This window comes from Camellia sinensis, chromosome 7, assembly GCF_055761805.1.
Source record: "Camellia sinensis isolate YWXY chromosome 7, ASM5576180v1, whole genome shotgun sequence".
Taxonomy (NCBI): Eukaryota; Viridiplantae; Streptophyta; class Magnoliopsida; order Ericales; family Theaceae; genus Camellia; species Camellia sinensis.
Genome location: NC_138967.1, coordinates 194,409,835 through 194,481,923, shown reverse-complemented (window position 1 = coordinate 194,481,923; position 72,089 = coordinate 194,409,835). Strand labels below are relative to the sequence as shown.

The 72,089-nt window shown below is 35.5% G+C and overlaps 2 protein-coding genes and 2 pseudogenes across 4 annotated transcripts; all 4 read right to left on the bottom strand.

Moving 5' to 3' along the window:
• Nucleotides 1–16,378: 16,378 nt before the first annotated feature.
• On the bottom strand, nucleotides 16,379–23,042 carry LOC114300666 (putative amino acid permease 7). Its single transcript, XM_082881531.1, has 7 exons — nucleotides 22,916–23,042; nucleotides 21,700–21,793; nucleotides 21,330–21,544; nucleotides 20,551–20,684; nucleotides 17,582–17,962; nucleotides 16,919–17,134; nucleotides 16,379–16,753 (listed from the first exon to the last, which is right to left on the bottom strand). The coding sequence occupies exons 1-7, from the start codon at nucleotides 23,040–23,042 to the stop codon at nucleotides 16,379–16,381; spliced, it is 1,542 nt and encodes a 513-aa protein (XP_082737657.1).
• Nucleotides 23,043–47,772: 24,730 nt separating this feature from the next.
• On the bottom strand, nucleotides 47,773–50,377 carry LOC114308405 (putative amino acid permease 7; annotated as a pseudogene).
• Nucleotides 50,378–52,775: 2,398 nt separating this feature from the next.
• On the bottom strand, nucleotides 52,776–59,214 carry LOC114308407 (putative amino acid permease 7; annotated as a pseudogene). The gene is made up of 8 exons (XR_014336856.1): nucleotides 59,121–59,214; nucleotides 56,008–56,244; nucleotides 55,738–55,833; nucleotides 55,352–55,520; nucleotides 55,271–55,294; nucleotides 54,845–55,006; nucleotides 54,416–54,643; nucleotides 52,776–53,456 (listed from the first exon to the last, which is right to left on the bottom strand). The product of XR_014336856.1 is annotated as a putative amino acid permease 7 (transcript).
• Nucleotides 59,215–61,764: 2,550 nt separating this feature from the next.
• On the bottom strand, nucleotides 61,765–68,523 carry LOC114308421 (putative amino acid permease 7). Of its 2 annotated transcripts, XM_082881712.1 has the most exons (7): nucleotides 67,817–68,523; nucleotides 65,778–66,014; nucleotides 64,058–64,151; nucleotides 63,690–63,904; nucleotides 62,889–63,022; nucleotides 62,564–62,791; nucleotides 61,765–62,395 (listed from the first exon to the last, which is right to left on the bottom strand). In XM_082881712.1, exons 1-7 carry the CDS (start codon nucleotides 67,875–67,877, stop codon nucleotides 61,994–61,996), a joined length of 1,371 nt encoding a protein of 456 aa, XP_082737838.1. In that variant the 5' UTR covers nucleotides 67,878–68,523; the 3' UTR covers nucleotides 61,765–61,993. The 2 variants fall into 2 exon arrangements, with proteins under 2 accessions (XP_082737838.1, XP_082737839.1); XM_082881713.1 differs by lacking the exon at nucleotides 65,778–66,014 and having other exon boundaries at nucleotides 67,817–68,026.
• Between the last annotated feature and the right edge of the window lie 3,566 nt (nucleotides 68,524–72,089).

Sequence of the window (72,089 nt, the reverse complement as noted above, 5' to 3'; positions counted from 1 at the left end):
TTGTGGGCCACTGCTGTCCATACATTTCCTGTTTCACCATTTCCACTTATTATTTTCAATAATCAAATACGTTTCTACAATTCAAAAAATAAATAAATACATTACCCTCAAAAGTTCCATCTAAGTGTGTGCATCTAATTATTGATAATGATTACTGCTTCTTTGACTAATCAACAATATTAACTACATTACCAATGTACATTGGTATATAGATTAGGAAAATTTTGTTACTCCATCCGTTCCAATTTGTTAGTCCTTTTTAGATATTTTAACTTTTTAATGAACATGCAATTATTACACTTAAATTTAAATTTTAAAATATTTTTCACTAATGTCCCTATCTTTTCAAAATTTTAATATATTTATAATTACTCAAAAAGGGTAGTTTTGGAAAATTAAATATTTTTTACTTTGACTTTTCAAATGGGACTATCATTTTGGGACATCCTGAAATAAAATAGTAGACCAACAATGACACGAAAGGAGTACATCTTAATAAAATGGTGTATTATATTATTTGTAACTTTTTATTATGACTTATTATGATATTAGTTATGATATATTGTGGAGTTAACTATAATTAAGTTTGATTATGACCATAGAAGCCTTTGACTATGTATCAAGTAATGTTTAATTATTATTACTTATTGTGATCTATTTAATTACGAAACCCATATCGATTAATATTCCAAACATTACTGAAATTATATAACAAACCAACAATGAAAAAAGAGCAGTTATTCATTGCCACATGTGGGAATGACTCAAATATGATCTACACCATTTATTGGAGTAGATCCCACATCAATTGGTGTGGACTCGATGGTATGGATCATCTTTTGAGCACTATCACACGTGACGCTCAATTATTTTTCATAAAATGATATGTTACGAAGTTAAGAAATTATCTTATTTTTTAAAAGTCCTATGTTGGTGGTAACGGGAATAACAGAGTCCTAAAACTTACATAATTTTAAAAACAAAAGAATAGTATGAAAATGACAATATATATATGATCGTGGACTTACATTAAAATTTCTAGTGTTATGAGCAGTCTAATCTCATTCCATCATTGCTCTATTATTTTATCTAATAGATGCCTTTCTCCATATCTTTGAAAATATTTGCTGACGTGGAGATTAATTTTTCTCCTAACTGTAATGTTAGATGTACTAAATTTTTTACCAAATAAATGACCAAATAGTTCTGTAATTTTATAAACTCTACACTATATGAGACATTTGATTATTTATTTAGTAGAAAATTCGAAACCTATAGTATTTTTTCCATCTTTCTTTCCTTTCTTATTCGGTTATGAAAAGTTAACAACAATGTCATAAACATAAAAATCAAACACAAAATCAAACATAAAAATCACATGAATAAACAAGTTCTTGATTTTAGATGGATGATGAAGACTATGGGTTGGTGTCTTTTGGGTTAGTCTTTTTGGTCTATTTATTTTGAATCGACGCATAGAGAAGGAAAAAGAGAAAGCGAAATTAACAGAAAAAATAAAGAGTGTAGTAGTAGACAAACCAGTTCTGTGGATGGGTTGATCATGAGGAGACAAAGCAAGGCTTGATTGCAACAACAATGGAGTCTGATGATGATTTTCAGTTACCACTCCCATGGCCTTTGTAGAAGAATTTACTTAATTTCTTTCAACACAACCCTCCTCACTACTCAACTTTTATATATATTTTTTTGTATATTATATATACACACGTGTTTTTGCATCCACAGAGACAAAGATGGAGACAACACGTTGAAATCATGGAGATAGTACTGTTCAAGAGTACTTTTAGGGTTGTTTGGAATTAGCTCAAATGCTTCTTAAAATTAATATATATTGACATCGGTGGGCCCATAGAGACTTTTGGCCTACCACTTAGAGTCCAATTCACGGTTTAAGCACTAAAGTGCAACACTACTAAAACCCAACGTTGCACCAAGAACCAATGGTATCTAAACACTTGTCAAGAGGAGAACTAGCCACGTAAGTAGACAAAGATCCTGCAGAGTTATTGCACCACACATCAGCCATTAATGAGGCCCTTGCAGTATTAAATGCGATAACCCTTTCACGTCGGAACGGGCAGCCTCACCATGAACAAGGCAAGTTAGTGCATAGACTTTCAGCCAACATGACAGGTCGGAGTGGACAAGAAAATGATGAACAAAGGATATAAGGAGGCTTCCAAGACACACAAAAGGTTAAGTTCCCTATCATTATTCTCTCTTTACTTGCCATTAACCTCTCTCTCTTCTAACTGGATCGTCGGAGGGTCCGCTGGGGGACTCTTGTTCCCTGCTGGGCATTTGTGTAGGTACCCCAGTGGGCTTAGTTATCAGAGAAAGGTGTTGGAAGCATGGGTCAGCCCAACCTGACCCTCAGGGATTAGTAGTATCATCAGTTGGCGCCGTCTGTGGGAACGCCACTCCGCGTGACAATTGTGCTCATTGTTACCGGAGACCCATTCCCGATAATTCCTCCTTGCCGGCCATCAAGGTAGATGGTCACAACGAGATCCATGGCTTCTCAACACAACATCGTCAACCCCCAAGCCAACCCTCCCAATCCAAACAACCCACCTCAGTACTTCATAGAACGCACCAACAGCATCAACCGCTTGGCCGAGCAAAACTAGGCTTTGATCAACGCTTTGCTCCAGCGAAACCTCCCTATACCTCCTCCACCACCACAAGATATCCCTTCCAATCGAGAACAACCCCGAGCCATCCTTTCCAACAAGCCCACCTCTCCAACTTAGAGGGTCTGCAAGCCCCACCCCAAGACATGAACCCGCTACCTCGAGGTTTACATTCGTTCGTTCAAACACCTGCCCCTGAAAGAGAGGCTAGTAGTGTTCAGCCTCCACTACACTTGGGAGGTGACAATGTTCCTATTTGGGATGCGGAACTCCGAGCCATAAAACTCCAGCTTCAAGGAGTCATGCAGAACATACAGAATAAACCCTCCACAACAGCCAACTCTTCGTTTGTCAACTCCATTAGGGACAAACCCCTACCTCCCAAGTTCAAAATGCCCTCGATCAACTCTTTCGACGGTACAACAGACCCGGTTGACCATTTGGAGACTTACAGGACCCTTATGATCCTCCATGCTTTTCCTGATAAGATCATGTATCGGGCTTTCCCTGTGACACTTAAGGGGTCGGCTCGACTATGGTTTAGTCAGCTGCTACCGGACTCTGTCTCTACTTTCCAACACTTAAGTGATTTCTTTCTGAGCCATTTCATTGGCGCTCAGCCCGGCGGTGCCCGGCAACTCAGCTTCTTAATATTCGTCAAACGAAAGGGGAGTTGCTACGTAGCTTTGTCACCTGTTTCAACACCGAAGCCCTACATGTTGTAGAAAACGACAACAAGGTCATCCTCAAGGCTTTCATGGCCGATTTACGATCATCCGATTTCCTTTTCTCCCTCTCCAAAAACCCTTCAACCTCTATGGCCACCCTCCTTTCCAAAGCCCAAAAATATATGAACGTCGAAGACTCTCTGGCAGCCCACCAAGATACTACAACTAAAAATCCAACCCCTAGGGAGAAGAGAAAGGAATCTGAAATCAGACCCTCCCAACATACACAACAAACCCCTCAGTTTACTGACTAACTCGCTCGAGCAGACCGACCGGCACCTACCCAACCGCCCGGTCGGTTCGAGCGATACACCCCCCTCAATTCCCCTATAGAAAAAGTCTTGAACCAAATCCAACGGGATTACAACCTGAAATGGCCCTAACCATTGCGGTCTCCCTCTAACCGGCGAGATCAATCCAAGTACTATCGTTTTCATCAGGACCACGGCCACAACACTGAGGAATGTGTTAACCTTAAAGACCAGGTAGAGGTTTGATACGAGAGGGTCGCCTCAGTCAGTTCACGGCAGCCCCGTCCCCAACAGAGACCAAGGACCGACCCCCCCGGGGGGCACCGCCGATATATCCCTCCCTGACAACTCGCACAACCCAAGCGAGACAATGATCGACCCCCACCATAACCCGAGCACAAGGAAACCCTGCCTCCTAAAGTCGGAGAGATCAGAGTCATCACTGGCGGGCTCGTATGCGAAGGTCCATCTTGTTCGTCCCAACGAGCTGAACTCAGAAAAATAAGACAGGGCTCCGATAAGGAAGTCGCGACATTGGATCGCCCCTTCAAACACCCCAAGCAGTGGACTGAACCCATCACCTTTATGGAGGCCTATTGCATAGGCATCCGTTACCCCTACGACAACCCCCTCGTCATCTCTGCTCTTCTATCTAGTTACAAAGTTAGATGGGTGCTTGTCGACAACGAAAGTTCTTCAGACATCATCTTCCTGAACGCCTATCGCCAACTCAAGGTCGAAGAAGAAAAATTATCCCCTCTCCAGACCCCGCTAGTTAGCTTCACGGGGATCGGATGACGTCCATAGGCTCCATCAATCTTCCCATCACCATCAGAGAGTATCCACGGTAGACCACCAAGCTACTCACTTTCCTTGTCGTTGACTGTCCTTCCGCTTATAACATAATCCTCGGACGCACAGCTTTTAACGATTTCCAAGCTGTCACCTCCACATACCATCTAGCCATGAAATTCCCCCCCGACCTTGGGGTAGGCGCCATGAGGGGCGAGCAGACGATAGCCAAAGAATGCTACGTCGTCTCACTAAAAAAGGTCAAGATGAAGGAGGCTATAATCATCGAAGGACTCGATGTTAGAGAAGAAGAAGAGTTAGTCAGAAGGGAACCAGTGGAAGAACTTGTTGAAGTCCCCATCGATCTAACCAACTCAGCCAAAACAGCCAGGATTGGTAGCCAACTATCCTCCCAGGCCAAGGTCGACCTCACAGCTCTCCTAACCGAGCACAATGATGTGTTTGCCTGGACCCATTTCGACATGCCGGGCATCGATCCCTCTTTCATCACTCATCGTCTCAGTATCGAGCCCCACTTTCGACCTTTCCGCCAGAGGCAGCGTATCTTTCAGCCAAAACACAATGCCCTCGTCACCTTTGAGGTAGATAAACTATTGAAGGCGCAGTTCATCAAAAACAAGGACTACCCCAGGTGGCTGTCCAATGTAGTCCTGGTCCGCAAAAATAATGGTAAATGGCGACTCTGCGTCGACTATTCCGACCTTAATCGAGCTTGCCCCAAAGATAGTTATCCCCTCCCCCGAATAGATCCTGGTCAATGCCACTGCCGGACATCACCTGCTTAGTTTTATGGATGCCTTCTCTAGCTACAATCAAATTCTGATGCACCCGGCTGACCAGGAACACACCTCCTTCATCACAGACAGAGGAACTTATCATTATCGTGTTATGCTATTCGGTTTGAAAAATGCCAAAGCAACTTACCAACGTTTGGTCAATGTCGTCTTTCACCACCAGATAGGCCAGAACATGGAAGTCTACGTCGATAACATGCTAGTCAAGAGTAAACTCCCCTTTGATCATTTGGCAGACCTTCGAAACCTTACGCAAATATCAGATGAAGCTGAATCTGGAGAAGTGCGCCTTTGGCGTAGGATTTGGGAAGTTCTTGGGCTTCATGGTCAACCAATTGGGCATCAAGGCCAACCCCGAAAAGATCAAGGCCCTGATAGAAATGCAGCCTCCCAGAACGGTCAAGGAGGTTCAGTGGCTCATAGGCAGAGTTCCCGCCCTCAATCGTTTTATTTCTCGAGCAACAGACAAGTGTCTTCCGTTTTTTAAAGTCCTCGACAGGCTTTTGAGTGGAACACCGAATCTGAGGAGGCCTTTCAAGAACTGAAGCAGTGCATGGCCAACCCCCCCTCCTCTCTCAAGTGCTCTCAAGCGAAACCCTCTTCCTCTACTTAGTTATATCAAACACCGTAGTCAGTGCTGCCCTCATTAGGAAAGACAGCTCAGTACAACGTCCAGTCTACTACATTAGCCACACTTTCAGGGGGGCAGAACAGAACTTTCCTCTGCTGGAAAAAATGGCCCTCGCCTTGGTCATAACCTCAAGGTGACTCCAACCTTATTTCCAAGCTCACTCCATAGTGGTTCTCTCTGACCAGCCTTTAAAGAAGGTCATGCAACAGCCAGAGTTGTCGGGCAGACTTATGCAATAGTCCATCGAGCTCAGTCAATTTGAAATCTCTTACCAACCTCAAACAGCAATCAAATGACAGGTCGTCATCAATTTTATCTTGAAATTCACCAATCTCACTCCGAACGTGCCCCTTCCGCCAACGTAATTCAACACTGAGGCAAAAGACCCCCATTCCTGGACCCTTGTGTTGATGGATCATCTCGCAAAGAAGGCAGTGGGGCCAGTCTCATCCTCACCACCCTCGAGGGTGGGTATTTCAAGTGTGCCCTCCGTTTCCTATTCGACGCGAGCAATAATGAAGCCAAATATGAGGCCTTGATAGCAGGTCTTCGACTGGCTAGCGACATTGGTGTAAGCCATATCCACGTGTTCAGTGATTCCCAATTGATCGTCGAGCAGATTACTGGGAAATTCGACACAAAGGAAGACACGATACGAGCCTACAGGGACATTGCACTCCCCCTTGTTCACGTTTTCAATACTTTCCAGATCAAACACATCCCTAGATCAGAAAACTCCAAGGCGGACGAAATGACCCAATTAGCCTCGGCCAACCAGTCAGACCTCAGCCATGGCATCCGCATTGAATACCTGACCCATCTGGCTACTTCGCCAAACCAGCAGGAGGTTCACTTCCTCTAAAACGAACCTATCCCATGGGCTACAGACATCCTTCTATTTTTTACACGAAGGGAGTTGCCAGACGATAAACAGTAAGCCGCCAAAGTCAGAGTCCGGTCGTCCAATTACATCCTCATCAGTGGCCTACTGTACAAATGAGGATTCTCACGCCCATACCTCAAGTGTCTTAGTCCTGCTCAAGCGACCTATGTGATGAGAGAAGTCCACGAGGGCATCTGTGGTAATCATTCAGGTGCAAGGTCTCTGGCCCATAAAATCCTCCGCTCCGGCTACTTCTGGCCTACTCTCAACCAAGATGCCACCGAATTTGTGCTTAAGTATGATAAATGCCAGAGCTTTGCCAATATCCCCCATGCTCTACCAACAGAACTAATTACGCTTAGCACTTTCTACCCCTTCGCCAAGTGGGGCATCGACTTAGTTGGTCCCTTGCCCACTGGTAAAGGCCAGACCAAATCCGTTGTGGTTGTCATTGACTACTTCACCAAATAGGTTGAAGCAGAACCCCTTGCTACAATCATTGAGCGAAACACCACTAGGTTTATCTGGCAGTCGATCGTGTGCTGATTTGGAATCCCCCAACCCATCGTTTCGGACAACGGCAAACAATTCGACAATGCCAAGTTTAGGAAATTCTATGCAGAGCTCCACATTAGGCCATGTTTCTCCACCCCACGTCATCCCCAAGCTAATGGGCAAGTCGAAGTCACCAATCGCTCCTTCTTGAAGATCATCAAGACTAAGTTAAAAGCCGCTAAAGGACTCTGGGCTGAAGAATCACCGAACGTGCTCTGGGCTTGTCGGACGACCGCCCGAACCCCTAATTGGGGAGACCCCTTTTTGCCTAACATACGGTGCTGAGGTAGTTATCCCAGTGAAAATCGGCTTACTGACCCCTCAGGTTTTACACCTGAATCCAGAACTAAACGAAAAGTTGCATCGGGCTAACTTGGACCTGATTGAAGAGCTCCTAGAGACAACTGTTGTCAAACAGGCGTCATATCAGCAGAAAATGATAACACATTATAACCGCAAAGTTTGACCTCGAGAGTTCGCAATAGGGGACCTAGTCTTGCGTGAAGCAACCCTTGCCATTAAAAATCCGACCGAGGGCAAGCTAGCAGCTAAATGGGAAGGACCTTATGTTGTCAAGGCCAAACCCCGCCTGGGCACTTACCATCTCCAAGATATGGAAGGTAGAGACCTCCCCCATCCATGGAATGCCGAGCACTTGAAGCATTATTTCCAGTGAAATAGCGTCTCCTGTCTTTGTATTGTTCAATTGTTATATGTTCTCTTTTGCCGATCTGCACGCTTGTTCATTTTCGCCCTTTTCATACATGGTGTAAACTTGTGATCAACAGACTGTGCCTTAAATGACAACAATTTGACATCTCCATTGTCTGTGTTGCATTTCAATAACAACTTTTTGACCAAGCCTCAGCCAGACTGAGCACAAACAGCTCAGCCAGACTGAGTTAACTGAAGCCTCAGCCAGACTAAGCAAGAAAAGCTCAGCCAGACTGAGTTGACTAAAGCCTCGGCCAAACTGAGCACGAAGAGCTCAGCCAGACTGAGTTAACTAAACCCTCAGCCAAATTGAGCATGAAGAACTCAGCTAGACTGAGTTAACTAAAGCCTCAGCCCGACTGAGCCCTTCAAGTCTCAGCCAGACTGAGCAAGAAAAGCTCAGCCAGATTGAGTTTGCTAAAGCCTCAGCCCGACTGAGCCCTTCAAGCCTTAACTAGACTAAGCATGAAAAACTCAGCCAAACTGAGTTAACTAAAGCCTCAGCCCGACTGAGCCCTTCAAGTCTCAGCCAGACTGAACACGAAGAACTCAACCAGTCTGAGTCAAAACTAGTCTCATCCAGGCAAAGCATGCAGTTATAATCAGTCGCTACCAAACTTAGTTAAAATCCCAGTTCATGATCATCCATTTTTACTATTCATACAAGTCAGCCTGCTTGCCCATTTTTACAAAATAGGTTACTTATCAAATTTCAAATTCCCAAATTTTTCTTACCTATTTTTATCCAATTCTGCTCAGCCATTTTTACCATTTAAACTTTACAAATCAAAGCAACAACAACAACAACAATAACAGAACTTGTCGTTTTATTAACAAACTTGTACTTTTATACAATTCATTACAGAAATTACATGTACAAAAAAAAAAAACAATTTTATACGCTTAATCCTCTTTGCTTGACGCGAGATCTTCCTCTTCAACCCCCTCATCCAAGGGGGTCTAGGCAACGTCGTCTTCTTCTACCTTCACGGGACTGAAGTCCACGTCTGGGAATAGCTTTTGCGCCTTATACTTGAAGGACTCCAGCCGCTGTCCCAGTACTGGCTCATCTCGTGCTTATAGAAGTCGGACCGCTGAAAGCTTTGGATCACTTCTTCTTCGCTCCTGCCATCAGTGACCGCTCCTAACGGCCCAATACCCCCTTCCCCCTCTTTCGCCAAGCTCCGAGTGACTGCAGCGTCGATAGCCATCTGGAATTCGGCGGACCCCTTAAATTGCTCCATAGCCGCCATACATAAGTCAGGGTACGCCGCCCTCTCAGATGCCAATTTGGCCCTCTCTTCTGCCAATGCTTTCTCCAAGTCTACAATTCGCCCATCTGCTTCCTCCTTGTCTTTGATTGCCTGGTCACGCAAATCTTCGTTGTTGGCCGGAGCTTCCTCCAACCTTTCCTTGGCGGTGGTGCAAGCTTCCTGGACTTCGCCTACCTTCCTTTGCTCGCCCGCCAACTCAAACTCCAGCGATATCACCTTGTGGAGCACCACTTCCAGCTCTGACTTGGTCATGGCAAGCTCAGCGACAGCATGATCAAATCAAACCTATGTATTTAGAAATGAATTTAGGGAGCATGACTTGAGGGGGAGCTTTTTTTACTCCCAAATCAAATCGAAACATCATTGTATGCCATCATCAAAAAGGGAGAGATTGTTAGACTCATTTATTTTGATGATTTATTTAATTATGTTTTAATTTATTTGGAAAAGAAAAATAGAATCAAAATTTATTTTGATGATTTATTTGAAAGAGAAAAATATAATCAAAATTTATTTTGATGATTTTATGTTTTAATAAAATCAAAATTTATTTTGTCTCATTATTTATCACCTAAACCTTTATCCTAAATACTGTTAGAATGTATTTAATATTTGATTAAATCAAGAGTTCAAACAGCCCAAAACAGAGGTTCAAACAGCTCAACACAATAGCAGTTCAAAAGGTTCAAGTGGAAGATATTCAAATTTGTAATGATGGAGTGGAAGATATTCAAATTGGTAATAATGGAAGTACAACGACTATAAACGGTTATAAAATGAATAGAACGGCTATAAACGACTATAATTTTCATTATATATACTAAAGTCTCTAATGTAAACAAGTTACAAAAAACCTAAAAATATTCTTTGATCTATAATCACTCATATCTATTCTCAGAAATTATGTAACGCCCTCAAAATAATAACATTAAACCCATCAAATAAGACATGCATTGATATGTAAAAGTTCCACATTCTTCCATATATCAAAATTCCATTACATAAGTATTACATGTTAACAACAAAAGCAAATGCCCTATGGGCTTACAGCTTTCCAAGTTAACACTTGGTTACAACAAAAGAGTACTAACTCATTACACATTAAGCCCTTGGCTTGAATTTACATGTAATACATCAAAAAGTAAAACGACAAAAGTATGTCCGCCTCTAGCCTCCCAAGCTATGTCCTTGGAGGTGGCATGCTACCTGTACCTGAAAATGATATTCCCATATAGGGTGAACCACAGCCCAGTAGAAATACACTAAACCAACCATGAACAATGACTAAAAGATTAGCAAGTGATAGATGGCCAACACTGATACATTCACATAAATCACATATTTATGTCATACGACTTATGAGTCCAAGTTACTTTTCATTTTCCCCTTTTTCAACAGATAGACATATAAGCTCTATCCACATTCTCAACAGATATGTATAAAAACTATATCCCACATTCACAGATAAGCATATAAGCTATATCCACATTCTCAACAGATATGTATAACAACAATATCCCATATTCACAGATAAGCATATGAGCTATATCCACACTTCACAAAGATAAGCATATAAGCTCTATCTTCACTTCTCTAGACAAGCATATGAGCTGTATCTACGGAGTTCATCCCCTATCTTCTTCCAATACTATCCGGTTTAGAGGTACATCCCCCATCTTCCCCTAAACCGCGGAGTACATCCCCCATCTCCTCCTCTACACATAACGTATACAAACACATTGGTTCTATATACAATCACTCAATACATACAGTTAATGTATTCTATCAACCGTCAAATTCCATGACACATTCCATTGATTAGTTTCCGTTTGCCTAATCATCATGCATTGTCTACAACAATCACGACTATCCTCCACCGATAGCCCAAAGCAATTATCTCTAAACAGAAAATAAATGCACAATGGATATTCAATCAACATTTCATTTCCTCATTTCTCATAATTAATTATCCCAATTAATCAAACAATGTAATTAGGTCGTTATCCATAATTACTATTTCAACCCTTAGGTCCCATTTTCATCAATGATTCAACATTTATTCCATTTCTCTATGCCAAACATGCATCTAGGTTTATTACGAATAAAACCCCAACTTTTGTAAAATTGCACAAAAGCCCCAAACTTTCACCAAATTACCAAACCAACCCCAACATTTCAAAATACTAAAATTTAAACACAAAATCCATAGAGAGGAGTAGGATATCCCTACCTCGAAGTTTGAGCCAAAAAGGAGATGAAGACTCGAAGATCAACGTGTTCCAAATCCAAACTTTTTCAGATTAAATCAAAGCTCCCAACGCCCTCTATCTTTTTAACAAAGGCTCTAGGCCAGATTCACACTCTAGGGAGATCAAATCTTAGAGAGAGTGTACGTCTAGAGAGAGAATCTCGGATCTAGGGTTTGATCAAAAAAGAAAGTGAAAAACTGAAGTTCAAAATCGCTACTGTCCGCTGATATAAAACACGCTCGCTCGAGCGAAGACTTCGTCGCTCGAGCGACCAGACACAGAAAACTCTTGCTCGAGCCAAGAAGTTCTCACTCGAGCCAAAAACTCAGAAGTGCGCTCGAGCGAAAGAATGCTCGCTCGAGCCAACAACTCAAACCCTCAGGTCTGCCACCAGCACGCTCGAGCGACAGACTTCTCGCTCGAGCAAAGAACAACCAGACCGCTCGAGCGAAGAAAGCTCGCTCGAGCCAAGAAATACAACTCTCAGGTCCAGAACCAGACGCAATCGCTCGCTCGAGCGAAGCCACTCTGGCTCGATCCACCAGACACAAACTCAACTCTCGCTCGAGCGACCAACTCCTCGCTCGAGTGAAGGTCCAAAAATCTGGGCAGCAGCACTAGGCTCCCAAACACAACCAACCTGTAACAAACCTGCCCAACACATCCTATAACTCAATATACAAAGTAAAGAGGGTGAAAACAAGATAATAAACAACTACCAACATCCACGGACACATGTCCGGATCACTGTACAACAAGGGTAAACCCGGGATCGCTATAAATTACACACTGAGCCTTATAGCTTTAAGCCCATCTTTTCTGTGTAAGGTTTACAGAAAAACCAGAGCTTCATTTTTATATCTATCTTTGAGAGATAATTTTTGTAGCTTTTTGTGAAAGCAAAAACACCTTCTTTTCAACCTTGTAAGAGTGTAGTACACTCAGTGTTCTTGACTTTGAAAGTCAGTGTAAAATCTGTAGAGGATTGCTCCATCTGTGAAAAGGTTGTTAGCACCATGTGAAGCTAGAGTATAGTGGAAAATCTCAAGTGAAGCTTGAGGAGTGGACGTAGGCCGAATTGAAGCCGAACCACTATAAATTTGTTTGTCTCTCTCTCCCTTATCTCTATATTTTATTTTAAATTGCCATAGCTATATTTCACATTTTTACTATGCTAAAATCATTAACTAACATAGTCGTTAAGACACTTGTTTTAATTATTTTTATTTCATTAATTATATTTATCTATTGTACTAGTCATAATTTTATTAGGGTATTATTAATTTTAATTATAAAAACCTAATTCACCCCCCCTCTTAGGTTGTCTTTTGGGTAACAAGACAGTCGACTGTGACCCTGGCTTCCTCCATTCTTCTGCCAATCGACCGGCCACCGCGCGCACGTGGTACATGGTGGTCTTTAATGCGGCACCCATCTCTGGTTTGCTTGCCCCAACTTTCTCTTCTCCAGAACTTGGGGCCACTTTGACACAGGCTCCTTCTTGAGTGATTGTGGCTCCAATCTCTCACCCACTGCCATTTGCTCTGGCTCCACCGTGCCCGTCCCCACTTGGACACTTGGGCTCATCACTTCTTCCCCACCGCCCTTGTCTCCCCCACCTCCACTTCTGGGGTTTCCTCCGCCCTCCCATCCTTCATCTTCTTCAAAAGAGGACCCCCCTCACTCTCCTCCGCCACTGCCCTCTTTTTCTTCTTCTTCTTTAACAATGCCTCCACCTCCTGTTCGTTCCTCTCCTTCAGCGGATCCACTAAGGGCAGCAACGGCACAAAATCAGTCAGAACTTTGTCTCCCAACGGCTTAGGCTGTGGTCGAACCTGCTCTCTCATCACTAGCTTAGGCGCAGGCCCCAACTGCGATTCCTTATACTTGTCTGCCTTGGCAAACGTTTTCCGCTCCTCCGCCTCCTGTACCTTTCTCCTTGCCTCCAACTCCTCCCGTGCAGGATCCTCCTTAGTCGGTTGCAGCCCCAGACTCAAGGCGAACAGGGTTGACGTCGGATAAGGTCATCCCACTTCACTCCCTCCTTCTCCTTCCACTTCTTAACCCATTTCACCCTATTCTCGGCCTCCGCTTCTAGCCTTGACTTCGTGGGGACTTTCCACGTTGTGCGCACCCCCCTCCCACCATTTGCTAATACATAGAACCACATCGGTCTCCACCCCTTCACCGATGATGGTAAGCCCGCCACCGCTTGTAAGGTCACCCATGTTTCTTGCTGACCGGAGGCCTTGTAGCAAGAAAAGAATTCCCCCACTGTCATTGCTGCCCCCCCGGTCGCCTGTGGCCATGCAATCGCGTAGGCCATTAGTATTTTCCATGCGTTGGGCATTAGCTGCCCTGACGCCACCTCCAATCGGTTTAGTATGTCCACCACTATTTGGGGAGCGACAACCTCAACCCCCCCCGGCAACGCTTCCTCGTACAACGTAAATTTCATCGGTCGTGTATCCAACACCCTCTCTTTAGACGTGGGCAACTTCAGCTCTATCTCTACCGAAATCTGGTATTTCCTTCATACCTCCTTTAACTCCTCCGCCGTGAACGTTGACTTGTCGGCCTTGGTGTGCTAGTGGTCTGGTTCCACTTGGCTAATTGGTCTTACGGCTACAATCATCGTAAATGGGTGAGCTTGCGCCGCTTTCTCCGCGCCTCTACTCTATATTGCTTCGCCAACTCCACTGCATCGTCTTTTCCCAGTGCCTCTAGCCTCATGGCTGGCACTTCAACTCGAGCCATCTCTTTTACGTTTCTGCGTATTGCTTCGGACGCTGGCACAAAGAAGTTCGCAAAGTATTGGAGAGGTGTGTAACACGAAACAAATGAATTCAACTCTGGGATATGTTGGTTTTTCGCAAAAAGGTATGGAAGACAAATAACTCCAAATGCCCAGGATTTGCCTATATTCCAAGGATCGAGATTAAATTTTGCTAGTTTGAAAATTTTGAAAGTTTTCGCCCCCACCTTTTCCACGCCCTATATTAGTACTAACCCTTCGCTTCTTGCTAACGCATCACCTCTCTTATCACTGGATCATGCCACGTGTACAACCACGATTCACTACTCTTTTCCCCTTCCCTGTCTATTCTACTTCACATCACCACACGCCTCGTCGCTCCTCGAGCCCCGCGCGCTGTCACCACTTCTCACTCGGTCCCCCTTTCGCGATCAACCCTTTTCTCGGTCGGCCTTCTCGCCTGGTCCCCCCCCCCTTTTCTCCTATGTGGTCGGCACTCTCTCACTTGGCCACACACAATCCCCGTCTTCCTTCTTATTTCCTTCGTTAGACTGAAGCTGTACTTGGAAATGGGGGACTACTGACATCGGTGGGCCCATAGAGGCTTTTGGCCCACCACTTAGAGCCTAATTCACGGTTTAAGCACTAAAGCCCAACACCACTGAAACCCGACGTTGCATCAAGAACCAATGGCATCTAAACGCTTGTCAAGAGGAGAACCAGCCACGTAAGTAAACAAAGATCCTGTAGAGTTATTGCACCGCACATCAGCCATTAATAAGGCCCCTGCAGCATTAAATGCGATAACCCCTTCACGTTGGAACATGCAACCTCACCATGAACAAGGCAAGCTAGAGCATAGACTTTCGACCAACATAACAGGTCAGAGTGGACAAGGAAATGATGAACAAAGGATATAAGGAGGCTTCCAAGACACACAAAAGGTTAAGTTCCCTTTCATTATTCTCTCTTTACTCGCCATTAACCTCTCTCTCTTTTAACTGGATCGTCGGAGGATCCACTGGGGGACTCCCATTCCCCGCTGGGGGACTCCCGTTCCCCGCTGGGCATTTGTGCAGGTACCCCGGTGGGCTCAGTGATCAGAGAGCGATGTTGGAAGCGTGGGTCAGCCGACCCGACCCCCAAAGATTAGCAGTATCATTATATATATATATGAATAAAATAAAATAAGAAAAGAAAGAAAGAATTACCATTTTCAAACTAAAACTTATGGGGGATTGGGTTAATTATTAATGGAACTAATTTATTATAAATTTGGTTTGATTGTATAATTTTATAATTCAATAGTGTGACAAGATTCAACACTCAATTCCACCAATGGAGAATAATAGAAATTTATGAACAAAATTAGGGGATCCTCTCAATCTAGTCCCTTCCAAACATGAGACCAAGTACGTGTCTCAAGATTCTATAGTATCCCTTAAATAATTAAAAATTGTAATTATGGCTCATGAATTCTAAAAGTAATTAAATCATTTTAATTAATTACAAAATAACTTTTGTAATTATTGAGCAATGTATAGTAAACTTTTTCTGAAACTGAAATTAGGTGTCTTAAAAAATAAAAATAAAAAATAAAAAACAAAAGAAGAGAAGAACGAAAGATTGTCAGGCATCATATCAGATTTCCAACCCTTTGTGATTTGATTCATTTGATTCATGTACAGATATTTTTTTTGTTATTTAAAAATTGTTCAAAAAATTGCACTTGTAGCAAACCCTCTGCTTTATCTTATCTAGAACAAGCATTACCACAATGGTTAATAACTTTAATTTTAACTTTTATTACAAAATAACATAACTAACACTACGAAATAGCGTAACATTTCTTACAATGTGCTCTTTTTACAGATGCATGTTATAGATTTCAAAAAATACATATAGAATGTTATAACAAACTTCTATGCTTATTGCTTTAAAACAAAAATCTCAAACACTTTGTAATATCAAAATTATCACAAACACACTGTTCTGTGAATGATACTCTATGAAAATTCTGAAGTACAAAAAAAACAAAAAACCATTTTCCTTAGCTCAGTTTTGCCCTTATAAGTCCTTAAACTGACCCAATCAAGGCCAATATTGAGACAATCAAGCAAACAATGCTAAAAGTTTGAAGAACAATCCACTTTGTAGTCCAAGCCCTAATCTTCTTCTGCACAAAGTACATTTCCATAGGGAAATATATTGCCAAGGGCCAAAAGTTCAGTGCCCCTAACACTTCCAAAACTTGGTTAAAGTAAGGGAAGATCACTGCAATTACGGTGGTTGATATAACATAAAATGTCCGAAAACATAGCCTAAGCGGATTCAACTGAAAACCCGACAACAATGGGAGCTTGAAGTTGTAGAAATTGTTCACAAATCCGCTGTTTGGATACTTCTTACCAAACCATCTTTCTGCAATTGCAAACACTGGCTGACTGTATACCTAACAAATGAATCTGCATGGCCATAGTAAGCATTTGTGATGGTGATTATGTAAGCAGAGCAATGACAAAGATTTATCATTGCATTCCTATGCTAACATGATTATATCTTTGCAGCGAAGATAAAGTAACATCATCAAAATTGAATTGAAACAATATTTATATACCTGATATCCTCCAACTAAATGTAGAATAATGCAAGCATTAACGAAATCAATGAGCCAGAAGGGCTCATAGAATCCGAATCCTGACAAGAGGTTTCCCGGTGTTTTATCCCCGAAGGCTGCATATCCGAAGCATCCACAACAGAGGTAGAAGAAGGTGGTGATGAAGATTGTAGACCTGGAGGCCTTCTTCATGGTCCGGTTTTCTGGTGGAGGTGACTTCAAAGTATCTGTTAATGTAAATGTAAATTACTACTACACCTACCACCAAACCTACCTCCACCTACTACTCCTATCACCTACTACACTCCACCAAACCTACCTCCACCACTCACTCCTCACCTACTCCAGAATCATCTCCTATATAATAGGAATTCTTGTACAAAATATATACACAACAATCAATCAATACATCAATCAATAATACATACAATTTATTCTCTATCTATCAATTTATTTTACGTGGTATCAGAGCAAGGTTAAGAAGCTAGTAATTCTGCTTCACCGGCGGGCGGCAACCTCGCCTTGGCCGCCCGCCGGACCTCTACACATACCTTCACTTTCCTACAGCTGCTTCCACAAAATACAATCTGCACAAGACCTCTTTTTTTTTCTTGAGAAGAAATCACATGTAGAGTTTCTCACTAGCATCTTTGACATGCTTACTAGCCAGCTTCCTCTCATTGCAATGAGCAGCAACGTCTGCAAGGATTTCCATGCATGGAATTCTGTGTTTTGATGCTGCAGCAGATAATGCTTCCTGACCTTCACTCGATTCTGCTGCATCTTTATCAAAACAAATACCAGTGAAGCACCATCCTCCCCGACGAGGTCTACACCCTCGCCGTCTCCTTCGAGATCCCCGATTACACCGCCGACGTCGTCGCCACCGGCGCCCTCCGCCTCCTCAGAGCCGTTCGCTCCCACATCTCCGCCCTCGGCCGATCCCACATCAAATACTACCAAGCCGGATCCTCCGAAATGTTTGGCACTTCTCTCTCTCAATATTTCTGCTTTTTGGTGAGACCAAACCCACGGTCTCTCTCTCTAACAACAACAAAAGTCCCATTTACACACACCCAGCTCTCTTCTCTCTTTAGATTTCTAGGCTTCTCTCTCTCTAAGACACACACTCACATACACACCCACGGGATTGACAGACCCAACACAACCCACACTCCCACACACACCCACGTGATTTTCTTTTATCTATTTCTTTTCATTTTTAATTCATTCCCTTCTCCAATAAAATAATTCTCCCACCTCTTTTTCCTTACACTCCACCTATATTTTTTCTTTTTCATTACACTCCTGTTCCCCACTCCAATTTCTTTTTTTTATATATTTCTTTTACTCCCTCTTTTGAACAGAAACCGAACCACCACCTGATTTGCACACCTATCATCTTCCTTTTCTATTAGTGGTAGGACCCGCCCACACACCACACATGTTTGAATCTCACATTTCCTTTTTCTTTTTATTTTTTTTTTATTCCTTTCACATTCACCCATTTCTCTTCAATTTTATTCACATATTTTCTTATTATTTCTTTCTTTCTTTTTTCTTTCTCTTTCATTTATTTTTCATCTTTTTTTTTCATTATTTTTTTCTTTGCAAAAAAAAAAAAAACGAGGAAGAACGATGAATTGCACACCAACTTATTTTATTCATGTCGGGGCTCACCCCGATCACCATTTTACACCAAAAAAAAAAAAAAACAAAAAAAACAAAACAAACAAAAACACCAACACAAATCGGAACAGTGGGATTTTTCTTCTCTACTCTGCCGCCGGTCTCTTCTTCTTGCCTCCGTCCTGAGCGGCCCTTGACGGTGCTGCCTCCGTACTTCCCACTCCACTGGGCACGATCACTACTCCCTGCTCCTCCACTGCAGCATATGGCGGCCCTCCAAATCGGAACATCACGGTGGCCTTCCGCTTCAGCTCCTTGTTTTCTGCCTTTAGCACGCTTATCTCTGCTCGCGCATCCTTATACATGCGTTGGAGCAGAGCCAGTTGGGCGTTTAATTGCTGCACCTCATTTGTCCTACTCTGCAGCCGGTGCGACAAGTTTGTGACCGCCGTCATGGACTCCACACATGCCTTCAACGTATACTGATTAGCCTCCACATCCGTTTGCACTGCCATTTTTTGCTCCACCGACTGCATCGGAAAGTTCAACGGAGCAAACCCAGTGGTGTTTGGTTGAGGTTCACGGGACACTGCGCCAGTTATCTCTCTTGTGGACTCGTTGAGGTCGGGAAAGAGAGTAAGCAGACCACGGGACGAAGAGGCCATTTTCTGGGCAACAGAGTGTTACAGAATATCTCTCGCCACAGAGTGTTACAGACTCTCTCTCTCAGCACAACGAAGAGCTTTTCAGAGGATTTCGCAGGTTTTTTGCCTCTGCCTCGGCCTCAAGCTCCGTCTTGGTTAAATAGCCGAGGCAGCCACGCGCATCGCGCGCCTCTTGATGCCAGACAAACGGGCACGCCAGCCAAGGCACTCACGTGCCTCGTCATCATATCTGGCACGCCTTTTGATGCATCGGGCACGCCTTTTGATGGCATGCCTTTTGACAGATTGGGCACACCTTTTGAGGGCACGACTTTTGAGGGCTCGATATCTACATCCATGTATATTTTTTGGGCAGCCTATATACACACTCATACAGTGTCTTCTACACCGGTCAGCTTTATCAATCCCTTTGTTTCAACCTCAAATAGGTTTCTATCTTCACACCTATTTGAGTTTGAGGGGGGGTTATACACAGTATCATGTATAAGTCGCTCATGGCGCACTGTGCACCACCACAACCTCTGCTACATCGGTCCAACATGACCCCGTAAACTGTCCTGCTACATCGGTCCGACATGACCCCGTAAACTGTCCTGCTACATCGGTCCGACATGACCCCGTAAACTGTCTTCTACAACGGTCCGACATGACCCCATAAACTGTCCCGACATTGATTCCGGTCAGCTGCTACATCGGTCCGACATGACCCCATAAACTGTCCCGACATTGATTCCGGTCAGCTTCTACAACGGTCCGACATGACCCCATAAACTGTCCCGACATTGATTCCGGTCAGCTGCTACATCGGTCCGACATGACCCCGTAAACTGTCTTCTACAACGGTCCGACATGACCCCATAAACTGTCTGCTACAACGGTCCGACACGACCATACAGTGTCTCCTATCCCATTTTTAATTTTATTTGTCAGCTTATTTTTCTGTTTTGTTACTCTCTCCAAACTCAAGTTGGCTAGTACCTATCCTCCTTGAGTTTGAGGGGGGCTGTTAATGTAAATGTAAATTACTACTACACCTACCACCAAACCTACCTGCACCTACTACTCCTATCACCTACTACACTCCACCAAACCTACCTCCACCACTCACTCCTCACCTACTCCAGAATCATCTCCTATATAATAGGAATTCTTGTACAAAATATATACACAACAATCAATCAATACATCAATCAATAATACATACAATTTATTCTCTATCTATCAATTTATTTTACAGTATCCTTTTCATTGCATTCAATTTTAAATATTTTTCTTTCTTAAAAATTCTTGAAACATGTAAGAGTGTGAAATTTATCAAACGGAGAGAATAAACTATACTTGTATTTCTAGAAGAATAATTGTATATGGATAGGCAAAAGCAACATCTCCAAGTGCTTGAAAGACCAACCATAATTTCTCAGTTGTAGTGCCTGTTGGGACTCCTCCAATCCTCCCCATGATCTTCTTATTTTCTGCAATTGTAAAAGCAAGAAACCGTTTGGATGAGTTGATTTCAAATCAAGGGATTTGAGATTGAATTTCATAATTTATAAGAGATTACTTCATTTCTAGTTGAAATGTCAAAATTATGTCAACTTTTACTATTTTTAAGGGAGTTGCTTCCCAACGCAAGGTTCTCTGGACTTGCCCTATAGACTAAATCTCAGATTAAAATTACCAACAAATCACAAGTATCAATTAAGTTCAAAAGACATTAACGAATCGAACCCTAGATGTCCAAATTTATAGCTAGTCTCAGAGTTCACCCTCTTAAATACATGTTTGCAGCAGACCTTTTGGCCTTGTTTGTTTGGGGTATATCGACGAGGATATGGGTGTTTGACAAGATATAAAATCTGATGGGATTTACAAGTTTTTTCACCTCCCTATATCTCATGTTTAGTTTCTCTGTGTATAAGGAGTTCAGAGATTATATCCCTCAAAAGGGTGGGACATTGCATATCATCTATCACCGGATGTAAATTTATCCTTCATCTAATGGTAAAAAATAAATCAATCTCATCTGATTCCATATTATATCCTACTCTAATCAAATATAGTAAAAATGGCCCCACAATATATATAATTCTTATCATATCCCTAAAAAAAAGGCATACCAATGACAGTTGCAAAGCCAAGTACAAAGCCAATGGAAGAGTAAAAGAAGGACATGATTGCTGCAACAAAAGAGAGCGATGCCATGTTGTGGAAATCTGGAATCTGTGACGCTACAATCTGCACTACTCCAAACAGCACCATATACACTGTATCCCCATATTCACATGAAGCCTTATGCCCTTCTTTGTGATGACAGTTTGATTTCTGAATTGTTCTGTAATTTCATTTACCTATTTAAATAAAAACAAAGGGACTTCCAAAAAAAAAAAGATGAAAGTTGTAATTTTTTAAAGATTGGACACAATTCTCATACATGAGTTATGTATAATTCTGTAATCAGATTCTATACACGTGGACGAAATAGCGTACCTAACACTAGCTGCGGAGGTAATAACAAAGGCGACTCCACACCCATACATGCTTTCCTGCAAAAACAGTCCACTTATTCTTTTACTGTTCTCTCCTGAAAAACAATTACAAATTCATCATCTCTTATGCCTTTTCAAAAAAAATAATAATTTGTCCAAGAAAATTAACCTCAGTAGAATGTGGTGGTTTGGAATTACTCAATTCGTGTGTGTGTGGTGGGGGGATTGTTCTTGGGTAGTACTCTTTTATAAGAATGAATATGGGGCACAACACTATCATTTTTACACATGGTCTCTTAATAACCAAACAAGTGAGATGAGAAATTAGCATTATTTAAAACTATTTGATACCACAAAGCCATTATCGTTTTTTTTTTTTTTTTGATAACTCAGGGTGTCCAGGTCAGCTTACGCGCACCTCGACTAATCTCTGGGGGATCAATCCCACCGTCCACTAGCGGGGGCCATTTAAATACGGAGCTCCTGGGGATCAATCCCACTGTCCACTAGCGGGGGCCCATTTAAAGTCAGAGCAGAACTCCGTATGGACTGGCCTAAGACAAAAGTTGATAGTACCTAAGAGGTATTGAACATGAAACTTAGAGAGGAGCAAACTCCTAAGTCCCAAGCTTTTACCACTAGGCCAACCCTTGAAAGTTACAAAGCCATTATAGTTAATATCAACTTCAGTTATGCGATGAAAATTGGTGAACATAACGGGGCCAAGGCCAGGTGGGAAAATTTTCCAAATCTTGATTGGTTCAATGCAATTTTAAGCATTTATTATAATATAAAAAATATATATATTTTAGCCCTCTAAATCTATATAATTTTACTTTAACTTTCTCAAACTTCACAAAATAAAATTTGATTAGTCTATGCAATTTTGAATATTCGTACAAGAAATTAACATTTTAACCCCATCCCAAAATCTGAAAAAAAAAAAATTACTTTGGTCCTTCAAAAGTCTAATAATTTTACCTTGATCCATCCTTTGCATAATATTTGGATTACAAACACATAAATAAGCAAGATTTATTGATTTATATATATTTTAAGTCTAATTTCTGTACTTATAGACTCATTCAATTAATTTAGGATCAAGCCCACAAATTATGATACCTTGATTTCAAGTGGATTTCTTATATAATAACCATTGATTTGGTAATTTTATTTTAATAAATAAAATTGAAATATTAGTAGAAAAAAGCACTGACCTAAATACAATTTAACAACTTCCACGTAGGATTTGCTCTTGGTGGGGCCATATTCAGGATCAGGAGATTTGTAGCAATCACAGAGAAGGTCTGCTGAAACAATGGTGATGGCAGCAAAGACCAGCATAGTGACTAGACCACCGACCCACCCTAGCTGAGCCGTACACCATGTAAGGGACAGTACTCCTGCCCCTATTACCCCTGTTATTACATGTGCAATTGTTGTCCATACCGTTCCTATTAGAATAGTACACCAAAAAAAAAAAAAAAAAAAAAAATTAAACTTATTAGTGTTACAAAAAAATCTATATAATATGGGAGAAGGGTATTTGAAAATATCTAATTTATCTTAGAGATACATTTTGATTCAATGGTTTAAATTGTTTCATCTCAACTTCAATGGTTGAGATGTCTTTATTTCCCGCCCAAATGCTCTTTGAGCATCAATGGTTGAGATGAATTACCATCAAGATCTAATGGTCAGAAAATCTCTCTCTATCTGATTTCAATTTTGAACCCTCTCTCGCTCCTCTCCGTCACAGGTACTCATCTCCTCTCTTTCTGATTTCAATTTTGAACTCTCTCTCTCTCTCTCTCTCTACCTGCATCGGAGCCCATCCCACGCGACGACCACCGACCATCGTGACGTCGACGACCACCGACCACCTCTCCTCTGTGTGTCAAACTCCAATGCATCCAAACCCTAAAATTCTTTCCCGTGATAAGATAGGTATTTGGAAAATGTGATGGGCATTTGCTTCTTATTCAGATTTATCAGATTTCTGCTTTGAGATTTAGAATCCTTCAGATGGACAAGGATTACAGCAATTGGATTATGAAGTACCGGGTCAATTTTAGTCCCATTTTATCTTTATTCCCTGACGTAGTAAACACAACCATTACTAGATTCTGTAAATTTTACGTGCTCTGTTATTACTAGGGAGCAAATGAAAAAGACTTTACTCCGGTTTTAGTTGTTCCTGGCAAAGTTATTTCTTATGATCTCAACTCCAAGACATTGAAGGAGCTTCGAGATTGTTCGCCAAAGGATCTTGAAAATTGGGAAGCATCTTAGTAATATGTATCCCTTCATTGAAAGCCTATCACCTGTTTGATCAATGTCCTACATGTTTCAGCAGATAAGTCCCTCAATAAACTCTTCTAAATTTCTATCTTCTTAAAAGTTTTAGTTAGTTTCTTGGTATGTGATGCTACTACTATTATCTTTTAATTTATAGATTCTGTTTTAAGCTTGCATTAGAAATAAATTCTTCATTGATCAATTAAGGCCGAAATACAATTGATGTGTATAGTTCATTCCACAGTTTACTTCCCTTGCCTGCAGTTTTAGAGGCTAGAGAGCATCAGCTTGATTATCACTTTTGAAAGTGCTTTATGTTAGAGCCCTGTTTTGACCTCTATTATACATTAACTCAAGTATCACATAGATTGTTCTGATTGCCAAAGAGATTATGTTGGACTCATTCACTCCATGGTCAGTAGCGAAACTATAGAGGGATTGGTGGGAGCCACGACGCTGCCCATTTTCTATCTAAATCTCTCATATACAGGTTAGGAATTTTATGATACATATCCCTTCAAAAGTATGCACCATATCCCTCAATTATGAAAATTTGTAGTTTTAGTTATAAATCATGTTGGTACTTAGTTATGAGCTTTGTGCCGGTCAAATTTATAATAAAGTTGGTTATGAGATTTTTATTAGGACTTAAATTAGTTTTCGTTATGATACCTTTTTTTAATATTTGGTTATGAATCCAAGTTGCCTTATGTGAGGGTTTGTGGTGTTTTGCTATGAATTGAAAGTGATCTTGCTTATGGATTTTTTATTATCATTCAAATTGGTTGTAGTCATGAATCTTTGTGGTTAAAATTTTAGGTACAAACCATACGCACCTTTGAAAGGTGTCTATAGTATCACTTTCTTACAGTTTAATATATATTTCCGGTAGAAGCTAATACAATAGGCATCATTCCCATAATTTCTTAAATCTTTCTAGCGGGAAAGACTATGTACACACCTCTCAAAAGGTTTCTTCCATATGCACCTTCTAATTAAAGAAGAAAATGATATAACTTTATATTTAAAAAAAAAAAAATCATGACCGAACATCACATGAGGCTTAACCAAAGATCTTATGAGTCCTAACTAAAATAATATCACAACTAAAGAAGAAAATTTTTTATAACTAAAGAAGAAAATGGCATAACTAAGTTGTGTATGGTAGAATTCTCTAATGCAATTATTATCAGTATTATTGTCTTTGTTTATTCTTTGGCTTTCCTACTTTGGTCTTCTATGGACTCAAAGTTTCTCAATGTTTATTCTTTGGTGGGTATTTTTAGTTTCTTTAGTTTCTGCTAGCACTGGAAGTTTATTCAGTGATTCAAATCATTTGGCTTTTTTTTTATGACAAATTGTTTGTGCTTTTATGACAAATTGTTTGTGCACTTTGATTAGCTTTCTCTAATTATTAATCCAAATCAAAATTCAATTTATATCTTTACAACAGGGAAATTATGGTGCACATTTCTTCTATTGTTTTTGGTATTCATTAGCTTTCGCTCTCATGTAAAATTTTAAATTTTGTGTTGATTTCTTCTATTGTTTTTGGTATTCATTTTTTGTTACTCTAATTTTTTTTTTGATGTCTTTTGTTTTGCAGTCATGTAAAAGTAAATTTTGTGTTGATTTCTTTAATTGCTGCCATGTACATCCCAACTATCTTGGATTCTATTATTTGAACTCTTTGGCTTGCTAGAAATGAATGAATCTTCAGCCACAAACAACCAGTTTGGTGCGAAATCGTGGAATTTATCAAAATTAGAATTGCATTTTGGGTGAATGGGTGGGCCAATCTCTATCATTGCAACATTAATGATTTTCTACACTCTCTGAAATACACCAGAATTAATTTGTAGCTCTATTTTTGTTGCTTCAGTTCTATTTTTGTTGTTAAAAAAATTATAAAAAAAAAAAAGCATTGTGTTTGCTTAATAGGCTCACATTAGACAGCTTGATACTTCCTAAGAACAGTGATTGATCATTAGACAGCTTGAGGACTTCCAAACATTGAGGTAAGAATTTGATTTGTATTCTTATTGAAGCAGTGATTGATCATTGTTATTTAGTGATTATTTCTTTGGTTGGTTGTTTAACTTCACTATACAAATCTAGGAAATTATCATCCATCATGCTTGCTATAGGTATGATTTGTAGGTATATGATTGAACACAATAAAAATACATATTTTTTTGTGTGTCATGCGTCATGTGTTAATGATGAAATAAAAAAATAATACCTACAAATTCATTTGATGAATGAATGTGTTAATAGTTAGGATTTGTATAGTCAAGTTAGACAACCATGGCTTTAAATGCCTACCCAAAAAAAAAACCATGGCTTTAAATTTTTATTCTGTTAACTGTTAGGATTTGAATCTTTTTCAATTAATTGATTTTGAAATTCATGACTTAATTGGCCATTGTTCAAGCTTTAATTAATCTCATTAGCGAAGGTCTTTTTATTTTCTTAGAATTCTCCGTTAATATGATTTCAAATTTAAAATTTTTTCCCCCATTTTTTATTGTTTCAATTATGAAGTTATTTTCAAATTCCAAGTATTATTTATAGTAATTTTGTGTTTGGTTTTAGATTTTGATATCTGCATTTTCAACTCTACTGTACAATAATTTTTCTTATCAAAATTAGATCATTGATATACAGGTAACATACTATTAGCTTAATGAAGAATATTATATACAAAGTTCCAAATTGAAATTGTATTTGTGTTTGTGTTGGAAAAATTAAACATGTTTCATTTCTGAAATGTGAAATGGGTTTCATTTTCAAATGTGTTTTGATTTTTGAAATTGCTTTCACTTTAATATTTCTTTTTAGTTTTAAGTATGAAAGATCTTTTCTCCTAAAATCAATGCACAATTTTATGTTGAGTTAGAGTGTTGTAGAGAAATTATCAATTCATGTAAAGATGACAGAGGCATTGGAATTTGGTGAGGAGAATAGTTCTGAAGGTTCTATGAATAGAGGTAACTAAAATTCCATCCTTTTTTTTCCTTCTAATTTTTATTTTTTGTACATTCATGTTGTAAGTTGATGATTTGATCTTTTACTCGATTTCCATAGTTCAAAGACCAACTTCTTCATGTCACTTGGCATAAATTACAACCTATTTCCTATTATTTTAATTAAATTTATTGTTATTCATTCCATTGTAAGGATTTGGGTATAATTTTGCAATAATTGAAGTTCAAAATAATTGATTGAGCCACTACATAATTTGTGCTACTACAATGTTCACAAAATGCTTGATAAATTGTTTGATAAAAAACCATTTTCATATGTTCGCCAAATGCTTCATAAATTGTTTCTCTATTTGATTTGTTTAATGTGTTTGTTAATTCACAGGGACTGGAAGGTGAAAGGAGATTGATCGAATGATCAAACTTTTGGTTGGGGAAAAAGTTCCCCACTGCTAAACTTTTGACTGGGGTGAGAAAAAAGTTACTTGAATGGGTTGAATTTATGAATTTATCTATTTTTTGGACGATGTTCTCTTTACTAATTATTTTTATTATTATTTATTGTTTTTGGGAAAGACCAAAAAATTAGCATTTTTTTTTTGTTTTTTGTTTGCATTACTTCCAAAAAATTGCTTTCACTTTAATTTTTCTTTTTAGTTTTAAGTATGAAAGATCTTTTCTCCTAAAATCAATGCACAATTTTATGTTGAGTTGGAGTGCTGTAGAGAAATTATCAATTCATGTAAAGATGACGGAGGCATTGGAATTTGGTGAGGAGAATAGTTCTAAAGGCTCTATGAATAGAGGTAACTAAGATTCCATCCATTTTTTTGCTTCTAATTTTTATTTTTTGTACATTCATGTTGTAAGTTGATGATTTAATCTTTTAATCAATTTTCATAGTTCAAAGACCAACTTCTTCATGTCACTTGGCATAAATTACAACCTATTTCCTATTATTTTAATTAAATTTATTGTTATTCATTCCATTGTGAGGATTTGGGTATAATTTTGCAATAATTGAAGTTCAAAATAATTGATTGAGCCACTACATAATTTCTGCCACTACAATGTTCACCAAATGCTTGATAAATTGTTTGATAAAAAATCATTTTCATATGTTCGCCAAATGCTTCATAAATTGTTTCTCTATTTGATTTGTTTAATGTGTTTGTTAATTCACAGGGAATGGAAGGTGAAAGGAGATTGATCGTATGATCAAACTTTTGGTTGGGGAAAAAGTTCCCCACTGCTAAACTTTTGGTCAATAAATCTCTCCTTTCCATCTATATGGATGTGTCTTTGTTAAACATTTTTTTGATATATAGTAGTTTCCTAGGTAGACGCTGCATGTGTCTGGGTGCATAAAATATTTGCTACATAAATTAAAAAACAGATAGGGTGTGTGTGGGTGTGGAATGAGGGGGGAGTAGAGATGGAGGGAGGCAAAAAGTGAAATGGTGTGAAACAAATTGCTTCTTGAAAAATTATCTATGTAAGTGCTGAATTTCATGTCTCTAAAAGACTGCTCAGTGTTAGAAATTAAATATATTTGTTGAATCATTAGTGCTTGATGATGGAGGGAGTCATTTATAAACATTAGTGCTTGATGATGTGTTTAAGACTTAAAATCTAATAATGTGTTTAGAACTTTTGCAATTAGTGCTTGATGATTTTTGTTTTTGCAATTATTATAAATAGTGCTTGATGTTTTGAGATTTGTGTAATCCATAGACACATGTTTGATTGAAGGGTTAGTTGATTGCCCAAAGAGAGGTGATTTTCTTGATTAAGGTTTAGTTTCTATTTTTTTCCCCTTTCTATTTTTCTCTTTCTTTGTAATTGGTTTATAATTAGGCTTTAGCAAGAGAGAAGTGTAATATGCAAAGTTTGAGACTTAAGCTTAGGAAAGTGAAATGAGTGTTGTAACTATATTCATGAGACTTAAGTGTAATATATTCATGAGTTCACTAATCATACATTTTATTTAACTAATGGATACATTTTTCCTGCTGAACTTTGGGCTTTGATACACTTCAATTTTGCACAATGGGAGTGAGCGGCAGTGTACTATTTTTCTTTCCATGCCTTTTCTTTTAAAATATTAGAGTTGGTTTGTTAATATTGCAATCACTGAGATTTTATTCTTTTCTAATTTTAGCCAAAGTTCAAATGAGACCAACCTCTTCAATTTGAACAAGAAAGATTGATAACTTGGGTAAGAATAATAATGATGCAATAAGAAAGGAACAATTTTTTTCGAAATTATTTTGTGAATAAATTTTCCATGTTCTACATAAAAGATTAGACAAGAGAAGATAATCCCAATATTATTTCCTCCGTGACTTTAGGCACGGGCATACACTAGTAAATAAATAAATAACTTAAAATTATAATATTAGCCATTATTTGACATAAACTAAATATGTGTATTTATTTGGATCACATCACCTCTTTATATTTTTACATATATTTTTGTAAAAAATAAAAAATATATATACTTATTTAGATGATTTCAAATAACCCCTATATTATAAGGAATATACAAAATTAGAGATAGAAACTGATTGGGTATAAATATCTTATTTAAGATTTTTGACTTTGTCTTTTATATACTGTAATCCAACTAATCCATCGGATTACTCATACAATCAGCTATGAAATTAGAAATGGGTCCCAAATTCGTAAAATAATGGGTGATGAATGGGCCCTAAATTTGGAAAGACACCCTCCACTTATTTTTTTCTCGCTTATGTGTGAGCTTGATCTAATCTTGCAAGTTATATCTATGTCCACTCAGGTCTCGTTTGTGAACAGATTAATTTAATAATTTTTTAGTTATTTGATTAAAATATGAAATAAAAAAATAGTATGTTTGGAATGATTTTTTAATTTTTTACGAAAAGATGTGTAAAAAGTAGAGAGAAAAGAGAATCTTTAACTTTTTGGTATGAGTTGTTGACTTTTTAATTTTTTTAGTAACTTTTTGACTTTTTAACTAAATAGAAAAGTTTCCAAATGAGGCCTCAATACCGTTAGAAATATAGGGACTAAACACAAAATGAGATATAAAATATTATTTATGCCTGTGTTTGACCTCTATAAAAATAGACTTATTTAAAATTCAAAACGACATTTTACGACTTATTTTATCCAGTCATTGACTAATTTCACAATAAAGTTCCATGAACCTCCCGCACCAAATCTCACAAATGTAACAATGTGAAAAGTCTCTATTAAAAGATAATTAAACCAATTAATATTTAAAATCCACCAACAATCTTCATTATTTGTCCTTTAATAAATTAATGTTGTAATACGTGTTAGTATGATTATAAATGAACCGAACTGTTCATAAATAGCTCGAGTTTAACTCGTTTAAAACTTGTTTGAACTCGATTTATTTATTAAATGAACGAGCTCGAGCTTGATTTTTAGACTCGTTTATTAATCAAGCCGAGCTCGAGTAACCCTAAGCTTGGCACGATAAAGCTCATGAATATAAAAATAAATTAATTATTATTTATTTTTAATAATATATTAAATAAATTTTCAATTATCTATTTTAATTTTTATTTATGTTTAGTGTTTGTTTAAATTTACATATTTGATTGATGAAATTTATTATAAATTTTACTCATAATTTTGTTATTTTTTTTTATCTTAATAAGTAAATTAATTTAATTTTTTTTTCAAGCTCCAGCTCGAATTCGGCTCGTTTATGTAATTGAGTGAGCTCGAGCTGAGTTCGAGTTCAACAAATATTTGACAAGCCGAGCTCAAGCTTGATTTTTGAAACTTGACTAAAGCTCGGCTCGAGTTCGAGCTCGACTAATTCTTAATAAACAAGCTTGAACATTTAAAAATCGGGTAAATTATTGATAAATCCCATTTAGAAGTGTTTTAACCCAAGAAGTCAATGAAGGAATTTTTTAACCCATTTAGTCCCATATATGTATAGTTTTATTCCATAAAGTCCTTTTTCTTGATTTACACTATTTTCTTGGACACTTATGTCCTTATATTTAATTTTGATACCATTATAAATATTTTTTGAATGGATAGCAATTTTATGATGTGAACATTCATATTTTAAAATTCACATTGGTAGGAATGTAAAATTGGCTCATGGGCAGCCCGAAACCCGCCCGCGAGCCGGGGCGGGCCCAGCCCGTTGATAATGTGAATATTCACATTGACATGTTAACATTCACATTAATAGGAGTGTAAAATTGGTCCGCGTCCCGTGGCGGCGTGAAACCCGCCCGCGGTCCATGAGCTGCCCGGGGCGAGCCCGGTCCGACCCGTTGACAATGTGAATATTCACATTGACATGTTAATATTCACATTGATAAGAGTATAAAATTGGCCTGCGGTCCATGGCTGGCCAAAACCCGCCTGCCGCCCGAGACGGGTCCGGCCCGGCCCGTTGACAATGTGAATATTCACATTGACATGTTAACATTCACATTGATAGGAGTGTAAAATTAGCCCGCACCTCATGGCTACCAGAAACCCACCCATGGCCCATGGGCAGCCCCGGCCCGGCCTGGCCTGTTGACAATGTCAATATTCACATTGACATGTTAACATTCACATTGATAAGAATATAAAATTGGCCAGCGGCCCAAGGCGGACCCGACCCAGCCCGTTGACGATGTGAATATTCACATTGACATGTTAATAGGAGTATAAAATTGGCCAGCGGCCCAGGGCGGGCCCGACCCGGCCCGTTGACAATGTAAATATTCACATTGACATGTTAACATTCATATTGATAGGAGTGTAAAATTAGCCCGCGCCTCGTGGCTGCCCGAAACCCGCCCACGGCCCATGGGCAGCTCGGGAAAGGCCCGGCTCGGCCTGTTAACAATGTGAATATTCACATTGATATGTTAACATTCACATTGATAAGAATATAAAATTGGCCCACGGCCTATGGGCGGACAAAAGCCCGCCCGCCCGCCGCCTGGGGAGGGCCCGGCCCGGCCCATTGACAATGTGAATATTCACATTGACATGTTAACATTCACATTGATAGGAGTGTAAAATTAGCCCACGCCTCGTGGCTGTTCGAAACCCGCCCACAGCCCATGAGCGGTCCGGGGCGGGCCCGGCCCGACCTGTTGACAATGTGAATATTCGCATTGACATGTTAACATTCACATTGATAAGAGTATAAAATTGGGCAGCGGCCTACAATGTGAATATTCACATTGACATGTTAACAGGGCGGGCCCGACCCGGCCCGTTGACAATGTGAATATTCACATTGACATGTTAACATTCACATTGATAAGAGTGTAAAATTGGCCCGCAACCCGTGGGCGGCCCGAAACCGGACCGCAGCCCGAGGTGGGCTTGGCCCGACCCGTGACAATGTGAATATTCACATTGACATATTAACATTAACATTGATAGGAGTGTAAAATTTGCCCGCTGCCCGAATCTTGCTCGCGGCCCGGAGTAGGCCCGGCCCGGCCCGTTGACAATGTGAATATTCACATTGACATGTTAAAATGCACATTGATAGGAATGTAGAATTGGCCCGCGGCCCGTGGGCGAAGCTCGCCCACGGTCCGGTGCAGGCTCGTTTCGGTCCGGGCCCGAACATGTCCGAGACCCTAGGTTAGGGCCTAGGTCATCCCTTTGAAGCCCGGCCTGGCCCATCGGCCCGCTTAAGGCCCATTCAAGGCTCGGTCCGAGGCCCAGCCTGCCCGAGGCGCAATGTATTTTTTTGTGGAAAATAATAAAATTTTGGTAGAAAAAATTAAAAAGAATTAAAAAAAAATGACCAGGCCTGCCCAAGCCCGACCTAAGCTCGAGGCTAGGTCCAGGCCCACCGGCCTGACCCGAGGTTCGATCCATCGGCCCGTCCAAAGCCCGAATACTTGTGCTAAGGCTAGGGCTTGGACCTAATTTTTTGGCCCGTGGGCCGACCCAACCCGGCCCGAGAAAGGCTCATTTGGGCCCAGGCTTGAGCCTAGCCTGAGACCCTAGGCTAGGGCCTAGGCCATCCCTTTGAAGCCCGGCTCGGCCCATCGGCCCGGTTAAGGCCCATTCAAGGCTCGGTCCGAGGCCCGGCCCGCGCCAAGGCCTAATGTCTTTTTTTGCAGAAATTAATAAAATTTTGGTAAAAAAAATTAAAAAAAATGGCCAAGCCCACCCCGGGCCGCCCACAGGCCGTGGGCGGGTTTCGAGCAGCCACGAGGCACGGGCTAATTTTACACTCCTATCAATGTAAATGTTAATATGTCAATGTGAATATTATGTGAATATTCACATTTTCAACGGACCGGGCCGGACCCGCCCTGGGCCGTTGGCCAATTTTATACTCTTATCAATGTGAATATTCGCATTGTCAACAGGCCGGGCCGGGCCCGCCTCAGGCCGCCCACAGGCTGTGGACGGGTTTCGGGCAGCCACGAGGCACAGGCTAATTTTACACTCCTATCAATGTGAATGTTAACATGTCAATGTGAATATTCACATTGTCAACGGGCCGGGCTGGGCCCGCTCCGAGCTGTGGGCGGGCTTTTGGCTGCCCATAGGGGCCAATTTTATACTCTTATCAATGTGAATGTTAATTTGTCAATGTGATTATTCACATTGTCAACGGGCCGGACCGGGCCCGCCCATGGGCCGCGGGCGAGTTTCGCGCTGCCAGGGGACGTGGGCCAATTTTACACTCCTATTAATGTGAATGTTAACATGTCAATGTGAATATTTACATATCAATGGGCCGGGCCTATCCTGGCCCGACTCGAATTTTTCCGGGCACCCACGAGGATCGACATGGGCCGGGCCCCTACACATTGACGATATGAACATTCACATTGACGGTGTGAACATTCACATTAGGGGTATTTTGGTAATTATGTCACCCATAGGACTTATTGAAACATAAGAAAATAATGTGAACTAAATGGAACATAAATAGATGAAAAGGGTATTTTGGTCTTCTTATCTCAAATAGGACCTAATGGAATAGTCAAAAAGAATATGGGTTGGATGGAATAAAACTCTTAGAAAGTGGATTTATCAAAAAAGCTCCCTTAAAAATTCTGCTCAACTCGTTTACAGCCCTACTTGTTAGACAAATGTTTGGCAAAAATGCAGTTGATTTTATTCTAAACTCTTTGTTTCAATATTTCTTTCTAAATTTATTCTATTCAAAATTCACCCACTTAAGCATCAAAGAACAAAGAGTGTTTGATTGACACAACACCTGTGTCTAAGATCTTCTTCACCATTTCTTATCATCGAATCGAGTTAAAACTGTGAGAATATAAAATATATTATTGTGTGTTTTGTATAAATTAGAGTCCTATTAGAGGCATGATTGTGTTAGAGTCTTGTTAGAGACATAATTGTATTTGTATTTTCCTTTTTTTGGTTTAGGATTTAGGGCTATATAATCTAAGGTCTGATTGTAATCTTTAAACACAATTGAATATACAAAAAAGCTTTCAGGAATCTTACAGAAACTGTATGAGAAAACATCTTCATCAACTATCTTCTTTTTAGGAGAAAGAAGGGAAAGTTCCAATTAATGGAAAACCTTGTTTGAGCAAAACATGATATATATATATATATATATATAGAAACTACAACTAAAAAGTTAGGTAATTAATTAAGAGGAGAGAGAGAGAGGGGGGTTGTTTGGGGTGTCCTAAATAAGTACATTTTTTGTCTTTTTGGACTAAAAAATTGAGAAAGAAAATATAGATGTTTAGATTAACTTTTTGACTTTTTATGGAAAAATGTATAATAAAAAATTGTAAAATTTAGTTTGTAGGAGAAAATTAGGATTACGAGTTGTGCAGCCGTAATTGTTGACTTTTGGTGAATAGTATTAACTTTTTAACTTTTTAAGTAACTTTTTAATTTTTTAATTTTTTCCGAACATGGCAAACTTAGCCTAATTACCAGTTCTTTTGAGAGGCTCCTCCACCTCCTCATGACTAAGAGCAACATTGAAGTTATTCATTAATAGGATGGGACTCTGTTGTCGGTCTCCTTCTCTCTTCTCCTTCACCGCTCACCAATCAATCATATAGTCACTCCCCTTTTTATCCCCTAGTCTACGAAAACTTGTCAAAATTTTGGATTCTATCGAAACAACTTTTCCTACTCACTTTAGTTTACCTCGGCCTAATAGTTTGTTTAATTATTCAGTAATCTCATGAGATATTATTTTCGTAATATTTCAAATCAATTATGTAATAAAAAAAATTATGAGTATAATATGTTATCTCACTTTTATTATTAGATAATTAGTAGATAATGAATTATTAATTAAAAATATCACATAAACAATATAACGTAATATTTTAAAAATATCTAATAATTTTTTTTTTTCTTTCTTTTCTATATGACGTGAGCTGTGAGCATAGCCATCAACCTAAAAATAGATGGGAGAAAAGCACACCGCCCCACTCCTAATTGGATGTGTCCATCCAACTCTTCTTTGGGTTTACTTGTAACTATCTTTAAAATTTTGATAAATTTCAGTTTCTTCATCAATTAAAAATGAGTATCCTCTTATATTGTCTAATGCTACAAAAATATGATAAATTTTATTGTCTTAGGCCTCATTTGGAAACAGATTTTTTTAGTAATTTTTTAACTTTTTGACTAAAATATAATGTAAAAAAAAATTAGTATATTTAGAATGACTTTTTGATTTTTTACAAAAAAAAAATGTGCAAAAAGTAGAGAGAAAATAGAATCTTTAACTTTTTGGTGTGAGTTGTTGATTTTTTTATTTTTTTAGTAACTTTTTGACTTTTATACTAAAAAATTATATTGCCAAACGAGACCCACTACAACAAAAACATACTTTAGTGGCACTACACTAGTGGTATATTTTTAGAAAATGCCACAAAAAATGATATTTAGTGGCACGTTTTTGAAAAATGCCACAAAACGACAAACATAAAAGGCTCTAATGACATTTCAATGGACAAGTGTCACAAAACTACAACAAAAACATACTTTAGTGGCACTACACTAGTGGCATATTTTTAGAAAATGCCACAAAAATGATATTTAGTGGCACGTTTTTGAAAAATGCCACAAAACGACAAACATAAAAGGCTCTAGTGACATTTCAATGAACAAGTGCCACAACACTACAACAAAAACATATTTTAGTGACACCATACTAGTGGCATGTTCTTAAAAAATGTCACAAAAAGAATATTTGGTGGCATTTTTTGGAAAAATGTCATAGCGCCACAAACATGCAAGGCTCTAGTGGCATTTCAATTAAAAAAAAGTGTCACTTCACTATAACAAAAATGTCACTACAAAAACTTTTTATGAAATTTGTAATGGCATTTTTTAAAAAATGTCAGGACACTAGGTAGGTGTAAATTACTTTTTATGGCACTTAGGTGAAAAGTGTCATAAACAAATATTTTATAGTATTTTGAGAAATGCCACTAAGCCAAAAACTTTCTTATAATGACATTTTTGAAAAAACAAAAAATGCCAATATATTTTCTAAATTTTTAAAATGCAGTAAATGATTAAAAATAAATGAATTAAACTCAATATACACTACAGGAAAAAGCATATTCAGCGACCAAATTTCCTGACCAAAAAAATTTGGTCGCTGAAAGTATAGCTTTCAGCGACCAAAACAACATTAGTTGCCAAAAGGAAAGCTTTTTGGCGACTAAACAATTTTAGTAGCCAAAAGTCTACAATTGACGACTAAAACTAAGTTTGGTCGCTGATTATATATGGGTTTTAGTGACTAAAAAATTTTTAGTAGCCCAAAGTAAAGCTTTTTGGCGACTAAAAAAACTTAGTAGCCAAAAGTCTACAATTGGCGACTAAAAATAAGTTTGGTCGCTGATTATATGGGTTTTACTGACTAAAAAAATTTTAGTAGCCAAAAGTAAAGCTTTTTGGTGCCAAAAAAAATTTTAGTAACCAAAAGTCTACAATTGGCGGCTAAAAAATAAGTTTAGTCGCCAAAAGTGGTCATTTTTAGCGCGAGAGAACTAAAATCCTAAGGCGGGAATAAAATTTTTTGGTGATCAAAATTTTGGTAGCTGAAAGTGCATCTTCGGCGACTAAATTCGATTTTGGTCGACAAAAGTTAAGTTTTTTAGCAACTAAAAAACAATAAGTAGCCAAAAGTATAGAATTGGCGACTAAAAATATTTTTTAGTCACCAAAAGTGATCTTTTTTTATTTTGGTAGTAAATAGTTTATTTTACATAAATTATGTTTAATAAAATAATTATGTTTATACATATACTTTTATATTAATATGGATGTATGTACTATATAAATAATATATGTTGCATATATAATCATGTGGTGCTATAGAGGTGTAGTGGGAAGAGTGTGGTGTATAAGGTTTATGGTGCAGAAGGTTGGCAGTTCGAGTCTCCGCAAGAGCGGATCAAATTGTTCTACAACGAATTATTGTCATGAATGGCACTTGATAGCGTCACGAATAGTGTCTACCATGACATTAAAGTGTCACTGAAAGGTTTTAGTCTTGATGGTGTAATGACACTTACAAGTGTCACTAGCTCTTTTTTTAATGGCCCTTGATAGTGCCACAAATAATAGCTACCATGACATTAAAATGTCATTGAAAGTTTTCAGCCATGATGGTGCAGTGGCACTTGCAAGTATTTACCGTGGCACTCGTATCTACCGTGGCACCGATAGAAATGGCACTTGTTCAAAATGCCACAAGACCAAAAAATGTCATTAGAAGAATAGTTTTGTGGCACTTTCAAATGTCACTAAACTAAGAAAATGTTGTAGTGACCTTAATCACTCACGGTCGAGGTTATGCTAATACCATCTCAGGTATGTAATAATCTCCTTCAATATATATACATTTCTAACAATATAATATAGATAAAATATTTAAATGCAAAATAATAAAAATCTTTAAGCACGATCGTCTTACTAGAAAGTGTCACTAGTCTTTTTATGCATAAATTAGTCAGCAAATAATTTTAATGTAGATATATGTTAAAACTTGGATCTAAGAGTAACTTAATGGCTTGTTATTGGAGCTGTTACTGTCATAATTTGACAGTTCTACAAAAATAATATACTCCAACGGCACTTTATAGCAACTGCTATACTTGAGAAATCTCAAAATTTGTGTAAAATTTGACTCAAGCTTTAACAGCTGCTACCTGTGTCTAAGAAACACATAAATTGATCTACCAAACGTCTACCCGGACATTTGACATTTGACCCGTCATCCAGTACGTTTACTAAAATGGTCTGAGAAGATTTGTCAAAATGACAAATAACCTTTGAAGTATTATTATTATAATTTGATAATTTACTATTATTTATTACTAAATTATAACAAAGACGTATGAACCATTTAAGTTGCTCTAAGACTTGTTATTTGGACTTTGTTATTTGGAAATAAGCTAATGAATATAGAGATTCAACGACTGATGTGTGAGTTAACAAGATGACAAAATGGAATCAAACACTTTTTCAACTCACAAAACCAACTTGGTCTTTTGGGAAGAAAATTAACAACCATATGAATATGAGAGTTTGGTGAAGATGCTTATGAAAACGATTTGTTAATAATTAAAAATTGTTTGATGGTGCACCTCAATGGAGTGTTGTTGGGTATACGTTTTAAAACGAAATTTTTTCTTAGTTTAGTGACATTTGAAAGTGCCACAAAACTATTCTTCTAATGACATTTTTTGGTCTTGTGGCATTTTGAACAAGTGCCACTTCTATCGGTGCCACGGTAGATACGAGTGTCACGGTAGATACTTACAAGTGCCACTGCACCATCATGACTAAAAACTTTCAATGACATTTTAATGTCATGGTAGATATTATTTGTGGCACTATCAAGCGCCATTAAAAAAAGAGTTAGTGGCACTTATAAGTGTCATTACACCATCAAGACTAAAACCTTTCAGTGACACTTTAATGTCACGGTAGGCACTATTCGTGACGCTATCAAGTGCCATTCATGACGATAATTCGTTGTAGAACAATTTGATCCGCTCTTGCGGAGACTCGAACCGCCAACCTCCTGCACCATAAACCTTATACACCACACTCTTCCCACTACACCTCTATAACACCACATGATTATATATGCAACATATATTATTTATATAGTACATATATCCATATTAATATAAAAGTATATGTATAAACATAATTATTTTAGTGAACACAATTTATGTAAAATAAACTATTTATTACCAAAATAAAAAAAAGACCACTTTTGGCGACTAAAAAATATTTTTAGTCGCCAATTCTATACTTTTGGCTACTAATTATTTTTTAGTTGCTAAAAAACTTAACTTTTGTCGACCAAAATCGGATTTGGTCGCCAAAGATGCACTTTCAGCTACAAAAATTTTGGTCACCAAAAAATTTTATTCCCGCCTTAGGATTTTAGTTCTCCCACGCTAAAAATGACCACTTTTGGCGACTAAACTTATTTTTTAGTTGCCAATTATAGACTTTGGCTACTAAAATTTTTTTTGACACCAAAAAGCTTTACTTTTGGCTACTAAAATTTTTTTAGTTGGTAAAACCCATATAATCAGCGACCAAACTTATTTTTAGTCGCCAATTGTAGACTTTTGGCTACTAAATTTTTTTAGTCGCCAAAAAGCTTTACTTTGGGCTACTAAAAATTTTTTGGTCACTAAAACCCATATAATCAGCAACCAAACTTAGTTTTAGTCGCCAATTGTAGACTTTTGGCTACTAAAATTGTTTAGTCGCCAAAAAGCTTTACTTTTGGCAACTAATGCTGTTTTGGTCGCTGAAAGCTATACTTTCAGCGACCAAATTTTTTTGGTCAGGAAATTTAGTCGCTGAATATGCTTTTTCCTGTAGTGGTCAGGAAATTGAGTTTAATTCATTTATTTTTAATCATTTACTGCATTTTAAAAATTTAGAAAATATATTGGCATTTTTTGTTTTTTCAAAGATGTCATTATAAGCTTGGAAAGTTTTTGCCTTAGTGGCATTTCTCAAAATGCTATAAAATATTTGTTTATGACACTTTTCACCTAAGTGCCATAAAAAGTAATTTGCACCTACCTAGTGTCCTGACATTTTTTAAAAAATGCCATTGCAACTAAAGTTTAGTCACATCTGTTGGTAAATGTCACGAACATAATTTTTTGTGTCATTATTTTATAAAATATCATAAAATTGATGTGACATTTCTTTATTGAATTGCCACTAGAGCCTTATATGTTTTGTGATTCTGTGGCATTTTTCTAAAACATTTAATGCCAATTTTTATTTTTGTGGCATTTTCTAAAAACATGCTACTAGTGTAGTGTCACTAAAGTGTAAATTTGTTGTAGTGACATTTTTATTGTAGTGAAGTGACACTTTTTTTAATTGAAATGCCACTAGAGCCTTGTATGTTTGTGGCTCTATGACATTTTTCTAGAAAATGCCGCCAAATATTCTTTTTGTGACATTTTTTAAGAACATACCACTAGTATGGTGTCACTAAAATATGTTTTTGTTATAGTGTTGTGACACTTGTTCATTGAAATGTCACTAGAGCCTTTTATGTTTGTCGTGTTGTGGCATTTTTCAAAAACGTGCCGCTAAATATCATTTTTGTGGCATTTTCTAAAAATATGCCACTAGTGTAGTGCCACTAAAGTATGTTTTTGTTGTAGTTTTGTGACACTTGTTCATTGAAATGTCACTAAAGCCTTTTATGTTTGTCGTTTTGTGGCATTTTTCAAAAACGTGCCACTAAATATCATTTTTTGTGGCATTTTCTAAAAATATGCCACTAGTGTAGTGCCACTAAAGTATGTTTTTGTTGTAGTGTTTTAGTCAAGTGTGAGATCTAATTGATTTATTAAAAATATTTTATTTGATTTGATATTAGTTATAATATATTTTTATATATTATATCTGATCTTTGAAAATTTAATGAATATTTAAAAATCTGTTTAGTAACAATTAAGATTTTGATAAAAATAAGCTCGAGAATCAATAATATTTTTTTAGTATTTTTTGTTATTTCGGTGTGCTACTTTTTGGCTAATGCTTGGTAGTTTTCTTTGATTTTAATTTCTGGCTGCTAACATTGATAATCTATTCGGTGGTGCGTGGAGTGGTGCTACATGAATTAATTAGTGCACTAACTAGTATATCAATACTAGTTATGACTTTATTATTGACCCCACTAATTATATAAATTCCAAATACCAAAAATTTCTTAAATTATGTCTCATCATCAATTGATATAGTCATTAGTATACTAATTGGTACATATAGTATTACTCGTGGTGTGTGCTTGGAAACTTAATTCGGTGGGTTGAATTAATTTAGGCGCTGTGGTTGATTATTTGGATTTAGTGGTAGCTTGTTCAAGTTATTGTGTGGACTGATTTGGATTGTTATTTTAGGTCTTCTTCAATTTTGTTTTGAAGATAATTCGTTCGTCTATTTTATGAGATCTTTCTTCTTGATTATTTTGTAATTGTTAGAAAAATAGTACCAAACTATCAGGAAAATATAATTTAAAAATATGTAAACGATTTTTGGGCAAAACCAAAACTGAAATAAATCAATATAATAACGTGATAAAACTATAAATAGATAAAACCTGATCGAGTCGAGTATGTGACACTCTCTCCTTAAGACAGATTCGTCCTCCCACCGGTGCTTAGGATTCAATGGACGTCTATCTCCCAGGATACAACGATCAATGTCTTGCACTAGCAGCACTACTATTACAAGCCTAGCGAACTTTGCTGTGCATGAACACTCTTTATAGGAAAATTAGATTCAGGAAATATGAAGAATAAATACAAAGTGAAGAAGATTGGCAATTCACCATCCAAAATGAAGTGAGGGAGATGGAATATAAAGACTTCTATGTGACTCTTCAGAAAGGTTATGATCCTTCAAAAGGACACACACTTTCATCTCAAGAGACACAACCATTGGGTAAATTTAAATTCAAATTTTCCAACAATCCCCCACATGAAAGAAATTTACGGAAAGGACATGCAACAACATGCAGACAAAGAGAGAGTACATTATGGAAATATCCTGCATCGGGATAGGTAGCTTTCGGCTTTGAACCTTCCCTAATGAAAGCCTATTGAACTTACTAGCTATTCAGTGGACGTGATGCCTTGAACTGTTCAGCCGTTTGTGTAAGCTAAGACAATAGAATTCATACAGAATATATTCAAACACAGCTTGGTTCTCACGGTTGTGCCCATTTTGGCCTTGGGCAAGTCCTGGTGTTTCTTGAGTGCTTTATAGAATTTAGCCTTATTAATTCTCATAGAAGCGGCCCTTTCACACTCATATAGGTGATCCTTATTTCGAGTCTCTTAAATACTCCTCTTAAAAAATACCCCTCTAGGATTTCCAAGATATAAGTAATCATTAAAAGCATAGCTTACCCTAAGTTCCCTGCATACAACACATGTTGCAGATATCAGTCTCATCATAGGAATGGATAGGAGTTAGACTCCTTTAGTGATTTCTGGCGAGCCACACATAACTTAGTTGTCCCTTTGAACTTAGTTCTTGGTATCTCCAGTCATCTAAGTAGGGTTACCATTATGATGACTCTGATGTAATAGGCTTTAATCACATTCCCCTCGATAAACTTTCCCTCATTTGCTCTCTGGTCAAACTTTTGTTTAGCGGCCGCTATTTTTCCGTTTGACCTTCTCAGTTATATATCATTGAGTAGTTCGTGGATCCACTATATTATCCTTAGACAATATGCACAACTGAAAGCAAATGTCTTACGGTATTAAGTCTTTAATTATATCGAGACTTACCGTTATTCTATGTCACTCCTATTTTCAAATTTAAACATTAAACATAGAGGTGTTCCTTAGGAGTAAATGAAACCATATTTGCTTCTACTCCAACTTTGACCTATAAAAAGAATTGAGATTCTTTGTGGACCTACAATCGGAACCGTTACTTTGGTAAAATTTTCCAAGCACCCCACATTCCAAGGAAACTTAATTTCTCTTGATGATGTATAATTACACACAAATATTAATACACCCCCACAATTCTGAGATAAATCAGAATATATCATTAATTGGCGTGCTTGAACTAAATAACAAGATGTAAATTGCTTTGTGAATATAATCACAATACTAATTTGTCTAAAATACAATTAGACTTCATAACTTGCTTTTGCAGTACAAAGAAAAAATGATTAAAACCGATTGTGGCCACAACACTTTGTCAAATAACATTGCTTTAGCCATGATTAATTTCTTTTTGTTTACTGCAACCCTTAATTCCAATCTCAACATGGAATATAAATATCACTGTATAAATACATTTACATCTTATTTGTCTTATCTAGTATTGGTGACTACGTCGACAATTACCAAAGTGTCTTTCACCCATGAAATATTTTAACTTATAATATTTCATTACGGGGTTATCAGTCACCACACCAATTTTAGTCTTTATTCCAAAGCATAATTAGAATTCCTTTTATGTAAAAACACATAAGTTCACATTATCCATTTATAATACACCGCATACCAAATTGATATTAATGACATCATAAATTGATTGTCAACTCTACAACATATGTAGACATGGAATCTCTCTTCCTCCACATTTGTGATAATACATAAATTAGCACAAACAACATGATTCATTCCCAGACAAGTGTCACTGCCATAACTAATAATTCATTTTTGATGAATATTTGGGACAAAGAAAATTGAATTATCTTTTCTCATTCAAAAGATAAACGCCCACATTAATATTATGGTTCATGGTTAAACAAATTCTACTATACAAGTAAAATAATGATTGATGACAATTTATGTCACAAACTCAAAGTTACTTTTAAAATAACTTTCAACTTGATTATTAACAAACTAATAATCAACATAAAAGATTCTTCAATCTACTTCCACTTAAATGGAATGATACCACTATTCCAATCATCATGTTTAAACTTTCCTGGTATTAATGATTGTTAATACTACTATCACAATCAAACAAAAGGATTATTTACACATGAAATATACTTTTCGAAATAATACCCCACAAGGGATCCATTGGTATGTCATCATCACAATCACAAATTAATTAAAAATTTCACAAACCTTCAAATAAAATTTCATTTAAATCCCAGACAAAGCACTGGAAATAAATCAGTCAAAAACTAACACATCACATTTTTCTTTTCCCATAAAAGATTTCATGGCAACATATGACACCATAAGGCTTATTGCAAATTAATTAGAATTACTACAAATTAAAATGCACATGTAAATGACATCAAATTACATTCAAAAAAATTTCCCAAGTATATAACATATACTCTATATTTTCTCATTTTTCAAGAATTTACAAACCAAAAATCATATCAGATTTTAGTAATTAAAATCATATCTTGATTTTAAAAACACATTTTGGAAAACTTCCACAAAATATTTGTCAAATATTTGTGTCTTTCCTTAAAAGGAACTTGAGATACTCACTTATAAACAAAAATACATAATTGAAATTCTAACAATTATAAAATCAATAATGTCTAAAATGACATCTCTTCATCATATCCATACATGAACATTAACAAAACAACAGTTCCTCATCAACTTGGCCAAAGGGCTTTGGGCTTGGACTGCTCCTTTTATTAAATTGGGCCAGTTTCTTTAGTTGAAAATTCTGAGCCTTCATCACAGATTGTCTTGCTGTTTTATACTAATTATCGGGCATATTCTTTTTGGTCTTCAATCTGGCCCAGTATCTACTAGATTAGAAATTGAATCCTTAGTTTCCAAAATAGGTGCAACAGTGTCTTCTTCTCCGGCAACATTTGGTGTCGGTGACCAAAGACTAAAACAAGATTCCTTTGGACTGTTTTTTTTTTTTCCCTTTTTTTTACTGGTAAAAACACTATCATGTCCGAAATATTGTGATGAATAAGATGGTGGCGACGATGAACGAGATTGATATCCGAAGAATGATTTGTAAAAAATCCTCCACCGACAGTATTCAGTCTCAATTTCATCAAAACTACGATCGTCGTTTCCACCGATCACCAATTCTTCAGAGAATCATCTTTGTAAATCCATATTTTGATATACATAGATTCATATCAATTCTTAAGATTCGCCACTAATATATCAAAGATGATTCTCCAATTACAACTATGGGATAAATACATACAAAGCCGTATACATAGACGTGACTTTCATACATTTGTAATTGTACAAAATACATGCATAAGAACCAAAACCAGAACTGTTCGAGTTTCGGTACAAAATCAAAACAGTTCGAGAATCGACATAGCAAACAAATAACATGAAATAAAGTGAATTATTTATTCAGATAGAAATTGAGCAAATAAGATTTGTCAAGGAACATAAACAATTTGTATCTTTAACGTCTCGTTCAACGTTTCGTCGTAATTCCGTTCGGTTTCATTCCCCGTATGTTAGTCGTATAGAATGCTTAAAATGTGGAGGATTTTACCAAAAACAGAAACTACAACCAGAATAATGTTCTGTTGTTCATAAACACCGTTTCACAAAACTCCAAATCTGTATGAAAGTAGTTACTAAAGTAACCAATCAAAATTAAATTGATTTCTGGTAAATTCAAACTATTTATAAGTTATAATCGGAACTGTTTTAACAATGATAAATCTGTTTAACAACAGTTCTGATACACAAAATAATATTTGCCCAAAAATTATATACATGGAAAATATGTCTTAAGATTGTTAGAAAAATAGTACCAAACTATCGGGAAAATATAATTTAAAAATATGCAAACGATTTTTGGGCAAAACCAAAACTGAAATAAATCGATATAATAACGTGATAAAACTATAAATAGATAAAACCTGATCGAGTCGAGTGTGTGACACTCTCTCCTTAAGACAGATTCGTCCTCCCACCGGTGCTTAGGATTCAATGGACGTCTATCTCCCAGGATACAACGATCAATGTCTTGCACTAGCAGCACTACTATTGCAAGCCTAGCGAACTTTGCTGTGCATGAACTCTCTTTATAGAAAATTTAGACTTAGGAAATATGAAGAATAAATACAAAGTGAAGAAGAATGGCAACTCACCGTCCAAAATGAAGTGAGGGAGATAGAATATAAAGACTTTTATGTGACTCTTCAGAAAGGTTATGATCCTTCAAAAGGACACACACTTTTATCTCAAGAGACACAACCATTGGAGTAAATTTAAATTTAAATCTTCCAACAGTAATTATTTAGAATTTATCTATGAGTGGTTTGTGAGACCATTCATGTCTTATTTGTAATCGTTTTGGAAATCCTTGGTTGATAGTAGAATCAGATTTCGACTGTGTGGACATACTTCACATTGAAAGAATCACATAAAAATTCTTGTGTCATTATTGATTTAATTTTTCTGCATTATTTTTGTTTCCATTGATTAATTTAATTGTGGAAAATCATTTATTTTCCCTAACAATTGGTATCAAAGCTTACGGTTTATTTGGGTTTGTTTATTTATGTAAATCAATGAAGGGGAATATGGGTCGTATATCTAGCTTCAATGAAAGTAATTGGATAACTTGAAAACTCAAATGAGAGACCTATTATTTTGTAAAAATTTGTATGGACCTATTGAGGGTGATAGTAGCAAACTCGAGGGTATGAAAGATGATTAATAGAAAAGGTTTAATCGAAAAGTTATTTGTGTTATCTATTAATAAATTGATGATAGTGTGTTTCATCATGTTACTATTGAAACTTCGGCACATAATTTATGAAAAAAATTAGAAGGTCTTTATGATAAAAAAATCAGACACAAAAAGTTAAGTTCCCTATCATTATTCTCTCTCTACTCGCCATTAACCTCTCTCTCTTCTAACTGGATCGTCGGAGGGTTCGCTAGGGCACTCTCGTTCCTCGCTGGGCATTTGTACAGGTACTCCGGTGGGCTTAGTGATCAGAGAATGGTGTTGGAAGTGTGGGTCAGCCCGACCCGACCCCCAGGGATTAGCAGTATCATCATATATATATGAATAAAATAAAATAAAATAAAAAAAGAAACGAATGAAAGAATTCCCAATTTCAGACTAAAACTTATGGGGGATTGGGTTAATTATTAATGGAACTAATTTATTATATATTTAGTTTGATTGTATAATTTTATAATTCAATAGTGTGACAGGATTCAACACTCAATTCCACCAATGAAGAATAATAGAAATTTATGAACAAAATTAGGGGATCCTCTCAATCTAGTCCCTTCCAAACATGAGACCGAGTAGGTGTCTCAAGATTCTATAGTATCCCTTAAATAATTAAAAATTGTAATTATGGCTCATGAATTCTAAAAGTAATTAAATCATTTTAATTAATTACAAAATAACTTTTGTAATTATTGAGCAGTGTATAGTAGACTTTTTCTGAAACTGAAATTAGGTGTCTTAAAAAAAAAAAAAAAAAAAAAAAAAAAAAAAAAAAAGAGAGAGAGAAAAACGAGAGATTGTCAGGCATCATATCAGATTTCCAATCCTTTGTGATTTGATTCATTTGATTCATGTAAATATTTTTTTTGTTATTTAAAAATTGTTCAAAAAATTGCACTTGTAGCAAACCCTTTGCTTTATCTTATCTAGAACAAACATTACCACAATGGTTAATAACTTTAATTTTAACTTTTATTACAAAATAACATAACTAACACTATGAAATAGCGTAACATTTCTTACAATGTGCTCTTTTTACAGATGCACGTTATAGATTTCAAAAAATACATATAGAATGCTATAACAAACTTCTACGCTTATCGCTTTAAAACAAAAATCTCAAACACTTTGTAATATCAAAATTATCACAAACACACTATTCTGTGAATGATACTCTATGAAAATTCTGAAGTACAAAAAAAAAAAAAAACCATTTTCCTTAGCTCAGTTTTGCCCTAATCTTCTTCTACACAAAGTACATTTCCATGGGGAAATATATTGCCAAGGGCCAAAAGTTCAGTGCCCCTAACACTCCCAAAACTTGGTTAAAGTAAGGGAAGATCACTGTAATTACGGTGGTTGATATAACATAAAATGTCCGAAAACATAGCCTAAGCGGATTCAACTGAAAATCCGGCAACAATGGGAGCTTGAAGTTGTAGAAATTGTTCACAAATCCGCTGTTTGGATACTTCTGGCCAAACCATCTTTCTGCAATTGCAAACACTGGCTGACTGTATACCTAACAAATGAATGTAAATGGCCATAGTAAGCATTTGTGATGGCAAATATGTAAGCAGAGCAATGACAAAGATATGACAACATAATGATGTTATTATATCTTTATCATTGCATTCCTATGCTAACATGATGATGTTATTCTATTTTTGCAGCGAAGATAAAGTAACATCATCAAAATTGAAATGAAACGATATTTATATACCTAATATCCTCTAACCAAATGTAGAATAATGCAAGCATTAGCAAAATCCATGAGCCAGAAGGGCTCATAGAATCCGAATCCTGACAAGAGGTTTCCTGGTGTTTTATCCCCAAAGGCTGCGTATCCGAAGCATCCACAACAGAGGTAGAAGAAGGTGGTGATGAAGATTGCAGATATGGAGGCCTTCTTCATGGTCCGGTTTTCTGGTGGAGGCGATTTCAAAGTATCCTTTTCATTGCATTCAATTTTACATATTTTTCTTTCTTAAAAATTCTTGAAACATGTAGAAGTGTGAAATTTATCAAACGGAGAGAGTAAACTATACCTGTATTTATAGAAAAATAATTTTATATGGACAGACAAAAGCAACATCTCCAAGTGCTTGAAAAACGAACCACAATTTCTCAATTGTAGTGGCTGCTGGGTCTCCTCCAACGCTCTGCATGATCATCTTATTTTCTGCAATTGCAAAAGCAAGAAACCGTTTGGATGAGTTGATTTCAAATCAAGGGATTTGAGATTAAATTTTATAATTTATAAGAGATTTGCTTCATTTCTAGTCGAAATGTCAAAATTATGTCAACTTTTACTACTTTTAAGGGAGTTGCTTCCCAAGGCAAGGTTCTCTGGACTTGCCCTATAGACTAAATTCTGGATATTTAAATTTATCAACAAATCACAAGTATCAATTAAGCTCAGAAGATATTAACGAGAATCAAATCCACGATGTCCGAATTTATAGCTAGGCTCAGAGTTCGTTCTCTTAAATACATGTTTGCAGCAGACCTTTAGGCCCTATTTGTTCGGGGTATATCGATAGGGATATAGGTGTTTGACCGGATATAAAATCTGATTGGATTTATAAGTTTTTTTGCCTCCCTATATCCCATGTTTGGTTCCTCTGTATATAAGAAGTTCAAATATTATATCCCTCAAAAGGGTGGGATATTGCAAATCCTTTATCACCAGATGTAAGTTCATCCTTCATCCAATAGTCAAAAATAAATCAATGCCGTCTGATTCCATATTATATCCTACGCTAATCAAATATAATAAAAATGGCCCCATAATATATATAATTCATATCATATCCTAAAAAAAAGAGAGGAGGGGGGTTTGGGGAATTTGAAGGCATACCAATGACAGTTGCAAAGCAAAGTACAAAGCCAATGGAAGAGTAGAAGGACATGATTGCTGCAACAAAAGAGAGCCATGCCATGTTGTGGAAATCTGGAGTCTGTGACGCTAATTTAACTCACACAAAAAAATTAAATTTTTAAAATTTTTCATGTCTTTTATTTTTACTTATTTTTTTTAATATTTTAAGCCCTTTTTTTAAAATTTTTGTAGATACACCTAATCTAGATATACTTAAGAAGTATAATATTTTGTGATTTTTTTTTTAAATTCACCAAATACAAAAAATATAAGAATACAAAAATACAAAAATTCGGTAATACTATAATAAATGTGAATAACAGTGTTTGATAATACTGTAATAAATGTTAGTGAATAACCGAGAAAGAAAAATGATGATGGAAATAAAAATGAAAAATTATATTCATATATAAAATTTTATATAAAAAATATCATAAAAATATTGTGATAATGATGTTGTAAATATAAATCATGTTTATGAGTTTTTTATTTTAAAGTAAAAAGTCACCATTAAGGTATATCATTGTGTTCAAAAATTTTATATAAATTTTATATTTGTATAACATTACTCAATAAGAATATGTTCGGGTAGAATTTAATGATAATGTAGTCATGATAATAGGAAGAATAAATGGTAGGAAAAGGGTAAAATGGTCATTTACAAAAATTTTAGGTAGTACATCTGCAATTCAAGAGGCAATTTATAATGAGATTATAAATCTCAAAGAGTGAAACATAATATTTCAAACATGAGAGGGATTTGTATTAAATAAAAATCTCAAGGGTGTCACCACTACCACACCTATAGCCATCCCTGTTGTCCTACCACCACCAATTCCACACCTACCAACATCATCTCCTTATCACTATTGTTACGATGGCCATCGTTAATAACACTATCGACCACTCCTACCACCGCAACAAGTATGATTCACATTAAAAATGAATAATGCTATTTATTTATAAATATATTTCTTACTTTTAAACACAAGCAACAAATACAATAAATTGCTTAAACCTACTTGCTTATTGACAAGAAATTGTGATTAAAAAAATTGTTTTACATAAAACATTTCTCAATAAGAAAATCACAAAAAAAAATACAAGAGAAAAATTTAGACAACAAGAAATATAGCGATCCCGGTTGTCCCTTTACTGTTCTGTTGTATTCCGGACTCGGTTCCGTGATGTTGGTGGTGGTATACCTTGTTGTCATCCTTTAATTCCGCTTGATTGAGTTTTAGGATGTATTGGGCAGAGTTGTTACAGGTTGGTTGGGCTTTGGTTTCAATTCTTTGTTGCCCAGTTTTTAGGAGGTCCGCTCGAGCGGGTCTTCTTGCGCTCGAGCGGAGATTGCACGCTCCCAGTATTTTGGTGCTCTGCAGAACTTCTGCAGGCATGTTTTCCACGCTCGAGCGGGTTTTTTTGCGCTCGAGCTGTGGCACTGTAGCGTTGGCGCTCGAGCGGGTAGTACTTTTTGGTGTAAGTTCTGGGAGGGGGAAATCCACGCTCAAGCGGACTGGTTTTCGCGCTCGAGCGGATGTACTTTATTCTTGTGTCTTGGCGCTCGAGCGGGCCTTATTGTGCTCGAACGGACCTAGTTTTTTGTTCTTGACGCTCGAGCGTTGTGTTCTCCGCTCGAGCGGGAATGTCGTATATCAGTTGGCAGCTGGGCATTTTAAAATCACTTTTTACATTCTCTCTCTCTCTCTTACTTTCTAAAAAGACATTTTGAGAGTTCCTTCTCTAGAAATTCCCTTCTCTCTAGGGTTTGATCTAGTTAGAGTGTTTCCTTTTCCTTCGGCCTTTGTAAAAGTTAGGTTGATCGTCGAGGGCTACACATTGATCCGAGAATATTGAGTTTTGGAGCACGTTGAGTTTCTTCACCTTCTTTTCTTGAGCTCCGAATTTGAGGTAGGGATTCCTACTCACTCTTATGGTCTTTGACCTAGATTTTTGGTTGTTTTGATAAAGTGTTGAAGTTGGGTAATTTTGGGACTTAGGGCTTCAAAATGTTAAAAGATGAGTTGTTATTTTGAGTCTAAAATGTGTATTGTGGGTTCAAAATAATGATATCATTATTGGTTGTTGATATTTAGACCATTGGGTCAATATTTGGAAATCAGGTGGAAAACCCTAATTTTTGGAAAAATTGTGACTTTATGGAATTGAGTTGGAAATAATGAAATTGGTTCATTATATGGTTGAATAGTGGAGTTAGATTTATTAATCGCTCACTTTTGAAAACATTGATATTTTATCTGTTGGAGCTTTTATTATCTGTTTAGAAATAATTGCTTGGGCTACCGGTGGAGGGTAGTTTTGATTGTTGTAGACAATGCATGATGATTAGGCAAACTAAAACTAATCAATTGGATATGTCATAGAGTATGACGGTTGATAGAATACATTAACGTTATGTATTGATTGATTGTGTATATGACCTTTGTGTATATACGTTGTGTGTGTGGGAGGAGATAGGGGATGTACTCCACGGTTTAGGGGAAGATAGAGGACGGACCTCTAAACCGGATGTTGTTTAGGAGGAGATAGGGGATAGACTCCACTGATACAGCTCATATGCTTGTCAGATAATGTGTTGATATAGCTCATATGCTTATCTTTGGAAGTGTTGATACAGCTCATATGCTTATCTTTGGAAGTGTTGATATAGCTAATATGCATATCTGTTGAAATGTGGATGCAGCTTGTATGCTTATCTATTGAGATGTTCATACAACTAGTATGTTTATCTATCGTAAAAATAGGAAATGTTTAATATGAGTCACTGTCTCATATAAGTGGTTGGCCAGGTTCTGAGCCGTTGATATAAATTGTGAAATTGATAAGAAATGGAAATTGAAATGAAACATGAACATAGTGGTCATGAAATGGAAATGGGTTATGAATTGGTTTATGGAAATTGAACATTTATTAATTGCTAATGTCTTAGTTATTGCTCATACTGTGTTTAGCATATCTCTACTGGGCGTTGGCTCACCCTTTATGGGACATGTTTTCAGGTACAGGTAGTATGCCACCTCCAAGGACATAGCTTGGATGATGATGTATATCAAGCCAAGGGCTTATTTTGTATAAAGTTAGTACTCTTCTTTTGTGTAACCAGGTGTTGACTTGGAAAGCTATAAGTCCATAGGGCATTTGCTTTTGTTGTTAACATGTAATACAGTTGTAAGAATTACTCTGATGAATAGAAATGGTTGGTTTCTTTTATATCAATGCATGTCTAAAGTGTTGGGTTTTATGTATTATTTTGAGGGCGTTACAAGAAAGAAGTTAAAAAAAAAATCATAGTAATCCTAACAATGCTGAGGCCACTCTAATAAAAATCTAGAGATATGCCCAAAACATAATCTTAAGCTATTGTTCTTTGTTAACAATTCACAAAACAATTAAACAACTTCCCATATATCCAACCGGGGCTGCTATCATTATTCATTCTTCACTGAGACAAGAACATAGTTTTTCTCAGCTCAACTTTGCTGATGTAAGTCCCTCAATTGACCCGACCAACGCGAACATAGTCATAAGCAAACAAACAATGCTAAAAGCATGAAGAGCGATCCACTTAGTCGACCATGCTTCAATGTTCGTCTGCATGAAGTACATTTCCATAGGAAAATATATAGAAAGTGGCCAAAAATTCAAGGCTCCCAAAACTCCCAAAACTTGGTTGAAGTATGGAAAGATCATCGCAATCACAGTTGTTGACGCCACATAAGTTGTGCGAAAACAGAGTCTGAGAAGATTTAGTCTGAGAATTAGGAAAAAGGGAAGTTTCAAAGTGTAGTCATAGTTCACAAATCCACTGTTTGGGAACTTCCTTGCAAACCATTTGTCTACCAGTGCAAAAAGTGGCTGACTGAATACCTGCCAAAATACAAATATGGAAAGGAATTACGATTTTATTTGCTAAAAAAAAAAGAAGAAAAAATAATTAGATAAATAGTATTGATCATACATACAATTTATATTGAACTAAAGCAAATTTACCACTTATATGGGATTTTTTGACAGCATGAGGGGTAATTGAAAGCAACTAAGCAAATTGAAGTAGGGTTTTTGGATTAGATTATATGAAATTATTAGTCTTGGGATCAATAGTTTTGGGCTTATCAATGAATCTTATCCCACATTTGGAATGCCCTAGATTAGGAGGGGGATTAGAAGAATCCTATCCTATCTTATGTGTGTTTTGAACCACTAAACATGGACTGCATAGTACAATGAAAATAGTTTGAGGATATTTTAACCTTGTCCCATATTTGGAATGTCCCTAGATTAGAAGGGAGATTGGAAGAACCCTATCCTATCTTATGTTTGTTTTGAACCACTAAACATGGACTACATAGTACAATGACCATAGTTCGAGGATATTTTAACCTTTTAACCCCCTAATCTAGATCTTCCTTAATCCTCTTGTTTTGTATCCCATCCCCTTAACCACTAAGCATGGACTCAATAGTCCCTTTTATGAGGGATATACAGTCCAGAGGGACTATCAATCTAAACGTTTATTTTTGTATCCAAACATGAAATTCGAAAATGACCATAATATGGAGTCCAATCACATAACCTAATCGCTCCAAAGTCTAACCGAACACATCAAGTGGGTGTTATTAAAAGACATCTATAATGTAGAGGCTAGATTATCTATCCAGATTCTTCCTTATCCTCTATCCCAAGGCCCCCCATCTCTATCACACAATGGATTAGAGGGGCATCGGGACAAGGGAAAGGAAAATTTGACAGAGGATCCCCTGCCTTCATAACTATCCTAACGAAAAAAGAAAAGAAAAAGATCAAGTGATATGTCTAACAGGTAGTACCTGATATCCTCCAACCAAATGAAGAACAATGCAAGCATTAGCAAAGTCAATAAGCTAGTAAGGCTCATAGAATCTTAAGCCAGTCAAGAGGCTCCCCGGAGTTGAATCACCGAAGGCTGCATATCCGAAGCCGCCGCAGCAGAGGTAGAAGAAAGTTGTGATGCATACTGCTATAGTTGAGGCCTTCTTCATTATCTCATTTTCCGGTGGAGGCGACTTCAAAGTATCCTTTGGTGTGTTTTTGCAATTTTCAATCACATTAACTTGAGATTCTTCATTGGTTATGTGAAGTTGGACTTGGTAATTGATCGAGAATGAGAAAGTCCAAGTACACAAAGAAATTTCACAGAACATCGGTGTTTCATTCTTTGAAATTTTTCTGTATTCCTAGTGCAACTGATCGGAAATTAAAAATTGAAAGTGGCTTACCTGTATTTCAATGAGAATGATGGAGTATGAATAGGCAAAAGCAATGTCCCCAAGTGCTTGAGAAACCAACCATACTTTCTCAAGTGTAGTAGAAGTTGAGACTCCTGCAATGTTACCTTTGATTACTCCATCTCCTGCAATTGAATGTTGAAGAAATTCATGATTAAATCAACATATATGCACCGAAACTTTTGATTGGTTTACTTATTCATATTTTTTCAAGGCATGTAAGCACATAATTTCTTTTTATTTGGCAAACGCACGACCAATGCGATGTTTCAGGAAGACATGATAATTACACCTAACACAAAAGCTCTCCTAAGCACATAATTTCAAATGGTAAAAGATTATTTACAAAAATGTTAAAGAAAATTATATCAAACTGAACAATCAACTATATAAGAAAGTCTAACAACACATACCCACCTGCAAGCCCAATTCCAACAACAACTACATCAATACAAGAAGAAACACCATAATGGAGAAAATTGGGTATTTGAGACATGCCTTGAAGGACATGGTTGCAGCAACAACAGAGAGTCATTCCATATTATGAAAATTGGGTATTTGAGAAACCACAATTTGTGATAATCCAAATATTAGCATATAATAAGTATCTCCATATTCACAATTAACCTCATGCCCATACTGTGGTAACAATTTGATTTCTGTATTGCTCAGCATCAATTTAAAATTTGGGAAAACAAAAAGATTAAACATCACCATAATAAGAAGGTATACATGTGTTCACAGTTTCAAATCATAGTAAATGCTCCAAATTAATTCTTGTTGAGCTAATCAAATATTGTGGGGTAACATATATTACATAACTCATGTTACTTTTCAATAAATAAAAAATAAAAATTTTGAAAGAACATAAATATATATAGAGCACCTCATGCTGATAGCAGAAGTAATGGTGTAGGCAATGCCAATCCCATATAAGTTAATATTTACACAAAGTCCACATGCCCAAGAACTTCTCTCTCCTGAAAATGCCATGTTAAAAACACCATAAGAAAAATTCTAGAAACAAAAAAATCAATTATAGAATTAGACATAATCGTCTCACATGAGGTGAATCTCATATTTATACAAAAAATTTGTGTTCGATTCTATTATTAATTTTTGTGCAGATGGAAGAACTGTAATGACAATGTTACCTAAATTGAAGTGGACAGCTTCCAAGTAGGAGTGGTTTCTAGTGGGGCCAAGCTCAGGGTAAGGAGATCTGTAGCAGTTGGAGAGAAGAAAGGCAGAGATGAGAGTGATGAAAGCAAAGAAGAGCATAGAGAATGAGCCTCCAATCCAACCTAGCTGAGCCATACACCACGCCAGTGATAGAACCCCTGACCCTATCACTCCTGTTATTATGTGGGCCACCGCTGTCCATTCATTTCCTGTTTCACCATTTCCATTTATTTTCAATAATCAAATTCATTTCTACAATTCAAAAAATAAATAAATACATTACCATCAAAAGTTCCATCTAAGGGGTGGTTTAGGATGCTTTAAAAAATTGTACATTTTGACTTTTTATAAATAAAAAAAATGTGTAAAAAAATAGAGAGGAGATATTGATAGATGTTGATTGATTTGACCTAAATAAGTGTTTGTATACAAAAAAAAAAAAAAAAAAAAAAAAAAAAACACTTTTTTAGTGCATGTCAAATACCTACTAAGTGTGCATCTAATTGTTGCTTCTTTGACTAATCAACAATATTAACTACATTACCAATGTACATTGGTATATAGATTAGGAAAAATTTATTACTCCATCCGTCCCAATTTGTTGATTTTTTTTTTTTTTTTTTTTTTGAGATTTTAACTTTTTAAGGGACATGCAATCATTACACTTAAATTTAAATTTCAAAGTATTTTTTCACTAATGTCCCTATCTTTTCAAAAATTTAATATATTTATAATTACTCAAAAAGGGTAGTTTTAAAAAATTAAATATTTTTTACTTTGACTTTCCAAATGGGACTACTATTTTGGAACATCCTAAAATGAAATAGTGGACCAACAATGGGACGGAAGGAATACATCTTAATAAAATGGTGTATGATTTGTAATTTTTTATTATGACTCATAATAATATTAGTTATGATATATTGTGGTGTTAATTATAATTAAGTTTGATTATGACCATAGAAGTCTTTGACTATGTATCAAGTAATGTTTAATTATTATTACTCATTGTGATCTATTTAATTACGATACCCATATTGATTAATATTCCAAACATTACTGAAATTATATAACAAACCAACAATGCAAAAAGAGCAGTAATACATTGTCACATGTAGTAATGACTCAAATATAATCTACACCATTTATTGGAGTAGATCCCACATCAATTGGTGTGGACTCTACCAATAGATGGTATGGATCATCTTTTGAGCATTATCACACGTGACACTCAACTATTTTTCATAAAATGATTTGTTATGATATTGAGAAATTATCTTATCTTTTAAAAGTCCTATGTTGGCGGTAACATGAATAGCAGGGTCTTAAAAATTGCATAATTTTAAAAACAAAAAAAAGTATGAAAATGACAATATATATAGGGTAAATTACACTGACACCCCTGAGCTTTATGTTTATTACAGTTCCTCCTCTTACCTTTTAGAAATTACATCTCCCCCTGAGGTTTAAAGTTTCATTACAGATTCCCCCTTCAGCCTTTTTAATTTTTTTAAATACCAATTTTACCCTCATTTGGTAAATTACATTGACACCCCTCACCTTTTAAAAATTACAATCCCCTTCCTAAGGTCTAAAGTAACATTACCAATTGCCCCCTCGGTTAGTATTAGTTAGAAGAAAAAAAATCATTGAAAAAAAAATTTTGCTAGTAAAATTTTTAAATTTTTGTTTAAAAACCAACTTAAACTCATTTTTTGAATTTAGGTTTTTTTCTCAAATTTACAAACTGAGACAACCATTTATAAACCAAAAAAATTATCAAACAAGTTTTTATGACAGTTTTTTAAATTTTTGTAAATATAAATTGAAAACTAAAAATGAAATGGTTACCAAACAGGTCTCAAATGGTAAAAATGTCGTAAAATTAACAAATAATCAAATAAGTTACCAACATAAGAAATGATTTATCAAAAGATTCTTAGGCTATGTATGGTTTGATTTTTAAATTAAAAATTAATTTGGTTAAGAAATAAAAAATAAAAAAATAATTTTCATTTCGTTTAAAAAATAATTTCATTTCGTTTAAGAAATGGCCCAAGAATATTTTGATAAGTCATTTCTTACGTTGGTAACTTATTTAATTATTTATTTATTTTACGATATTTTTACCATCTAAGACTTGTTTGGTAACCATTTCGTTTTTAGTTTTCAATTTATACTTACAAAAATTTTAAAAACTGTTATAAAAACTTGTTTGATAATTTTTTTGGTTATTAAATGGTTGTCTCAGTTCGTAAATTTGAGAAAAAAATATAAATTCAAAAAATGAGTTTACGTTGGTTTTTAAACAAAAATTTAAAAAATTTGCTAACAAATTTTTTTTTTTCAATTAAATATTTTTTCAATTAATTTTTTTCCAATTAATTTTTTTTCAATGATTTTTTTTTTTTCAACTAATACTAACCAAGGGGGCAATTGGTAATACTACTTTAAACCTTAGGGAGGGGATTGTAATTTTTAAAATGTGAGGAGTGTCAATGTAATTTACCCAATAAGGGTAAAATTGGTATTTAAAAAAATTAAAAGGGCTGAGAGGAAAATCTGTAATGAAACTTTAAACCTCAGATGGGAAGATATAATTTTCAAAAGATAAGAAAAACTGTAATAAACATAAATCTCAAGAAATATTAATATAATTTACCCATATATATATATATATGACCGTGGACTTACATTAAAATTTCTAGTGTCATGAGCAGTCTAATCTCATTCATCATTGCTCTATTATTTTATCTAATAGATGCCTTTCTTCATATCTAGGAAAATATTTGCTGACGTGGAGATTAATTTTTCCCCAAACCATCTTTTTGAATAATGTTAGTTATACTAAACTTTCTATCAAATAAATGAACAAATATTTGATATAAATGTGAAGTCTGCAATCCCCATCATGTAAGATATTTAGTTATTTATTTGATAAAAAATTTAGAGCCAATAACATTTTCCATCTTTCTTTCCTTTCTTTTTCGGTTTTGCGAAGTTAACATTTATTTTGAATCGAATAGAGAAGGAAAAAGAGAAAGAGAAATTAACAGAAAAATAAAGAGTGTAGTAGTAGACAAACCAGTTCTGTGGATGGGTTGATCATGAGGAGACAAAGCAAGGCTTGATTGCAACAAGAATGGAGTCTGATGATGAACCTCAGTTACCACTCCCATGGCCTTTGCAGAAGAATTTACTTAATTTCTTTCAACACAACCCTCCTCACTACTCAACTTTTATATATATTTTTTTGTATATTATATATACACACATGTTTTTGTATCCACAGAGAGTGAGAGAGAGACAACACGTTGGAATCATGGAAATAGTACTGTTCAAGAGAACTTTGGGCATGTTTAATTGGGTGGATTAGAGCATGGGATTAGAATTATTAATCCGTGGACCCAATTATCTTATGTTTGTTTTAACATTTTATTTTAGGATTATTAATCCAATGGATAATTAATCCAACAAATTTGTAGGATTATTAGTAATGGGGGTAGGGGTAAGATTATTAATCCAATGAATATTAATCCAATTGGACAGTGAATACCAGACTAATTTAATAGGATTATTAATACTTCACTACTAGTTTTGTGAATCAAACATGGCCTGAGGGTTGTTTGGAATTAGCTCAAATGTTTCTTAAAATTAATATAAAAAGAAAGAAAAGAAAAGAAAAGAAAAGAAAGAAAGAATTACCAATTTCAAACTAAAACTTATGGGGGATTGGGTTAATTATTAATGGAACTAATTTATTATATATTTGGTTTCATTGTATAATTTTTTAATTCAATAGTATGACAGGATTCAACACTCAATTCCACCAATAGAGAATAATAGAAATTTATGAACAAAATTAGGGGATCTTCTTAACTCAGACCCTTCCAAACATGAGACCAAATAGGGGTCTCAAGATTCTAAAGTATCTCTTAAATAATTAAAAATTATAATTATGGCTCATGAATTCAAAAAAGTAATTAAATCATTTCAATTAATTACAAAACAATTTTTGTAATTATTGGGAAGTGTATAGTAGACTTTTCTTGAAACTAGAACTGGTTGTCTTAAAAAAACAAAAAAAAAAAAAGAAGAAAAAAAAGATTGTCAGGCATCATTAGATTTCCAATCCTTTGTGATTTGATTCATTTGATTTATGTCCAAATAATTTTCTTGTTATTTAAAAATTGGGTAAATTATACTGACACCTCTTAAGGTTTATATTTGTTATAGTTCCCCCCTCACTTTTTAAAAATTACATCTGCCAAGTTTCATTACAGATTCTCCCCTCAGCAATTTAATTTTTTTAAATATAAATTTTGCCCTCATTACGTAAATTACATTGACACCCTTCACATATTAAAAATTATAATCCCCTCCCTAAGATTTAAAGTAGCATTACTAATTGTCACCTCGGTTAATATTAGTTGAAAAAAAAAATCTTTAAAAAAAATTAATTGAAAAAAAAATTTGTTAGTAAAATTTTTTAATTTTTATTTAAAAACCAACGTAAGCATATTTTTTGAATTTACGTTTTTTCCTCAAATTTACAATTGAGAGTACCATTTATAAATCAAAAAAATTATCAACCAAGTTTTTATGACAGTTTTTAAAATTTTTGTAAATATAAATTGAAAACTGAAAACTAAATGGTTACCAAACAGACTTCAGATGGTAAAAATGTCATAAAATTAATAAATAATTAAATAAGTTAGTAACGTAAGAAATGACTTATCAAAAGATTCTTAGGCTATGTATGGTTTGATTTTTAGAAATTTTTCTTTAAAATAAAAAAATTAATTCAGTTAAGAAATAAGAAATAAAAAATAATTATCATTTTTATATTATTTTTATCTTTCGAGTGGTTAGAAATAATTTTTTAAAAATTAAATTGAAACAGCCACACACATGTATATAATCTGCCCAAAAGTTAAAATAATAATTATTTTTTACCCTTAAATGATAATTATTTTTTATTTCTTAACCAAATTAATTTTTAATTTTTAAAATAAATTTCTAAAAATCAAACCATACATAACCTAAGAATCTTTTGATAAGTCATTTCTTACGTTGGTAACTTATTTAATTATTTGTTAATTTTACGACATTTTTCCCGTTTGAGGCCTGTTTTGATAACCATTTCATTTTCAGTTTTCAATTTATATTTACAAAAATTTTAAAAACTGTCATAAAAACTTATTTGATAATTTTTTTGGTTTATAAATGGTTGTCTCAGTTTGTAAATTTGAGGAAAAAACGTAAATTCAAAAAATGAGTTTACGTTGGTTTTTAAACAAAAATTTAAAAATTTTACTAACAAAATTTTTTTTCCAATTAATTTTTTTTTTCCAACTAATACTAACAAAGGGGTAATTGGTAATGCTACTTTAAACCTTAGGGAGTGGATTGTAATTTCTAAAATGTGAGGGGTGTCAATGTAATTTACCCAGTGAGGGCAAAATTGGTATTTAAAAAAATTAAATTACTGAGGGAAAAATCTGTAATGAAACTTTAAACTTCAGGGGGGAGACGTAATTTTCAAAAGATGAGGGAGAGAATTGTAATAAATATAAATTTCAGGAGGTGTCAATATAATTTACCTTGAAAAATTATTCAAAAAATTGCACTTATAGCAAATCCTTTGCTTTATCTTATCAAGAACAAATATTACTACAATGGCTAATAACTTTAGTTTTAACTTTTATTACAAAATGACATAACACACATGATGAAATAGCGTAACATTTCTTAAAATGTGCTCTTTTTACATATGCACGTTATAGATTTCAAAAAATACATATAGAATGCAATAACAAACTTAAGTGCCTATCACATTAAAACAAAAATCCCAAACACTGTAATATCAAAAATATCACTAACACACTATTCTGATGAATGATACTGTATGAAAATTCTGAAGTAAAAAAAAAAAAAAAAAAAAAAAAAACATTTTCCTTAGCTCAGTTTTGCCCTTATAAGTCCTTCAACTGACCCAATCAAGGCCAGTATTGAGACAATCAAGCAAACAATGCTAAAAGTTTGAAGAACAATCCACTTTGTAGTCCAAGCCCCAATCTTCTTCTGCACAAGGTACATTTCCACAGGGAAATATATTGCCAAGGGCCAAAAGTTTAGTGCCCCTAACACTCCCAAAACTTGGTTAAAGTAAGGGAAGATCACTGCAATTACGGTGGTTGATATAACATAAAATGTCCGAAAACATAGCCTAAGCGGATTCAACTGAAAACCCGGCAACAATGGGAGCTTGAAGTTGTAGAAATTGTTCACAAATCCGCTGTTTGGATACTTCTTACCAAACCATCTTTCTGCAATTGCAAACACTGGCTGACTGTATACCTAACAAATGAATGTGAATGGCCGTAGTAAGCATCTGTGATGGCGAATATGTAAGCAGAGCAATGACAAAGATATTGCATTCCTATGCTAACATCATGATGTTATTATATCTCTGCAGCGAAGATAAAGTAACATCATCAAAATTGAAATGAAACAATGTTTATATACCTGATATCCTCCAACTAGATGTAGAATAATGCAAGCATTAGCGAAATCAATGAGCCAGAAGGGCTCATAGAATCCGAATCCTGACAAGAGGTTTCCAGGTGTTTTATCCCCGAAGGCTGCGTATCCGAAGCATCCACAACAGAGGTAGAAGAAGGTGGTGATAAAGATTGCAGACATGGAGGCCTTCTTCATGGCTCGGTTTTCTGGCGGAGGCGACTTCAAAGTATCCTTTTCATTGCATTCAATTTTACATATTTTTCTTTTTTAAAAATTCTTGAAACATATAGAAGTGTGAAATTTATCAAACGGAGAGAATAAACTATACCTGTATTTCTAAAAGAATCATTGTATATGGATAGGCAAAAGCAACATCTCCAAGTGCTTGAAAGACCAACCACAATTTCTTAGTTGCAGTGCCTGCTGGGACTCCTCCAATGCTCCCCATGATCTTCTTATTTTCTGCAATTTCAAAAGCAAGAAACCGTTTGGATAAGTTGATTTCAAATCAAGGGATTTGGGATTAAATTTTATAATTTATAAGAGATTAGCTTCATTTCTAGTTGAAATTCAAAATTATGTCGACTTTTACTATTTTTAAGGGAGTTGCTTCCCAGGCAAGGTTTTCTAAACTTGCCCTATAGACTAAATCTCGGATATTTAAAATTATCAACAAATCACAAGTATCAATTACGCTCAGAAGACATTAACGAGAATCGAACCCAAGATGTCCGAATTATAGCTAGTCTCAAAGTTCACCCTCTTAAATGCATGTTTGCACAAGACCTTTTGGCCCTGGCTGGGTATATCGATGGGGATATAAGTGTTTGACTAGATATAAAATCTAATGGGATTTACAAGTTTTTTTGCCTCTCTATATCCCATATTTGGTTCCTCTGTATATAAGGAGTTCAGATATTATATCCCTCAAAAGAGTGGGATATTGCTTGTCCTCTATCACCAGATATAAGTTCATCCTTCATCCAATGGTCAAAAAGAAATCAGTCTCATTTGATTCCGTATTATATCCTACTCTAATCAAAGTAAAAATAGCCCCACAATATATATAATTCATATCATATCTTAAAAAAAAAAAAATTGGGGGGGGGAGGAGAATTTGAAGGCATACTAATGACAGTTGCAAAGCCAAGTACAAAGCCAATGGAAGCGTAAAAGAAGGACATGATTGCTGCAACAAAAGAGAGCCATGCCATGTTGTGGAAATCTGGAATCTGTGACGCTACAATCTGTACTACTCCAAATAGCACCATATACACTGTATCCCCATAGTCACATGAAGCCTCGTGCCCTTCTTTGTGATAACAGTTTGATTTCTGAATTGCTCTGTAATTTCATATACCCATTTAAATAAATACAAAGGGACTTCAAAAAAAAAACAAAACAAAACAAAAAAATGAAAGTTGTAACACAACTCTCATACATGAGTTATGTATAATTCTATAATCAGATTCTATACACATGGACAAAATAGCGTACCTAACACTAGCTGCGGAGGTAATAACATAGGCGACTCCACACCCATACATGCATTCCTGCAAAAACAGTCCACTTATTCTTTTGCTGTTCTCTCCTGAAAAAACAATTACAAATTCATCCTCTCTTATGCCTTTTTCAATAAAAATAACAATTTATCCCAGAAAATTAACCTCAGTAGAATGTGGTGGTTTGGGATTTACTCAATTTTTGTTTTTTTGTTTTTTTTTTTTGGAAGAGGGGGGGGGGGGGGGGGGGGGGGGTGGGGCGGGGTTTGTTAAGAATGAATATTGGGCACAACACTGTCATTTTTGCACATGATCTCTTACTAACCAAACAAGTGAGTTGAGATTTTTCACTTAAACAACTAAACCGCCTGACTGGACTTTATTTAAAACTATTTGATACCACAAAGCCATTATAGTTAATATCACCTTCAGTTATGCTACGAAAATTGGTGAACATAAAGGGGCCAAGGCCAGGTGGGAAAATTTTCGAAATCTTGATTAGTTCAATGCAATTTTAAGCATTTATTATAATATAAAAAATATATATATATATATATATATTAGCTCTCTAAATCTATATAATTTTACTTCAACTTTCTCAAACTGCACAAAATAAAATTTGATTAGTCTATGCAATTTTGAATATTCATACAAGAAATTAACATTTTAACCCCATCCCAAAATCTGGAGAAAAAAAAAATAAAAAAAAAATAAAAAAAAATTGATTAATGTAGGATCAAGCCCACAAAGGGGTGAGCAGCGGATATACGGATCCGCCAAAACCGAACTGATCCGCCACATTTTGGACGGATGTGTGATGACGAACGGACGGTTGCAGATTGATTTTCTCTAATCCGCCAATCTGACGAACAGATGGCGGATTTGAGATTCCTTTGGCCGCAATCGAACCGCCAAAACGCGAACACCCCTAGTAATTTATAAGACTTTGTGTTTTCAGTTTGTTTAAATATTCTGTTTGTGTTTTCAATTAAAAAAAATTAAATATTCTGTAAAAAAAAGTTTTCAACTTGAATATCTTTTTTGAATTGAAAAAAATAAACGTATTATTTATCTATATTTTTTTGTTTTTAAATCTATCTCTAAAAATAATAAATAGAAAATATGATATATGCTGATCGATTTTTGTTTTCAAAAACAGATATAGATGTAACAACACAGAGACATACAATCTCTACTACTGCTTTGTTCATACTTTTAGTGGTTTGAATTGTTTTATATTTTAAGAATCACGGATTGCAATACTTTATGTGGATGAGACATGCTGTGATTGTAGTATGTGGATGAGGCATACACTGATTGTGATATTCTAAAGTTTCAAACTTTCTTACTTTGGATGAGGCATACAGTAATTGTAGTATTTTTTTAAGTCATTAACTGTAATACTTTATTCTCTTCTTTTTTTTTTTTTTTGAGGAAGTGCACAAGTTGAATTATGTTGAAAATTTATAAAATTTTAAACCGCCAAACCGTCAATCCGCTCAATCCACATCCACCGGATTGACAAACGGATGCGGATTGATTTTTTCCAATCCGCCAATCTGACGGACGGATGACAGATTGAAAGTTCCGTGACCGCAACCGACCCGCGCCCAATGATGCCTTGATTTCAAGTGGATTTCTTATGTAATAACCGTTGATTTGGTAATTTTATTTTAATAAATAAAATTGAAATATTAGCAGAGAAAAGCACTGACCTAAATACAATTTAACAGCTTCCACGTAGGATTTGCTCCTGGTGGGGCCATATTCAGGATCAGGAGATCTGTAGCAATCACAGAGAAGGTCTGCTGAAACAATGGTGATGGCAGCAAAGACCAGCATAGTGAGTGGACCACCGACCCACCCTAGCTGAGCCGTGCTCCATGCAAGGGACAGTACTCCTGCCCCTATTACCCCTGTTATTACATGTGCAATTGCTGTCCATACCGTTCCTAATAGAATAGTACACAAAAATTAAAAAAAAATTAAAAAAATAAATTTATTAGTGTTACAAATAAATAAATAAATAACTTAAAATTATAATATTAGGCACTATTTAACATAATATTTTTTTATAAAAAATTAAAAAATATATTTATTTATATCATTTCAAACAACTCCCATATTATGAGGTGTATACAAAATTAGAGATAGAAAGTAATTGGGCATAGAAAGAAATTCAAGCTATCTGAAAATTTTTGACTTTGTCTTTTATATACTGTAACCCAACTAATCTGTCGTATTACACGTACAAACAGCTAAGAAATTAGAAATGGGTCCTAAATTGGTGAAATAATGGAGTGATGCATAGCTCCTAAATTTGGAAAGACACCCTCCACTTATTTTTTTCCCGCTTATGTGAGCTTGATCTAATCTTGCAAGTTATATCTATGTCCACTCAGTATTATTAGAAATATAAAAGCTAAACACAAAATAAGATATAAGACATTATTATGTCTCATTCTGTGTTTAATCTCTATATATAGGGGCTTATTTAAAATCTAACAAGACACTTTACAACTTATTTTATCTAGTTATTGTGGGGATCCTCTCATTTACCCATTGACTAATTTCAGAATGAAGTTCCATGAACCTCCCACACCAAATCTCACACATGTAACCATGTGAAAACTCTTTATTAAAAGATTATTAAACCAATTAATAATTAAAATCCACCAACAATCTTCATTATTTGTTTTTTAATAAATTAATGTTGTGATATATGTTAATAGGGTTACAAACAAACCGAACTGTTCATGAACAACTCAAACTCGACTAATTTAAAGCTTGTTTGAGCTTAACTCGTTTACTAAATGAACGAGTTCGAGCTTGATTTTTAGGCTCGTTTATTAATTGAGCCAAACTCAAGTAGTCCTAAGCTCAACTCGACAAGGTTCGTGAACATAAAAATAAATAAATAAATATTTATTTTTAATAATCTATTAAATAAATTTTCAATAATCTATTTTATTTTTTATTTATGTTTGGTGTTTGTGTAAATTTACATATTTGATTGATGAAATTTATTATTAATATAAGTATTATTATAAATTTTACTCATAATTTTGTAATTTTTTTATCTTAATAAATAAATAAATTTAAATTTGTTTTTTTTTTCAAACTCGAGCTCGACCTCAAGCTCGAACTCAGCTCATTTATCTAATTGAGCGACCTCGAGCCGAATTCGCGTTCAACAAATATTTGACGAACTGAGCTCGAACTCGATTTTTGAAACTCGAGTAGAGCTCAATTCGAACTTGAGCTCGACTAATTCTTAATAAACGAACTTTGAACATTTAAAAAATTGACTCAACTCATTTGCAGCCCTACATGTAGACAAATGATTGGCAAAAGTGCAATTGAATTTATTCTGAACTCTTTGTTTCACTATTTCTTTCTAAATGATTGGCAAAAGTGCAATTGAATTTATTCTGAACTCTTTGTTTCACTATTTCTTTCTAAATTTATTCTATTCAAAATTCGCTGACTTAAGCCTCAAAGAACAAAGAGTGTTTGATTGACACAACACCTGTGTCTAACTAAGATCTTCTTCACCATTTCTTATCACCGAATCGAGTTGAAACTATATGAGAAAACATTTTCATCAACTATCTTCTTTTTAGGAGAAGAAAGGAAAGTTCCAATTAATGGAAAACCTTGTTTAAGCAAAACATGATATATAGAAACTACAACTAAAAAAGTTGGGTAATTAATTAAGACTTGAGAGAGTGAGAGAGAGAGAGAGATTAATTACCAGTTCTTTTGAGAGGCTCCTCCACCTCCTCATGACTAAGAGCAACATTGAAGTTATTCATTAATGGAATGTGACTCTGTTGTTGGTCTCCTTCTCTCTTCTCCTTCACCGCTCACCAATCAATCATATATTCTCTGCCCTTTTTATCCCCCAGTCTACGAAAACTTATCAAAATTTTGGATTCTACTATCAAAACAACTTTTCATACACACTTTATCTAACATGGGTCTACTAGTTTATTTAATTATTCATCAATCTTAAAATATTATCACAAGATATTACTTACGTAATATTTGAAACCAATCACGTAATAAAAAAAATTATAAGTATAATATGTTATCTCACTTTTATTAGATAATTAATAGATAATAAAGAGGGTGTTTGGCAAGAAAAAAAATAGTCTAATTTAGGCTAAAATTCACAAAAAGACAAAATAGGCTAAAATAGCTAATAAGACAAAATATCACATCAAACCCATAATCATTTCACTTTTTCTCTCACAAACATCACATACAACTACAAAAAAATCCAATCATTTTCCTAAACACAAAAATTTTAGCCTACTAAAATAGTCAAAAACTAAAATAACCTACTAAAATAGTAACTTTCCAAACGAAGCCAAAGTATTGACTAAAAAATATCATATAGACAATATTACGCAATACTTCAAAAATATCTAATAATTTTTTTTATTCTTTCTTTTCTATATGATGTGAGCTGTGAGCATAGCCATCAGCCTAAAAATAGATGGAGAAAAGCACACCGCCCCACTCCTAATTGGATGTGCCCATACAACTCTTCTTTGGGTTCACTTCTAGTCAAACTCTTCAACTATCTTTAAAAATTTGATAAATTTCAGTTTCTTCATCAATTAAAAATGATTATCCTCTTATATTGTCTAATACTACATAAATATGATAATTTTTATTATCTTAATCACTCACGGTCGAGGTTATGCTAATACCATCTCAGGTATGCAATAATCTCCTTCAATATATACATACTTCTAGCAATATAATAGATAAAGTATTTAAATGTAAAATAATAAAAATCTTTAAGCACGATCGTCTTATTAGAAAATGCCACTAGTCTTCTTATGCATAAATTAGTTAGCAAATAATTTTAATGTGGATATGCTAAAATTTGGATCTAAGAGCAGCTCTAATGGCTTGTCATTGGAACTGCTATTGTCGTAATTTGGCAGCTCTACAAAAACAATCTACTCCAACGGCACTTTATAGCAGCTACTATATTTGAGAAATATCAAAGTTTATATCAAATTTGACACAATCTTTGGCAGCTATTATCCGTGTCCAAGAAACGTAGAAATTGGTCCACCGGACATCCAGCCCGTCATCTAGTGCGTTTGTTGAAATGGTCTGAGAAGATTTTCCAAAATGACAAATAACTATTAGAATACTATTATTATAATTTAACAATTTATTACTATTTATTGTTAAATTATAGCAACCACAATATTATAATAACATGAATCACTGGAGTTGTTCGTATGTTATTTGGAAACAAGCTAATGAATATCAGCAATGATTCATCCTACTAAAAATATCACTACTAATAGCACTAATGCATTAAAAAATAAAAAATAAAAAAAAATACAACTCCAAAACTAAAACATCACATTATTAATGACGGGACCCACTACCACATAATTAGTGGGAACACTAATTAGTGCTCCCAAACATTTTTAATGAATATAGGGATTCGACAACTGATGTGTGACTTAACAAGATGACAAAATGGAATCAAACACTTTTTCAAGTCACAAAACCAACTGGGTCATGTGGGAAGAAAATAAACAACCACATGAATATGAGAGTTTGGTGAAGATGCTTATGAAAACGATTTGTTAATAATTAAAAGTTGTTTGATGGTGCACTTCAATGGAGTATATGTTGGGTATATATTTTTAGTGGAGTATGAGATTTAATTGATTTATTAAAAATATTTTATTTAATTTGGTATTAGTTATAATATACTTTTATATATTATATCTGATTTTGAAAGTTTAATGAATATTTAATAATTTGTTTAGTAACAGTTAAAATTTTAATAAAAAGTTCAAGAATTAATAATATTTTTTTATTATTTTTTGCTATTTCGGTGTGCTACTTTTTGGCTAGTGCTTGTTAATTTTCTTTGATTTCAATTTCTAGTTGCCAACATTGATGATCCATTCGGTGGCGTGTGCTTGGAAAATTAATTCTGTGGCTTGAATTAATTTGGGTGTTGGGTTCATGCTAGTACTATGGTTGATTATTTGGATTTAGTGGTAGCTTGTTCAAGTTATTGTGTGGACCAGTTTGGATTGTTATTTTAGGTCTTTTTTAATTTTGTTTTGAAGATAATTTGTTCGTCTATTTGGTGAGATCTTTCTTCATAATTATTTTGTAATTATTTGAAATTTACCTATGGGCGATTTGTAAGACTATTCGTGTCTTATTTGTAATCGTTTGAAAAATCCTTGGTTGATAGTAGAATCAAATTTCGGCCGTGTGGACATACCTCACATTGAAGGAACCAAGTAAAAATTCTTGTGTCATTATTGATTTAATTTTTACACATTATTTTTGTTTTCATTGATTGATTTACTTGTGAGAAATCATCTATTTTCCCTAACAACTGGTATCAAAACTTACAGTTTATTTGGATTCGTTTATTTGTATAAATTAGTGGAGAGGAATGTGGGTCGTATGTCTAGCTTCGATTAAAGCAATTAGATAACTTGAAAAACTAAAATAAAAGACCTATTATTTTGTAAAAATTTGTATGGACCCATTGAGGGTGATAGTGGCAAACTCGAGGGTATGAAAGATGATGAATGGAAAAGGGTTAATCGAAAAGTCGTTGGTGTTATCCGTCAATAGATTGATGACAGTGTGTTTCATCATGTTTCTATTGAAACTTCGGTACATAATTTATGAAAAAAATTAGAAGGTCTTTATGATAGAAAATCAGACACAAAAAGCTTTTCTGTTTTGAAAGTTGATTAATTTAAAATATAAAAATGGCAAGCCCATTTTGGAACATTTGAATGAAATAAAGAGTATTATTAACCAACTTGCTTCTGTGAAAATTATTTTTTTTATGATGAGTTACAAGTTTTAATGCTACTTAGTTCTTTGTTTGAAAGTAAGGAGACTTTGGTTGTGACAGTTAGTAATTCGGTGCCCGATGGAGTTGTCACAATGAGCCAAGTCACTAGTAGCTTGTTATATGAAGAGACAATAAAAAAATCAACGGCTTCTTCTCATTTGGAGGTATTTGTTATGAGAGGTCAAAGCAAAACAAAGGAGAGGAGTAAAACTTCTCATAGTCGCGATCAAAGCCATGACAAATCAAGGGATGGTTATTTTTCAAAGAAACACATTGAGTGTCATTATTGCCATGAGAAAGAGCACATGAAGCGGGAATGCCGAAACTCAAGAATAAGGGGAAAAGGCGTGACAAAAGTGTGGATAAGAAGTAAGAAGACACAATGGCAATTACTATCGATGGTGATCTCATAGTTGTTTGTGAAGATGATTGTGTCAATTTTATGGGCCAAGATTCCAGTGTTTATTTTTATGTGACTTCTCGAGTTGATTTTTCACTTTCTACACAAAAGGAGATTATGGTTGTGTTCGAATGAGAAATGAAGGTTTGTCCAAGATTGTTGACATGGATGATGTTTGCTTGGAAACAAATTTGGATTGCAAGTTGTTGTTTAAAGATGTAAGGCATGTTTGTGACATTCGCCTCAATTTGATTTCTACCAAGAAGTTAGATAATGAAAGTTACGACAACAAATTTGGTGATGGAAAATGGAAACTCACAAAGGTTCTTTGGTGATGGCTAAGTGCAACAAGACTAGCACACTTTATTCGATGCAAGAAAAAATTTGTAAATGTGTTGTCAATGCACTTGAGGATAATACTTTTACTGAATTTAAGCGGCTTGGGCACATGAGTAAAAAGGGGCTGCAAGTTTTGTTCAAGAAAGAGTTTCTATCCAGTCTGAAAGATACGCATCTTAAAACTTGTGTTCATTGCTGGAAGGGTAAACAATATAGAGTTTCTTTTCACAAAAATATTACTTGTAGAAAAGAAAATATTTTGGAGTTGATTCACTGGGATGTTTGTGATCCTTTGAAAGTTACAACATATAGTGGTGCATTTTATTTTATTACTTTCATTGATGATTATTCAAGAAAAGTTTAGGCTTTGCACTAAAAACTAAATATCAAATTCAAGATATGTTTAAGCATTTTCAGGTC

What these genes read in the sequence shown, in the direction of transcription:
- LOC114308421 (XM_082881712.1), bottom strand. Translation starts at nt 67,877, where the DNA reads ATGAATAACTTCAATGTTGCTCTTAGTCATGAGGAGGTGGAGGAGCCT. An exon ending in GGAGCCTCTCAAAAGAACTG is followed by an intron (nt 66,015 to 67,816) that starts GTAATTAATCTC and finishes CTATTCTATTAG; the next exon opens with GAACGGTATGGACAGCAATT. An exon ending in TGATTCTTTTAGAAATACAG is followed by an intron (nt 62,792 to 62,888) that starts GTATAGTTTATT and finishes TGCAATGAAAAG; the next exon opens with GATACTTTGAAGTCGCCTCC.
- LOC114300666 (XM_082881531.1), bottom strand. Translation starts at nt 23,042, where the DNA reads ATGCTGGTCTTTGCTGCCATCACCATTGTTTCAGCAGACCTTCTCTGT. An exon ending in TGGCTTTGCAACTGTCATTG is followed by an intron (nt 20,685 to 21,329) that starts GTATGCCTTTTT and finishes TTACAATTGCAG; the next exon opens with AAAATAAGAAGATCATGGGG. An exon ending in CAATGAGAGGAAGCTGGCTA is followed by an intron (nt 17,135 to 17,581) that starts GTAAGCATGTCA and finishes GATACTTTGAAG; the next exon opens with TCACCTCCACCAGAAAACCG.